Source organism: Macaca fascicularis, chromosome 4 (assembly GCF_037993035.2).
Source record: "Macaca fascicularis isolate 582-1 chromosome 4, T2T-MFA8v1.1".
Taxonomy (NCBI): Eukaryota; Metazoa; Chordata; class Mammalia; order Primates; family Cercopithecidae; genus Macaca; species Macaca fascicularis.
The window spans coordinates 168,811,725-168,881,151 of NC_088378.1; the positions used below are offsets into that span (position 1 = coordinate 168,811,725).

The 69,427-nt window shown below is 42.3% G+C and overlaps 1 pseudogene; it reads right to left on the bottom strand.

Annotated features, from left to right (window-relative positions):
* Positions 1–36,680: 36,680 nt before the first annotated feature.
* LOC141410179 (N-alpha-acetyltransferase 40 pseudogene) lies at positions 36,681–37,562 on the bottom strand (annotated as a pseudogene).
* Positions 37,563–69,427: the final 31,865 nt, after the last annotated feature.

Consider the following 69,427-nt stretch of genomic DNA (forward strand, 5'->3'; position numbering starts at 1 on the left):
TAAGAAAGTAAAATTATAGGCCAATTTCTGTCAGACTAAGGCAGAAATTCAAAACAAAATAAAAACACATCAGATTCAGCAAGTGTGGTTTATCCTAGGAAGGCAAGATTGATTTAATATTCAAAAATCAATCAATGCAATTCATCACATTAACAAAATAAGTGACAAATACATAATCATCTCAGTAGATTTAGAAAAGGTATTTGATTAAATTCAATACCCATTCATCATTTTAAAATCCCTCAGCAAAGTAGAATTGAAAGGAAACTTCCTCAATCTCATAAAGGGTAGAACAAAACACCTACAGCTAACAATAAAGTTGAAACACTGAACATTTTCCCCTGACTATCAGAGCCAGACAAGGATGTCCACTATGGTTTTTCTTTCAACTGTTAATTGTTCATTCTAGCCACTGTAATGAGGCCAGAAAAATAAGTAAAACATATAAAATTTCTACAAAAAAAATGTAAAATGCTCATTTGAAAATTATGTGACTGTTAACATAAAATATTCAAAATAATCTACAAGCTATTGAATTTAATGACTGAATTGAGTGAGGTTACTAGATGCATGGTCAATATACTAAAATCAGATCAGTTAGGAGGTAGTGTCACATGTTCTAAAAGTTGACTTCAAGCTCTTTCCTACCCTTGGCAATTTATCTGGCTTCTCCATACAGGTGATCTTCTTAGTTTAGATGGGGCGAAAAACCTGCTAGAACAACTCCAACATTCTTTGAGAGTGAAGGGTGCTCCCAAGAGAAGAAATTGGTCTTTTGTTTAGGGAAACAAATATTTAGTGAGTTATTGGTTATGAAATGTAAGACTCAAGGTTTTCACCAGAATGGGGAGGATCTGTAAAAGAGAACTAAAGTTCTCTTCATAGTAATATAAAAGACTAACCTCTGAGGAGAAAGTATTTTGAGTTGTTTCCTGTTTTGTGTCTTATTTCCTGTCTGTTGTCCTCCAATGCAACAAAACTATATTAATTGCTTAATTAGTGTCAGATGTATTTTGGAATTTTCTTAGGAAATAAAAGAAGGGCTGTGATCAGATTGGTGGGTGAATTGAACCACAGAAAACAGAAAGCAATAAAGTATAGCAAACCAGGGAGAGAACCCAACAGCCAAAAGTGGTCTAGAATAATCTGACAACTGGAATTTGCAGTTGACTGATGCTGTCTGGGAATTTTCAGAAATATTTAGGAGGGGACTTAATTCACTAAAATCAAAAGTGAGATGTGGACTCAAGTTATTTTATTTGGATATAAAAAATAGTTACACCTCAGTTATCTACAGACTTGGGGGCACTCAGTTTCATTATAATTACTGTATTGACGAAAAACTTTTGTATGAAAATAGAATATCACATAGCTTGCAAAGCACTTTACTTCACAGATAATTCATTACCATTTTATTCTCCAAATCTGTCCCTATACTTGGAAGAGATGATATATATTTTCCCTAAATAATACTTTTAAGGTATTTAAACAGAACCTAACACCATTTTAGAATACAGCCACACAATGATTTCTTCAGGATTATTAAGTAATCCATCCTCTTAACCATAGAGCAAACATCCAGCTCATTTGAAATTGTTTGCTTGTTTGTTTTTTAGAGATGGGGTCTTGCTGTGTTGCCCAGGCTGGATTAGAACTCCAGGCTCAAAAGATTCTCCCATTTCAGCCTCCTCAGTAGCTGAGACTATAAGCATGTGCCACCTTGCCCAGCTGAAATAAGATTTTAAATTTGAAAGTAGACCTAACCTTTCAGGGACATCTTTATTAGAGAGCGTGTTGATACTCTCTAGTGGCATGGGCCAGATGGCCCTATAATTCTCCCCCTCTCAGGTTCCATAATGCATGGAGATGGAAGAGAATGAATAAAGAGAACCTCACAAAGGCTCAAGTGTCCAAAGAGAAATGTACCAATTATACTGCTTCCTTTAGCAAAAGTGAACCTGGGATTAGCATGGCAGAGATGGAGGTCACATCTGTCTGTGATGAGCAGAGACGTCATTAAATAGCTTTTGTTTTATCAATGAATAATTTCATCTGGCTTTTCTTCCCTTATATTGGAGCTAATTGATCAGCTCTCTCTTCCTCAAAAAAGGTCTTAATCTTACAAATTAACTGCAAAAGCACTTCCAAAGTTTTTCCTTGTGCAGCCCACAGCAACAAGGAAAGAAACAGGAAGTTGTGAACAGGAAGTTGGGATCACCTAAAATTCTTTTTGGGATAAAGTTAGTGTCAAAGTAGAATTTTCTAAATGTTAATGACATGACTCTCACACAAATATAGAATGAACATGCCTCAGAAATTTATTTTACTCATTAATGAAAGAACTAACAGAATCATAAAGCTGATTCAAAGGGAACTGGGGAGAGTGAGCATTATAAATGCTATAATTATAAATTATAGTTACTGAAAGAAATAAAGCTGAATACTATTGTTAGGTTAGGTATAAAACTAGTTACTGGCCCACAGGGCAATAAAATGATAATCTTGTGGCTATCTTTTCTAAAGGAGAGAAATTATGTTATATCTCTACTGCAAAAAAATAAAAATAAAAATCATTTCCACCTTGTAAATCTGCAAGATAACATTTAATTTTACAGAATGTGAGCTCTAGCTGATGGTAAACAGTAAGTGAAACAAAGGTACAGAACCCGTAGACAATGCTTGTGTGTGGCAACGAGAAGACATGGTCACCTTTTACTTCATATCCAAGTCTTGGGTGTTTTTTCTTAACACTTGGAATACATAAAAGAATGAATGAATAAACTTTAAGCACATAATTGTAAGGATTTAACCTTATCAATCTATAAATGCCATCAAGTTTCTCTGGGATTTATCTATTTCGTGGTGTGCTTGTTTGTTTAATTATTTACTTTTGCAACAAGTAAAGAGACTCTTAAGACTGTATTTCCCAGGAGGAAACACTCTTCACAAAAATATCATCTCTTTGCCTTCACTATTACTAATGTCATTAAAGGAGTACAGGCTCTGCTAGAAGGAGTACAAAGTTCAGAACATTCAGAAATTTCCTTGAACTGGTCAGCCAAATTGAAGGAAATTGGTTACAACGTGTTTGAAAAAAAGAGAATAAATCTTTAGGAAAACAAGTTTAACTAGTCCATTTTCACTCTGTTGAAAAAGAAATACCAAAGACTGGGCAATATACAAAAGGAAGAGGATTAATGCACTCACAGTTCCACGTGACTGGGGAGGACTCACAATCATGGTGGAAGGTTAAAGGCATGTCTCACCATTGAGGGATCAGGAGGACCAGAGAGAGACCTTAGGGAGTATACAGAAGGATATCTTTATTGAGTACACTCAGACCCAGTGGACTTAACATCCAAAGACTGGGCCCAGAATAGAGAGAGCACTTGATTTTTTAAATTGTTATTATACTTTAAGTTCTAGGGTACGTGTGTACAATGCGCAGGTTTGTTACATAGGTATACATGTGCCATGTTGGTTTGCTGCATCCAGCTCATCATTTGCATTAAGCATTTCTCCTAATGCTATACCTACCCCAGCCCCCCAGCCCCTGACCAGCCCCAGTGTGTGATGTTCCCTGCCCTGTGTCCATGTGTTCTCATTGCTCAGCTACCACTTACGAATGAGAACATGCGGTGTTTGGTTTTCTGTCCTTATGATAGTTTGCTTAGAACGATGGTTTCCAGCTTCATCCATGTCCCTGCAAAGGACATGAACTCATCCTTTTTTTATGGCTGCATAGTATTCCATGGTGTATGTGTGCCATATTTTCTTAATCCAGTCTATCATTGATGGACATTTGGGTTGATCCCAAGTCTTTGCTATTGTGAATGGTGCCTCAATAAACATACATGTGCATGTGTCTTTATCATAGAATGATTTATAATCCTTTGGGTATATGCCCAGTAATGAGATTGCTGGGTCAAACGGCATTTCTAGTTCTAGATCCTTGAGGAATCGCCACACTGTCTTCCACAATGGTTGAACTAATTTGCACTCCCACCAACAGTGTAAAAGTGTTCCTATTTCTCCACATGCTCTCCAACATCTGTTATTCCTGACTTTTTCATGATCACCATTCTAACTGGCATGGGATGGTATCTCATTGTGGTTTTGATTTGCATTTCTCTACTGACCAGTGAAGATGAGCATTTTTCATGTGTCTATTGGCTGCATAAATATCTTCTTTTGAGAAGTGTCTGTTCATATCCTTTGCCCAATTTGATGGGTTGTTTTTTCTTGTAAATTTGTTTAAGTTCTTTGTAGATTCTGGATATTAGCCCTTTGCCAGATGGGTAGATTGCAAAAATTTTCTCCCATTCTGTAGGCTGCCTCTTCACTCTGATGATAGTTTCTTTTACTGTACTGAAGCTCTTTAGTTTAATTAGATCCCATTTGTCTATTTTGACTTTTGTTGCCATTGCTTTTGGTGTTTTAGTCATGAAGTCTTTGCCCATGCCTATGTCCTGAATGGTATTGCCTAGGTTTTCTTCTATGGTTTTTATGGTGTTAGGTCTTACATTTAAGTTTTTAATACATCCTGAGATAATTTTTGTATAAGGTGTAAGGAAGGGATCCAGTTTCATGTTTCTACATATGGCTAGCCAGTTTTCCCAGCACCATTTATTAAATAGGGAATCCTTTCCCTATTCCTTGTTTTTGTCAGGTTTTTCAAAGATCAGATGGTTGTAGATGTGTGGTGTTATTTCTGAGGCCTCTGTTCTGTTCCATTGGTCTATATCTCTGTTTTGGTACCAGTACCATGCTGTTTTGGTTACTGTAGCCTTGTAGTATAGTTTGAAGTCAGGTAGCGTGATGCTTCCAGCTTTGTTCTTTTTGCTTAGGATTGTCTTGGCTATGTGGGCTCTTTTTTTGGTTCCATATAAACTTTAAAGTAGTTTTTTCCAATTCTATGAAGAAAGTCGGTGGTAGCTTGATGGGGATAGAATTGAATCTATAAATTACTTTGGGCAGTATGGCCATTTTCATTATATTGATTCTTCCTATCCATAAGCATGGAATGTTCTTCCATTTGTTTGTGTCCTGTTTTATTTCTTTGAGCAATAGTTTGTAGTTCTCCTTGAAAGGTCCTTCACTTGCCTTGTAAGTTGGATTCCTAGGTATTTTATTCTCTTTTTAGTAATTGTGAATGGGAATTCACTCATGATTTGGCTCTCTGTCTATTGTTGGTGTGTAGGAATGCTTGTGATTTTTGCACATTGATTTTGTATCTTGAGACTTTGCTGAAGTTGCTTATCAGTTTAAGGTGATTTGGGGCTGAGATGATGGTGTTTTCTAAATATACAATCATGTCATCTGCAAACAGAGACAATTTGACTTCTTCTTTTCCTAATTGAATACACTTTATTTCTTTCTCTTGCCTGATTGCCCTAGACAGAACTTCCAACACTGTGTTGAATAGGAGTGGTGAGACAGAGCATCCTTGTCTTGTGCCAGTTTTCAAAGGGAATGCTTCCAGTTTTTGCCCATTCAGTATGATGTTGGCTGTGGGTTTGTCATAAATAGCTCTTATTATTTTGAGATACCTTCCATCAGTACCTAGTTTATTGAGAGTTTTTAGCATGAAGCGCTGTTGAATTTTGTTGAAGGCCTTTTCTGCATCTATTGAGATAATTGTGTGGTTTTTGTAGTTGCCTTCTGTTTATGTGATAGATTACATTTATTGATTTGTGTATGTTGAACCAGCCTTGCATCCCAGGGATGAAGCTGACTTGATAGTGGGGGATAAGCTTTTGGATATCCAGCTAGATTTGGTTTGCCAGTATTTTATTGAGGATTTTCACATCAATGCTCATCAGGGATATTTACCTAAAATTCTCTTTTTTGTTGTGTCTCTACCAGGCTTTGGTATCAGGATGATGCTAGTCTCATAAAATGAGTTAGGGAGGATTCCCTCTTCTTCTATTGATTGGAATAGTTTCATAAGGAATGGTACCAGCTCCTATTTGTACCTCTGGTAGAATTCAGCTGTGAATCCACCTGGTCCAGGACTTTTTTTGGTTGGTAGGCTATTAATTATTGCCTCAATTTCAGAGCCTGTTATTGGTCTATTCAGAGATTCAATTTCTTCCTGGTTTAGTCTTGGGAGGGTGTATGTGTCCAGGAACTTATCCATTTCTTCTAGATTTTCTAGTTTATGTGTGTAGAGGTGTTTATAGTATTCTCTGATAGTAGTTTGTATTTCTGTGGGACGGGTGTTGATATCTTCTTTATCACTTTTTATTGCATCTATTTTATTCTTCTCTCTTTTCTTCTTTATTAGTCCTGCTAGTGGTCCACTTATTTTGTTGACCTTTTGAAGAAACCAGGTCCTGGATACATTGATTTTTTTGAAGGTTTTTTTGTGTCTCTATCTCTTTCAGTTCTCCTCTGTTCTTAGTTATTTCTTGTGTTCTGCTAGCTCTTAAATTTGTTTGCTCTTGCTTCTCTAGTTCTTTTAATCATGATGTTAGGATGTTGATTTTAGATCTTTCCTTCTTTCTCTTGCGGGCATTTAGTGCTATAAATTTCCCTCTACACACTGCTTTAAATGTGTCCCAGAGAATCGGGTACATTGTGTCTTTGTTCTCACTGGTTTCAAAGAACAACTTTATTTCTGCCTTCATTTTGTTATTTACCCAGTAGTCATTTGGGAGCATGTTGTTCAATTTCCATGTCGTTCTGCAGTTTTAAATGAGTTTATTAATTCTGAGTTCTAATTTGATTGTACTGTGGTCTGAGAGACTGTTTCTTGTGATGTCTGCTCCTTTACATTTGCTGAGGAGTGTTTTACTTCCAATTAAATGGTAAATTTTAGAATAAGTGTGATGTGGTGCTGAGAAGAATGTATATTCTGTTGATTTGGGGTGGAGAGTTCTGTAGATGTCTGTTTGGTCCACAGCTGAGTTCACATCCTGGATATCCTTGTTAATTTTCTGTCTCTTCAATCTGTCTAATATTGACACTGGAGTATTAAAGTCTCCCACTATTATTGTGTGGGTGTCTCTAAGTCTTTTTGTAGGTCTCTAAGAACTTGCTTTATGAATCTAAGTGCTCCTGTATTTGGTCCATATATATTTAGGATAGTTAGCTCTTCTTGTTGCATTGATCCCTTTACCATTATGTAATGCCCTTCTTTTTCTCTTTTGGTCTTTGCTGGTTTAAAGTCTGCTTTATCAGAGACTAGGACTGTAACCCCTGCTTTTTTTTGCTTTCCATTTGCTTGGTAGATCTTCCTCCATCCCTTTATTTTGACACTATGTGTGTCTTTTCAGGTGAAGTGGGTCTCCTAAATACAGCACATTGATGCAGTCTATGTCTTTTAATGGGCATTTAGCCCATTTACATTTAAGTTTTATGTTGTTATGTGTGAATTTGATCTTGTCATTATGATGTTAGCTGGTTATTTTGCCCATTAGTTGATGCAGTTTCTTCATAACATCGATGATCTTTACAATTTGGCATGTTTTTGCCATGGCTGGTACCAGTTGTTCATTTCCATGTTTATTGCTTCCTTCAGGAGTTCTTATAAGGCAAGCCTGGTGGTGACAAAATCTCTCAGCATTTTTGCTTGTTTGTAAAGGCTTTTATTTCTCCTTCACTTATGAAGCTTAGTTTGACTGGATACGAAATTCTAGGTTGAAAATATTTTTCTTTAAAAATGTTGAGTATTGGCCCTCACTCTCTTCTGGTTTGTAGGGTTTCTGCAGAGAGATCCTCTGTTAGTCTGATGGGCTTCCCTTTGTGGGTAACACGACCTTTCTCTCTGGCTGCACTTAACATTTTTTCCTTCATTCCAACCTTGGTGAATCTGACAATTATGTGTCTTGGGGTTGCTCTTCTCGAGGAGTATCTTTGTGGTGTTCTCTGTATTTCCTGAATTTGAATTTTGGACTGCCTTGCTAGGTTAGGGAAGTTCTCCTGGATAATATCCTGAAGAGTGTTTTCCAACTTGGTTCCATTCTCCCCGTCACTTTCAGGTACACCAATCAAATGTAGCTTTGGTCTTTTCACCTAGTCCCATATTTCTTGGAGGCTTTGTTCATTTCTTCTTACTCTTTTTTTCTCTGATCTTGTCTTCTCACTTTATTTCATTCAGTCAGTCTTCAGTAACTGATAATCCCTTATTCCACATGATCAATTCGGCTATTGAAGCTTGTGTATGCTTCACGAAGTTCTCGTGTTGTGTTTTTCAGCTCCATCAGGTCATTTATATTCTTCTCTACATTGCTTATTCTAGTTAGCAATTGGTCTAACCTTTTTTCAAGGTTCTTAGCTTCCTTGCGATGGTTTAGAACATGCCCCGTTAGCTCAGAGGAGTGTGTTATTACCGACCTTCTGAAGCCTACTTCTGTCAATTCTTCAAACTCATTCTCCCTCCTGTTTTGTTCCCTTGCTGGTGAGGAGTTGTGTTCCTTTGGAGGAAGAGAGGCATTCTGCTTGGAATTTTCAGCCTTTCTGCACTGGTTTCTTCCCATCTTTGTGGTTTTATCTACCTTTGGTCTTTGACATTGGTGACCTACAGATGGAATTTTGGTGTGGATGTCCTTTTTGTTGATGTTGATGCTATTCCTTTCTGTTTGTTAGTTTTCCTTCTAACAGTCAGGCCTCTCCACTGCAGGTCTGTTGGAGTTTACTGGAGGTTCACTCCAGAGCCTGTTTGCCTGGACATCACCAGGGGAGGCTGCAGAACAGCAAATATTGCTGCCTGATCCTTCATCTGGAAGCTTCGTCCCAGAGGGGCACCCACCAGGTGCTAGCCAGAGCTCTCCTGTATGAGGTGTCTGTTGGCCCCTACTGGGAGGTGTCTCACAGTCAGGCTACATGAGGGTCAGGGACCCACTTAAGGAGGCCATCTGTCCATTATCAGAGCTCAAACACTGTGCTGGGAGAACCACTTCTCTCTTCAGAGCTATCAGGCAGGGACGTTTAAGTCTGCTGAAGTTGTGCCCACAGCTGCCTCTTCCCCTAGGTGCTTTGTCCCAGGGAGATGGGGGTTTTATCTATAAGTCCTCGACTGGGGCTGCTGCCTTTTGTTCAGAGATGCCCTACCTGAGATGTGGAATCTAAAGAGGCCATTGCCTTGCTGAGGGCAGTGGGTTCCACCCAGTTCGAACTTCCTGGAGGCTTTTTTTACACTGTGAGCATAAAATCGCCTACTCAAGCCTCAGCAATGGTGGGTGCCCCTCTCCCATCCAGTATCCCAGGTTAATCTCAGACTGCTGTGCTAGCAGCGAGAATTTCAAGCTGATGGATCTCAGCTTGCTGGGCTCCATGGGTGTGGGACCCACGGAGCCAGGCACCAGAGGGAATCTCCTGGTCTGTCAGTTGCAAAGACCATGGGAAAAGCACAGATTCTGGGCAGTAGTGTACTGTTCCTCCTGGTACAGTCTCTCACAGCTTCCCTTGGCTAGGAAAGGGAAATCCCCCAACCCCTTGTGCTTCCCAGGTGAGGCAACGCCTCACCCTGCTTTGACTTGCTCTCCGTGGGCTGCACCGACTGTCCAACCAGTCCTAATGAGATGAACCAGGTACCTCAGGTGGAAATGCAGAAATCACCCATCTTCTTCATCAGTCTTGTTGGGAGCTGCAGATCAGAGGTGTTCCTATTCAGATATCTTGCTGGAATTCCCCATCAGTCTCTTTTATTTTAGCTATTCTGGAGGATGTGTGGTGATATCTCATTGATTTTAATTTGCATTTACACGATTATTGAGGAAACTGAACACATTTGAACATCATTTTTTATGAATTATATATTCAGCCTTCTACTTATTTTTCTATTATTTGTCTTTTTCTTATTGTTTATAGGAGTTCTCTGCACATTCTAGATGTGATCCCTTTGTCAGTGACATGTGTGTATATGTTTTCTCCCACTCTAAAACTTGCCTCTTCACTTTCTTAATGGTGTCTTTTGATAAATAAAAATTATTCATATGAATGTGGTCTAATTTATCAATCTCTTCCTTTACAGCTATTGGTTTTTGTAATCTGTTTAAAAAGTATTTCCCTACTCAAAGTTATAAAAATAATTTATTTTATTTTTTAATATTTATGTATAAAGCTACATTCCTTCTGAAATGGATTTTTGTGGGTAGTTTAGGATACATTTCAAGATCTTCTTTTTACACATGGCCATCTAATTGATCTATCAGCATTAATTTCTTAATTATATTTTTATTTTTTTTGTATTTTTTGTAGAGATGGGGTCTTACTATGTTGCCCAGACTGGTCTCAAACTCCTGAGCTCAAGTGATCCACACACTCCCTCCCAAAGTGCTGAGATTAAAGGTGTGAGCCACTGTGTCTAGCTACTTGTATTTTTGTACCCCTTAATCAACCTCTTTTCACTCCTCCCTCCTTCCCACTACCCTTCCTGGCCTCTGGTAATCACTGGATAGGGTGTATCTTCATGAGATCTGCTTTCTTCAGTTCCATGTGATTGAGAACATGTAGTATTTGATTTTCTGTTTCTGAGTTATTTCACTTGGGATAACAGCCTCCAGCTCCATCCAAATTACATTACTGCAAATGACAAGATTTCATTCCTTTTTATGGCTGCATAATATTCCGGTGTGTGTGTGTGTCACATTTTCTTTCTTCATTCATCCGTTGATGGGCACAATCTCTGCTCACTGCAACCTCCACCTCCCAGGTTTAAGCAATTCTCCTGCCTCACCCTCCTGATTAGCTAGGACTACCGGCATGTACCACTATGCCCAGATATTTTCTGTATTTTTGGTAGAGACAGCATTTCGCCATGTTGGCCAGGCTGGTCTCAAACTCCTGGCCTCAAGTGATCTGCCCGCCTCAGCCTCCCAAAGTGCTGGGATTACAGATGTGAGCCACTGCACCTGGCCAAACTTTGATTATGAAGAGTACTGCACTAGACATGGAGTGCAGAATCTATTCCATATATTGATTTCCTTTCTTTTAGGTATATACAACATAAGTTTTAATCCTTGAAAGCCCTATTTTAACTTACATAAGCCTATATTAACTATTTTAATTATGGATCTGTGGGATTCCATTTATTTATTTATTTATTTATTTATTTGAGAGGGAGTCTCCATCTGTTGCCCGGGTTGGAGTACAGTGTTGCGATCTCAGCTCACTGAAACCTCTGCCTCTCAGGTTCAAGCAATTCTCCTGTCTCAGCCTCCCAAGTAGCTGGGATTATAGTACAGGCAGCCACTATGACTCTTGGTTATTTTTTGTATTTTTAGTAGAGACGGGGTTTCGCCATGTTGACCAGGCTGGTCTTGAACTCCTGACCTTAGGTGATCTGCCTGCCTTGGCCTCCCAAAGTGTTAGGATTACAAGCATGAGCTACCATGCCCAGCCACTGGGATCCCATTTTAGTCAAGCCAATTTGTAAGTACCAAAAATTTGACTTTTTGAATGTATTATTCGTTGTGTTAGCACATCTATTCCCGATATCAGATATTTTAGGGCAATGGCTACTATGACTATGGGACAGTTAGGCAAGAGTATAGCTAAAGTGAGCCACACCTATTTTTCCTCTATTTTATATTTACTTTCCTAAGATTATAGGGGGTACAGTGTTTAAACTTAGTGGGATTTCAAAGTATAATTTGAGTTTCTGCATTGATTAAGTCTATGAATTAGAAATTTTTGGAAATTTGAATGTTGGCCTGCCTTGCTAGTTCAGGGAAGTTCTCCTGGATAATATCCTGAAGAGTGTTTTCTAACTTGGTTCCATTCTCCCTGTCACTTTCTGGTACACCAATCAAACATATATTTGGTCTTTTCACCTAGTCCTATATTTCTTGGAGGCTTTGTTCATTTCTTTTCACTCTTTTTTCTCTAATCTTGTCTTCTTGCTTTATTTCATTAATTTGGTCTTCAATCACCGATATCCTTACTTCCACTTGATCAAATCGGCTACTGAAGCTTGTGCATGTGTCACAAAGTTCTCATGCCATGGTTTTCAGCTCCATCAGGTCATTTAAGGTCTTCTCAACACTGTTTATTCTAGTTAGCCATTCATCTAACCTTTTTTCAAGGTTTTTAGCTTCCTTGTAATGGATTAGAACATGCTTCTTTAGCTCGGTGAAGTTTGTTATTACCGACCTTCTGAAGCCTACTTCTGTCAACTCATGAAATTCATTCTCTGTCCAGGCTTGTTCCCTTGCTGGCAAGGAGCTGTGATCCTTTGGAGGATAAGAGGCTCTCTGGTTTTTAGAGTTTTCAGCTTTTCTGCTCTGGTTTCTCCTCAACTTTGTGGCTTTTTCTACCTTTGGTCTTTGATGTTGGTGACCTACAGATGGAATTTTGGTGTGGATGTCCTTTTTGTTGATGTTGATGCTATTCCTTTCTGTTTGTTAGTTTTCATTCTAACAGTCAGGCGTCTCAGCTGCAGGTCTGTTGGAGTTTGCTGGAGGTCCACTCTGATGCTATTTGTTTGGGTATCACCAGGGGAGGCTGCAGAACAGCAAATATTGCTGCCTGATCCTTCCTCTGGAAGCTTTGTCCCAGAGGGGCACCTGCCTCTTTGAGGTGTCTGTTGCCCTCTACTGGGGGGTGTTTCCCAGTCAGGCTACACAGGGGTCAGGAACCCACTTGAGGAGGCAGTCTGTCCATTCTCAGATCTCAAAGATTGTGCTGAGAGAACCACTGCTCTCTTCAGAGCTGTCAGATAGGGATGTTTAAGTCTGCAGAAGCTGTCTGCTGCCTTTTGTTCTACTATGCCCTGCCCCCAGAGATGGAATCTGTAGAGGCAGTAGGCCTTGCTGAGCTGAGGTGGAATCTGCCCAGTTCATGCTTCCAGGCCTGTTTGTTTACACTGTGAGCTACTCAAGCCTCAGCAATGGTGGACACCCCTCCCTCCACCCAGCTGCAGCATCGTAGGTCGATTTCAGACTGCTGTGCTAGCAGTGAGCAAGGCTCTGTGGGCATGGGATCCACTGAGCCAGGAATGGGAGGGTATCTCCTGGTCTGCCAGTTGCTAAGACTGTTGGAATAGTGCAGTATTTGGTCAGGAGTGAACTATTTCTCCAGATACAGTCTGTCACAGCTTCCTTGGCTAGGAAAGAGAAATCCCCTGACCCCTTGTGCTTCCCGAGTGAGGTGACACCCCACCCTACTTCAGCTTGCCCTCCATGGGCTGCACTCACTGTCCAACCGGTCCCAATGAGATGAACCTGGTACCTCAGTTGGAAATGGAGAAATCACCTGTCTTCTATGTTGATCTCACTGGGAGCTGCAGACCGAAGCTGTTCCTATTTGGCCATCTTGGAAGTGACTCCCAGCACGTGGCTTTTATACACACTTTAAAAAGGGGGTGGGCTAGCTTGAAGCAGGCTTACGGTTACAGTGGCACAAAAGCAAGGATATGGAGGCAGAACAATTAATTAAATTGTGACAGGTTTATCACTCAGGATTACACATGACCGTCATCAAGCAACCCAGATGTTGGTTATCTAGATTTTGCTCAAAAGGGCCTTGCACTGGTTTATCTTATAACCTTCACTGTGGTGCCCAGAGAGCTGTAGTTCAGGCTTTCTTAGATAAAACAGAATACTTGAAGTTACCAGTTACAGAGAACAAGAATCTATAAACTCATACCATGAAACAAAGGAAAATTTGTCTTTCCTCTCCCTATGTTTAGGGAGTGCTGGGAGAGTGTCCAGAGCACATTCCTTTGTGTCCTGGCTTCTTAGATAGTATTATCAAGACTTTCCCTGGGTCTGGGTTGTGCCCATTGCTGCCTCTGGGAAAAGTCAGCCTAATACAGGAAAGCTTATTTCTTTCTCTTTTTAATTTATTTTTCTTTATTTCTTTAATTTCTCACCTCATCACATGGTAGAAGACAAGAGAAGCATGACAGCCAAGTGAAAGGGGTTTCCCCTTATAAAACCATGAGAACTTACTCATGGGGTAATGGCGGTATGGGGGAAACTGCAGCCATGATTCAATTATCTCCAACCAGGTCCCTCCCACAACTTGTGGGAATTATGGGAAATACAATTTGAGATAAGATTCGAGTGCGGACAGAGCCAAACCATATAATTCCACCTCTAGCCCCTCCCAAATCTCATGTCCTCACATTTCAAAACCAATCATGCCTTCTCAACAGTCTCCCAAAGTCTTAATTCATTTCAGCATTAACTCAAAAGTCCATAGTCCAAAGTCTCGTCTGAGACAAGGCAAGTCCCTTCTGCCTATGAGCCTGTAAAATCAAAAGCAAGTTAGTTACTTCCTAGATACATAGGAACTATAGACATTGGGTAAGTACACTTGTTCCAAATGGGAAAAATTGGCCAAACAAAGGGGCTACAGGCCCCATGCAGGGCAGTCAAATCTTAAAGCTCCAAAATGATATTCTTTGACTCCATGTTTCACATCCAGGTCACGCTGATGCAAGAGGTGGGTTCCTATGGCCTTGTGCAGCTCTGCCCCTGTGGCTTTGCAGGGTAGAGCGTCCCTCCCAGCTGTTTTCACAGGCTGGTGTTGAGTGTCTGTGGCTTTTCCAGGCACATGGTGCAAGCTGTCAGTGGATCTACTATTCTGGGGTCTGGAGGACTGTGGCCCTCTTCTCACAGTTCCACTAGGCAGTGCTCCAGGGGGGACTCCGTGTGGGAGCTTAAACCCCACATTTCCCTTCCACACTGTCCTCGCAGAGGTTCTCCATGAGGGCCTTACCCCTGCAGCAAACTTCCGCTTGGGAAATTCAGGCATTTCCATACATCCTCTGAAATATAGGTGGAGGTTCCCAAACCCCAATTCTTGACTTCTGTGCACTTGCAGGATCAACACCACCTGGAAGCTGCCAAGGCTTGTGGCTTGCACCCCTTGAAGACATGGCCTGAGCTCTACTTTGGCCCCTATCAGCCATGGCTGCAGCAGCTGGGATCCAGGGCACCAAGTCCCTAGGCTGCACACAGCATGGGGACACACAGCTGCACAGAGTAGGCCTGGCCTACTAAACCATTTTTTTTTCCTAGGCCTCTGGATGTGTGATTAGAGGGGCTGCCATGAAGACCTCTGACATGCCCTGGAGACATTTTCCTCATTGTCTTGGGGATTAACACTCAGCTCCAAGTTACTTATGCAAATTTCTGCAGCTGGCCTGAATTTTTCCTCAGAAAATGGGATTTTCTTTTCTATTGCATTGTCAGGCTGCAAATTTTCTGAACTTACATGCTATTTACCTTTTCAAACTAAATGTCTTTAACAATACCCAAGTCACCTCTTCAAAGCTTTGCTGCTTTGAATTTTCTCCAACCAGACACCCTAAATCATCTCTCTCAAGTTCAATGCTCCACAGATCTCTAGGGCAGGGGCAAAATTCTGCCCGTCTCTTTTTAAAAACATATCAAGAGTCACCTTTGCTCCAGTTCCCAACAAGTTCCTCATCTCCATCTGAGACAATGTCAGCCTGGATTTCATTGTCCATATGATTGTCAGCATTTTGGTCAAAGTCATTCAACAAATCTCTAGGGAGTTCCAAACTTTCCCACATTTTCCTGTCTTCTTCTGAGCCCTCCAAACTGTTCCAACCTCTGCCTGCTACCTGGTTCCAAAGTCACTTCCACATTTTCAGGTATCTTTTCAGCAGAACCCCACTCTACTACTGGTACCAATTTACTGTATTAGTCTGTTTTCATGCTGTTGATAAAGACATACCCGAGACTGGACAATTTACAAAAGAAAGAGGTTTAATGAATTAACATTTCCACATGGCTGGGGAAGCCTCACAATTACGGTGGAAGATGAAAGGCACATTTCACATGGCAGCAGACAAGAGAAGAGTAAGAGCCAAGGAAAAGGGGTTTCCCCTTATGAAACCATCAGATCTCGTGAGACTTATTCACTACCATGAGAACAATACGTGGGAAACAGCCACCATAATTCGATTATCTCCCACTGGGTCCCTCCCACAACACATGGGAATTATGGGAGATACAATTCAAAATGAGATTTGGGTGGGGACACAGCCAAAAAATATCACAGGCCAAGCCAACTCAGAAAAACAAAAACAAACACACTTTTCTTTGAGGAGAAGAGTTCAAAGTTCATTTGACTTCTTCAAGGAATTTTTCTATAAAAGTTTACCAGAACAGGTGGTTAAGAAAAGGCAAAACAGATGGTTGGGCAGCCTGCATTATCTCAGAGTGATGATGAAGTGGCCCTGCCTCAGCTGGCATCACTGCTGTAGAGTGGGGTTAGATATGATGTGACACAGAAGTCCAATGGTGTGACACAATGAGGGATCCATCCCCTGCTTAGATTCTGAGCAGAAAGGGGCCCCTGAGCACCAAATGCTGGCTATGCAGGGAGATCACAAGCAACAGAGAACATACCAGGGCAAGATGTAGAACTTAAATGACACCGAGAGAGAATGAGCTGTAGCACTGTGCCACCAGTCCGATTAACTAATGAAAGGGATAGCCATAACATCTTGTAGGAATATTTAAGGGGAAACAAGCGTGACCACAGAAATCAATACATGAACTTTTGGTATTCAATGACTACTTAATGTCCAAGCTGGTTTGTAATCTTAAATCAGAAGCCCACAAATTGTTTTAAATGCTGGTGCAAGGCAAACAAAACACATCTATTATGAGCCAACAGTTTGTGACTTCTGCATTTATGGTTCACTTTCAAGCCATATCCAATATCACCAGATCTCTATAAGAGTCCCCCTTTCGAATGATCTGGTCCCTATTCCCAGATACCTCATCCCCAGATTATCTCTTTCTGTCTTGTGTCTTTGAATGGAAGACCCTTTGCCAAACTTTTGATTCAGTGTCTCCTAAGATTTGCATTTCAAATCATCTTTCTTGGCTTGGCCCACTGCAGTCTTTGAATGAGTGATGTTCCACCTTTGTGTTCGACCTTGGCATCCAGGGAATACACTCCAATTTTGGGGCTTGGCATCTCTGCTACTGTTTTTGTGAAGAGAGATTCTGAGCTAGGATGTGTATGTGTGTGTATGCGTGTGCATGTGCACGTACGTGTGTGTGTGTGTATTTCCTTAGCCACACTGTAATTAATAATTACAATTAGAGGTTCTCAAATTTTACTGCACATTACAATTACTTAGGAATGACTTAGGAATTATACAAATGCTTGGGCCCCACCCTAGAGATTCCGATGCAATTTGTCTGGATTATGCAATTTGGCATCAATACTTTTTAAACGTTTTCCAGTGATTTCAATGTGCAGCAGGGTTACAAACCACAGAAGGAAAGGCAGCAGAGCATATGATTCAGAAGGTAGACTTACCTCCAGGGCTACCTGAGCTCCCATTCCGGTTTTATCATCCAATGGCTATGTGACCTCAGCCAAGTGTCTACAGTGTCTAAGGCTCCCTCAGTCACACAAAACACATAACAACAGGCTGCTTCATAAGGCTGTGTGAGTTAAATGAAGCACTGTTTGTGAAGTGCTTAGCAAGTATGCAATAAATGATGGCTATTATAATTATCAGCAGCTGTGAGAGAGAATTTTATAGCCATTTATTATTTAACAATATTTTCAGTATTCTTGCTATTTAAAAAAAATTTTAAACATCCATGTTAAAGTCCTATTGGATTAGTCACACACACACGCACAAACACTTATATACACACATATAAACTAAGTAAAATGTGTACTCATTTCAAAATACTGTTTCAATAAATCATTTTCATGACAGCATAGAAATTACAGTTAAAGAAATCCTTTGAGCATTGTGATATGTAGATACCTGAGCAGAATAGTGTCATAAATTTGTTAAATATGGTTGCTGCCTGATATGGTTTGGTTGTGTCCCCACCCAAATCTCATATTGAATTGTAGTTCCCATAATTCTCACATGTCATGGGAGGGATCTAGTGGGAGGCAAATTAATTATGGTTGTGGCTACCCTCATGCTGTTCTCATTGTAGCGAGTGAGTTCTCATAACATCTGATGGTTGTATAAGGGGCATTTCCCCCCTTGGCTCTGCACTTCTTCCTGCCACTATGTGAAGAAGGACGTGTTTCCTTCCCCTTCAGCCATCATTGTAAGTTTCCTGAAGGCTCCCTAGCCCTGCAGAACTGTAAGTTAAATCTCTTTCATTTATAAATTACCCAGTCTTGGGTATTTCTTCATAGCAGTGTGAGAACAGACTAATACAGTAAATTGGTACCACAGAGAGTGGAGCACTGCTGTAAAGATATCAGAAAATGTGGAAGTAGGATTGGAACTGGGTAACAGGCAGAGGTTGGAACCATTCAGAGGGCTCAGAAGAAAGGAAAATGTGGGGAAGTTTGAAACTCCCTAAAGACTTGGAGGGTTCAGAAGACAGGAAGATGTGGGAAAGTTTGGAATTCCCTAGAGATTTGTTGAATGGCTTTGATCAAAATGCTAATAGTGATATGAACAATGAAGTACAGACTAAGGTGGTCTCAGATAGAGATGAGGAACTTGTTGGGAACTGGAATAAAGGTGACTCTTGCTATGTTTTAGCAAAGAGACTGGCGTCATTTTGCCTCTGCTATTGAGATCTGTGGAACTTTGAACTTGAGAGAGATGATTTAGGGTATCTAATGGAAGAAGTTTCTAAGCAACAAAGATTTCAAGAAGTGACTTGGATGCTGTTAAAAGCATTCGGTTTTATGTATTCACAAAAATAGACTTTGGGATTGGAACTTATGTTTAAATGGGAAGCAGAGCATTAAAGTTCAGAAAATTTGTAGCCCGACGATGTGATAGACAAGAAAAACCCATTTTCTGAGGAGAAATTCAAGCTGGCTGCAGAAATTTGCATAAGTAACAAGGAGTCAAATGTTAATGGCTAAGACAATGGGGAAAATGTCTCCAGGGCACGTCAGACAACTTTGCAGCAGCCCCTCCCATCACAGGCCCAGAGGCATAGTAGGAAAAAATGGTTTTGTGGGCTGGGCCCAGGGCCTTGCTGCTTTGTGCCATCTTGGGACTTGATGCCATGCATCCCAGCCATGGACAAGGTACAACTTGGGCTGTGGCTTCAGAGTGTGCAAGCCCCAAGCCTTGGCAGTTTCCTCAGGGCGTTAAGCATGCAAGTGCACAGAAGTCAAGAATTGAAGTTTGGGAAACTCCACCTAGATTTCAGAGGATGTATGGAAATGCTTGATGTCCAGGCAGAAGTCTGCTGCAGTGACAGAGCCCTTATGAAGAACTTATGCTAGGGCAGTGCAGAAGGGAAATGTGGGGTTGGAGCCTCCACAGAGTCCCTACTGGGGCACTGCCTAGTAGAGCTGTGAGAAGAGGGCCACCATCCTCCAGATCCCAGAATGGTAGATCCACCAACAGCTTGCGCCATGCACCTGGAAAAGTCACCGACACTCAATGCCAGCCCATGAAGGCAGCCAGAAGATACACTGTACCCTGCAAAGCCACAGAGGCAGAGCTGCCCAAGGTCATTGGAGCCCACCTCTTGCCTTGTCTCAGATGAGGCTTTAGGCTTGGACTTTTTAGTTAATGCTGAGTTAACTAATGAGTTAAGTTAACTAATGAGTTAAGACTTTTGGGTATTGTTGGAAGGGCATGATTGTGTTTAGAAATGTGAGGATGTGAGATCTGGGAGGGGCCAGGGGCATAATGATATGGTTTGGCTGTGTCCTCACCCAAATCTCATCTTGAATTGTAGCTCCCATAATCCCCAATGCCATAGGAGGAACCTGGGGTGAGGGGTAATTTAATCATTGGGGTGGTTACCTTCATGCTGTTTTGTGATAGTGAGTGAGTTCTCACAAGATCTGATGGTTTTATAAGAGGCTTTTCCAGCTTTGCTCAGCAATTCACTTTCCTGCTAGCATGTGAAGAAGAACATATTTTCTTCCCTTTCCACAGTGATTGTAAGTTTCCTGAGGCCTCCCCAGCCCTGCAGAACTGTGAGTTAATTAAGCCTCATTCCTTCATAAATTAGCCAGTTTTGGGTATTTCTTCATAGCAGCATGTTCATATCGCTATCAGCATTTTTGTTAAAGCCATTCAACAAGTCTCTAGGAGGTTCCAAACATTCCCAAATCTTCCTGTTTTCTGAGCTCTGCAAGTCTCCAGGAAGTTCCAAATTTTCCCACATTTTCCTGTCTTCTTACATGACTACATGACTCTGGTGTTGATGGTTAAAAATTTTAAAATGAAGAGAGAGATAAGTTGGATTAGGCAGAAAGTAACAAATACAAAAGATAGGTAAAGAAAATGGAATTAGTGAATAATAGATGTTCCTGCAGAATAAATTAAAGCAAGAAAACAGAACAAACATTAAAAACTATAATTCAGGAAAGTTTTCCTGAAATAAAGAGATTTAAAACTACCTATATGTTTGTAAGGTACCTCATGTCTGTTTCTAGTGAGGGGCTCTGGCTGCTTCCACTTACGGCAAAAGGTGAAGGGGAGTCTGTGTGTACAGAGATCATATGGTGAGAGAGAAAGCAAGAGAGAGGAGGAGGTGCCAGGCTCTTTTCAAAACCAGCTCTCAGAGGAATTCTCATGGGAACTAACAGAGCCAGAACTCATTCATTATTGCAAGGACAGCACCAAAGTTTCCTAGGATCCAAACACTTCTCATCATAACCCCTCCAATGCTGGAAATCAAATTTTAAATGAGATGTCAGGGTCACTATGTCCAAATCATAGCACAGGGCTTTCTTAATACTCCTGAAGTCATACCAAATAAGTAATTCCAACTGCAATAAACTATCACTCAAACAAAAGAAAATCAGTAGGATTGACATGGTTTGGCTGTGTCCCCACCCAAATATCATCTTGAATGTTAGTTCCCACAATCCCCACGTGTAGTGGAAGAGATCTGGTGGGAGGTAATTGTATCATAGTTGGGGGGAGGTTTTGTCCATGCTATTCTTGTGATAGTATGTTCTCACAGGATCTAATGGTTTTATGAGGGGCTTCCCCTTCACTTGACTCTCATTCTTCTCTTTCCTCTGCCATGGGAAGGACATGTTTGCTTCTCCTTTTGCCATGATTGTAAGTTTTCTGAGGCCTCCCCAGCCATGCTGAACTGAGTCAATTAAACCTCTTCCCTTTATAAATTATCCAGTTGGGTATATCTTTATTAGCAGCATGAGAACAAACTAATACAGTAAATTGGTACTGGATACTGGGTAGTGGGGGTACTGTAAAGATATCCCAAAATGTGGAAGTGACTTTGGAACTCAGTAACAGGCAGAGATTGCAACAGTTTGGAGGGCTCAGAAGAAGACAGGAAAATGTGGGAAAGTTTGGAACTTTCTAGAGACTTGCAGGGCTCAGAACACAGGAAGATTTGGGAAAGTTTGGAACTTCCTAGAGACTTGTTGAATGGCTTTAATCAAAATGCTGATAGTGATATGAACAATAAAGTCCAGGTTGACATGGTCTCAGATAGAGATGAGAAACTTGTTGGGAACTGGAGCAAAAGCGACTCTTGTTATGCTTTTGCAAAGAGACTAATGACATTTTGCCCCTGCTCTAGAGATCTGTGAAACTGAACTTGAGAGAGATGATTTAGGGTATCTGGCAGAAGAAATTCTAAGCAACAAAGCATTCAAGAGGTGACCGAGCAAAAAGGTTTGGAAAATTCACAGCCTGACTATGCAGTAGAAAAGAAAAACGCATTTTTCTGGATAGAGATTCAAGCTGGCTGCAGAAATTTCCATAAGTAATGAGAAGCCAAATGTTAATTGCCAAGACAATGGGGAAAATGTCTCTAAGGCATGTCAGAGACTTTTATGGCAGCCCCTCCCATCACAGGCCCAGACGCCTTGGAGGAAAAAATGGTTTCATGGACTGGATCCAGGGCCCCCTGCTGCATGCAGTCTAGGCACTTGGTGCCCTGTGTCCCAGCCACTCCAGCCATAACTAAAAGGGGCCAAGGTGGTACAGTTCAGGTCACAGCTTCAAAGGGTGCAAGCTCCAAGCCTTGACAGTTTCCACATGGTGTTGGTCCTATGGGTCCACAGAGGACAAGAATTAAGGTTTGAGGACCTTTGCCTAGATTTCAGAGGATGTATGGAAATGCCTGGATGTCCAAGCAGAGGTGTGTTACAGGGGTGGAGCTCTCATCGAGCACTTCTACTAGGACAGTACAGAAGGGAAATGTGGGGTTGAAGTCCTCAAACAGAGTCCCCACTGGAGCACTGCCTAGTAGAGCTATGAGAAGAGGGCCATCGTCCTCCAGACCCCAGAGTGGTAGATCTGCTGACAACTTGCACCATGAGCCTGGAAAAGCCACAGACACTCAATGCCAGCCATGAACGCGGTCACGAGGGGGGCTGTATCCTACAAAGCTACAGGGACAAAGCATCCCAAGGTCACGGGAGACAACCTCTTGCATCAGCATGACCTGACTGTGAGACATGGAGTCAAAGGTGATCATTTTGGAGCTTTAAGATTAAATGACTGCCCTACTGGATTTCAGACTTGCATGGGGCCTGTAGCCCCTTTTGTTTTAGCCAATTTCTCCCACTTGGAATGGGTGTATTTACCCAATGTCTGTACCCCTATTGTGTCTAGAAAGTAACTAACTTGCTTTTGATTTTAGAGATTCGTAGGCAGAAGGGACTTTCCTTGTCTCAAAGGAGACTTTGGACTTGGACTTTTGAGTTAATGCTGGAATGAGTCAAGACTTTGGGGGACTGTCAGGAAAGCATGATTATGTTTTGAAATGTAGAAAGGATGTGAGATTTGGGAGGGGCCAGGGGCACTATGATATGGTTTGGCTGTGTCCTCATCCAAATCTTATCTTGAATTGTAGTTCCCATAATCCCCACATGTCATGGGAGGGACTCAGTGGGAGATAATTTAATCATGGGACAACTTCCCACATGCTATTATCATAATAGTGAGTAAGTTCTCATGTGATCTAATGGTTTTATAAGGGGCTTCCTCCTTTGCTTGGCTCTCATTCTTCTCCTTCCTGCCACCATGTGAAGAAGGATGTGTTTGCTTTCCTTTCCACCATGATTGTAAATTTCCTGAGGCCTCCCCAGCCATGCTGAACTGTGAGTCAATTAAACTTCTTTTTTTTTCCATTAATTACCTAGTCTCAGGTATGTCTTTATTAGCACTATGAGAACAGACTAATACAAGGATGTTATATGTCATGGTGATGTTTTATCAGGCAGCACTTTTCCTATTTTTACCACCAGAAAACACAAAATAAGCACATTACTTCTATTTGGGAACAAGTTAGCCCTTGTCAGAAAATAGAAGTTATTCTTGTTCTGCCAAGTGCTTGACTTTTGCACAGAAATTCAGAAAAGAAACAGAGGTATAAAGATGATGCACAGAGAAGACAGTGACAGAGACACTGAGACAGAGAAAGCAGGCTTAGGGACATGTGATGTGCTGTAACAGACACTGAAAACCGGATTCTACTTTCACGACCCTTGGCACAGACATCACGCCACTAACATTGGCACCAAGTCAGAATTGTAGCTGGCTGAAGGAAATGTGTCAAAGGTCAGAGACACATTACTGCAATCACATGAGAGGCACATTAGAGCACAATTAGAGGCACATTAGAGTTGTGGAAACTTATTTGAAGTCTTCCCACAATCCATTACAGTGGTACACCTCCAGGCCATATCAGCCCCTTATTGGCATGTTAAACATAAGTATGTGCTTATTGAATTTGAGTATACTGAAAGCTCTGTCCCACTCTGTTTATATTTAATCAATTTTCTGCAAAGATAAAAATTATAAGAGTAGGAACTGTATGTCTGTGTGTGTGTGTGTGTGAGTGTGTGTGAGTGTGTGAGTGCATGTGTGGTGTGTGTGTTTTGCAGTAGCCGGAGGAGGAAGGTGCTAGGAATGGGATCTTCCAATGGTTCTAAAACGTGGCTGCACACTAGAATCATTTGGGAAATTTTTAAGAATTCCAATGTCCATGCTCTCTGGACTCAAACCAAGCCAATCAGAATCTCCAAGACCTGGAGGGAGCAGTAGTATTTAAAACGCCCTTGGTGATTTGCATGCTTAGCCAAGGTTGCAAACCATTGTCTCCTCTCTGTCCCACTCATCTAACTCTTCTGGATCATCTTCAAAATTATAAAAGCATGCCTTACTAAAATCTTCCTTTGATTGGGGTTGAGACTCGGGACTACAGATTGAGTTTCCTTAAATTCACCACGGTATAGATTATGTTCTTCTAACTGCTTATTTTATTTATTAATTCATCTGTTTTAGAGATAAAGTCTCACTTTGTCACCCAGGCCAGAGTGTAATGGAGCAATCATAGCTCAATGCAGTCTTGAACTCCCACCTGAGTAGCTAGAACCACAGGTGCATTCCACCACGCACAGCTAATTTTTTTAAAACAAATTTTTAGAGATGGGGTTTCACATGTTGTCCAGGCTGCTCTCAAACTCTGGCCTCAAGCAATCCTCCCATCTCAGCCTCCCAAAATGTTGGGCTACAGATATGAGCCACCACACCCAGCCTATTTGTTTTAATATAATAGAGCAGTCAAATTAAAAAAAGATTGGTTTCTAAAGGTAGGATGATTGGCCTACAGCAGGAGTCATGGCTGCATCCTGTCCAGTTGTGTGGGTCCCATTCATTCTTCGCTTTGATGTACTATTGCCCAGTGTGCCCATCTCACCTCTCCAAAGAGGCTGCAAACTCCCTGAAGTGAGGTCACATCTGCCACCTGGGTCCTTCCCTCCACTTTGCATCATGCCTCATACACAGTGGGCACTCTATGGCCTTCTGATTTCTCTAGGATGTGTCACTCCCATGGAATAACAACATTTAAAAACATTTTTAAATTTTAATGTGCTTTCGTACTACCTCAGTACATTTTTGTTCACATTTCTAACATAATCCTGACATAACTGCCTTCTCCACACACCCCTCTTGTGGTTTTCACCACACCTTACACCACAAACTCTACCTCTCCAGAACGTTCCCCTTTGGATTGGTTTCCATGGAAACCTGTCCCTGGGGGAGAAAAGTGTGTGTTTGCTGAAGGAGAACCATAAAGACAGGTTGCCTCCTGGTGTAAAGAAGTCACCAAGGGAGATGGAGAGAGAGTTGAGGCAGAATTCCACCAACTCTAGTGGGAAGCTAATGCACTTCATGCCAGTTCAATCCTGTAGACACAGGGACAGATTTGAAATCCCAACTCAAGGCAGAGGCGAACTAATAGGGTTGCCTTGTCACACTGAATTAAGCCTTCCAATTTAGAATACTCCTATTCCAGGTCACTCAGTCTTCAGTGGGTGAGGCAGGGTGGGGCGGTAGGAGGAGAGGAGTCTGAGACTTGTCAGTGGAGAGTGAGCCAAGGTGGCCCCAAGCAAGGCATGCGGCCTACTACTTAGAACAGAGGTTGGGGTGCAGTCCCCACACATGCCCACAAGGGGTCACAGTTATTCAAAATAAGGCTATTCCTCACTGCCTTCATGACAAAAACCAAAAAAATGCCTTAGAGCTAGCAGTCTTCAAAGATACAAGGAGACTCTCAGAGAATCTCTTTGGTACATTAGAAACGAAGCTATGAGAGGGGGTGCAGAGGCCATGTGAGCCGAGCCTCCAAGTCTACCTGGGATGTATGTAACATTCAGTAGGAGCCACAATTTAAGATGCAATGCCATGGATGTGTTACAGGTTTACTACACAGGAACAGGGATTGGTGGCACACTTTTCAACAAGCCACTCCAGTTACACGAAGTTACTCTCCTTGTTTCCTCTGATCAATCATTTAATAAATACTCGTGAAGCTTCCACCTAGCCATACACTTGCAATGTGCAAGATGCTGAGAAATTAAAGAAAATAAAAGAATATTGGAGACCTCCCCTCTAGGAGCTCAAAATCTAAATGTGGAGATCATTTTATAACCAAGATGGTGATGGTTGTGGGATCACTCAGCTATTGGAGTGACCTATTCATCTGCACGAGTCCCCCTGAAAAGAAACAATGACTTAGAGCACCAGTATTTACTCTCAAAAAAGGGTCCACAAGAGATGTTACTAATTTGGGGAAGTATCCTAGAAAAAAGCCACACACTTGCCTTTACAATGGTAAAGTGGGGACTCTGGACACCAAATCAGTTAAGCCTCACTTTTTAAGCCCTATGTACCATGTAAGGCCTGAGCACTTTAACAAGTCAGGAGGCTAAAGTTTAGAAATCAAAATTAAATTTACTATGCATAAAATAGTCAACTGGAGTGGACCTCAAATAGGTTCTAAATCTGTAACACTCAAATTCCAAGTCTTGATTTTTATATTTTTTATGTATTTCTTATATTAAAGTTAACTGGATTTTAATATAATTGACTCTACCTCTTTGATCTCTTGTTTTGCTTCCTCCTTCAACTGCCTTTTCTGCACTCCCATTCCAACAGTAACTATGACCATGTGGTTTACTATATACAATGTTTTATTTATTTTATTTATTTATTACCATTTATTATTGTCCTGTGGATGTTACCAAAACTCCAGGGATTTGGTCTAGGCCCTGCTTCTCACTACACAGAAAGCCAATCACTGAGATGCCAACTATTGCCAAGGAAGAAGGCTTTAATCAGGTGCTGCAGCCGAGGAGATGGGAGCTCAGTCTCAAATCTGTCTCCTTGACTGACCAAAACTAGGGGTTTATAGAGCAGGGAGAAAATGTAACAATGTGTAAGAAAACAGGAACTAGGGTGGAGCAAGGAGGTGTCTGGTGCAGAGATCTGGTGAGTTTCAGTTCTTTGATACTTCCTGAAGGTCCTTTCCTGAGGAAGGAACTTATAAAACAGATACAAGTTTCAAGCTTTAACAGGAGAAGGGTCAGTTTCTATGTTTATCCCAAAACAACTGTCTATGGGACTATTGGGCCCATTTCATTGAGCAGATATTGCCACGGTGATACTGAAACACGTTTGTACCAAAATTTGGCTACAATAAACTTACAGGTTCTTAGCATGCCTTCTGGGGACAATTCATCCATTGCTGAGATTCAGTAAGTTCAAACAGTGGTTTGGTATCCTTCTATCTCCAGCATCTGTGTGTTTTACAGGTGAAGCAAAGTTGAACCTACTAGATTTGAGGACTTAGTAATACATAGTTTAGGGGAAGAACCTTTTGAAGATTTTTGTTGTTGCCATGAACCTGCGTGACCAACACATTCATGAAGGCTTCCCCTCTAGCCATGAGACTGGCATGGAGGGATAGTTCTAGGAGTGACCTTAGGTGGTGTTATCCAAATGTCCTTCAATTCAACTGTTGAGAAATTCCATCTCATAGGAATCAGCTAGAAGCAGGGGCTGCATAAATGAAATAATATATTGACTACTGTGTAGGAACTGTTACTGCCAAAAGTTCTTGCCACCTGACTCTTAGAAGAGTTGCACTTATTAATTTGGAAGGAAAGTCTGGCCCTCACCAAATCACCCCATTGGTAATAACTGGAGGGAAAAAGAGCAAGAAAATAGTAATAAAGATAATAGCAGAACTCTCATTTGGCCAGTCATACTTATTGCAGGCCTACTCTGTGCCAGGCACTGGGTAGGTACTGGAGGCCACAGAATTGTCACTTTGGGCTGATAAGAAAGCAGAAAGTCAAGAACTGTACAGCAAGAACATTTTTAAGACTGCAGAGGCAAGGCAAAATCAGAACCCAGAGTAAATGGAAGATAAAAAAGGGCTTAGAGAAGCTGGAGCTCCCTGGAGAGTGGTGCCATGGGTAACTCTGAGTATGTCCATATGGCCTGGGGAAATGAGAGACAAGTGGATAATTCTAACTCAGTGTGGCCAGTGCTATTTATAGAGGCAGGAACAGGGTAGTGTGCGAGCACAAAGAAGAGAAGTTACTCCCTCATCGTCAGGGAGAAGATAGCAAGAAAGTCATGAGTTTTGCATTTAACAGTGTTGGCCCCGATGGCCATGTGGAACCCCAGGAGGCAGATGAGACTTGCTCAGAAAGTTGCACAGATACTGCTTGTGGCACCATGGGATCTGTCAGTGGCCTGCAGAGTTTCTCAGGTGAAGGCAAACCTACTATTTCAAACCCTTACAAAAACTGCTGTTGGACTTCCAGAAAAATAGTGTTCACAGGCGAGAAGCACAGGTTTAAAGAGGAAAATCTACATGCAAACATGACCTAAAAAGTATTTAACTCCTGGGTCTCTGCCACCACCTTTCAATTATCTGAAAAGGAATCCCTTGCTCTTTAATTACAGTGCTTTGGCGTCCACAGGGCTTTCCAAAATAGTCACTTCATGTGGTTGGAATCAGGGCCCTTCCTTGGAATAAAAGTTTAATTTAAAACGCTAGGAACAGGAAAGGGAGCTAGGAAAGCCACAGGGCCCCTGGCTCTGCACCCTTAGGCACTCGCTGCTATGCCTGCCACAGAACAGTTCAAACAGGGGATCCATGAGCTCCCCATAGAGGAAACTCAAAGGGACAACGCTGGCCAGGGGGCTGTTTAGATTTAAATAACACATAACATTGTACCCAAGGACCTTCCCAGGAAAAAGTAAATGAAAATCATTTTTTTTAAAAGTCTCAAAACGGCCAGGCACAGTGGCACACAACTGTGAGGCAGAGGTGGGAGGATCCCTTGAGCCGAGGAGTTCGAGACCAGCCTAGGCAATATAGTGAGACCTCATCTCTACAAAAAATTTAAAAATTAGCCAGGTGTGGTGGCATGTGCCTGTAGTCTCAGCTATTTGTGAGGCTGAGGTAGGAGGATCGCTTGAGCTTAGGAGGTTGCGATTGTAGTGAGTTGAGACAGTACCACTGCACTTGAGCTTGGGTGACAGAGAAAGAGACAGACATTGTCCCCCCCCCCCAAAAAAAAAAGTCTGAAAGCAACTGCGGGAAAGCAGGGTACATGAACAGATTCTCCAGCAAAATGTGCAAACGAGAAAAAAATAAGCAGAATGGAAGAAAGGAGGGAGGGAGGGAGGGAGGGAAGAAGGAAGGAAGGAAGGAAGGGGGGTAGGGAGGGAGGGGGGAGGGAGGGAGGGAGGGAGGGGAGGAAGGAGGATGAAACTGAAGTTAACTTTGCATACATATATAAAATAAGTAAAATCTGTATGTCTATGTCAAGAATAATGTTTACTGCAGATAAACAACAACATAACCACCTATTAAAAAAACAGTTAACAGAAAAGCTTAAGACTGATTCTGTCAGATTTACCACACAGTTTGGAGTCACAACTTACTCTATATTCTCTGTAGCCTAAGCTACATCCAGGGCAGAGAAAGATCACATGGTAGAGCTCAGAAACAACTGAAAGCAAAAATTGGACACAATCAGAGTTCTTAAAGGATAAGCTCTTTCCAATACACTCAAAACTGGAACAAATGATGTATTAGATGGTTCTTCTTGACCTTTAATTTTTCCAGCCTTCACTGTATCAGGGCCCCTCCCTGATATTAATACCACCTTCTGTAATTGTATGGTCACTTCTTTCTATTTTTCACCTCTACTGTAGTAATGTGCAGTTCTCTCAGACAGACAGAAATACAAAGTACTAAGATAAGAAATCTATGTGAAGGCTATTTTCCTGGTTTTGCTTGCTCAGGACTTCAGTATTTTTAACTATAATTGTTGAGGTAGGGTCTGTAGAATCCAGACATTACATATAATAATTCTCATAGCAATATTTTTTTTTAAAAAACTCAAGACTTTAAGTAGACAATAAAAGTATTAGTTGACAATGATTACACTTACAACTGTAATAAGAATTATACTCAAGTCATGACATGATTATAAGAAATATACAGGGAGCTCTGAAATGAATTTTTAATCCCTCCAAAGGAACAAGAGATAATTACCCGAGCGACCTCTGAATGTTTTTCTCCCACATTGTTCCCCCATGCTCTGATCTGAAGAATGACTGATCAGAAAGTTCTAGGCCACATTGCTTCAGTGAAGTATAGGAGTGGAAGGTGAAGGGAACACATAACCTTTCAGGCTGATAGAAAAGTAGAAAAGTACATGAAAATAACTAATCATGAAATCAACTAAGTAGATTGTAAAATCAATGCATAGTTCCTCACTTTGCTACAGAGGTGCAACTTTTTCTTCAAGGTGCAATAAAACCCAAGAAGGACCCTAAGGGGCACCATGTAAATAACAACTGATTATCTGCACTCTTTTCCTTCTCCAGTTTTGTTTCATTTTTTTCATGATGGACAGGTTTGTGTGACAGTTAAGCAAGGAGCTAAAGACCACAGCATGAAGGAAAATCCACATTATCTCGAGTGAAGCAGGTCTTAAGTCACAGGAGGAAAAAGATGCTATGCTGAGTGTGAGGGTAAGGGACCAGGTGACATGAATATAGAGGCAGGAGCCAGGAGAATCAAAACAAGGGCAGAATGCTAAGGCTAAGATGTGACAATACACAGCAGAAGACAAAGTTCAGGGTCACTGGAGGGTTTTGGAGGTCTGTTCATATGTCAACCTGCTATGTGACACTTTAAAAAGCTGAATGACTTCAATGACTTTAAAAAGCTGAATGCCTCAGGCCGGGCATGGTGGCTTATGCATGTAATCCCAGCACTTTGAGAGACTGAGGTGGGAGGATTGTTTAAGGTCAGGAGTTTGAGACCAGCCTGGGCAACAGAGTGAGACCCCATCTCTACAAAAAATTTAAAAATTAGCCAGGCATGGTAGCATGCGCCAGTAGTCTCAGCCACTTGGGAGGCTGAGACAGGAGGATTGTTTGAGCCTGGGAGTTTAAGGTGGCAGTGAGCTATGACTACACCACTACACTCCAGCCTGCGGACATTTAAAAAAAAAAAAAAAGTTGAGTGCCTCAAAGGAAGACAAATAGAACAATGGAACAGAATAGAGATTATTTGGGAGTTGCAGGAAAGTGAAACGGGGAGGGAGTAGCCTGTAAAGGGTGAAATAGCTGAGCCAGCTACAACAATGGGCTATGGAACTATTTCCCATGGGAAAACTTGGGGAAAAGGTCTAAATTTTTTCTCAGAATTACCCTACCTGAGGAGGCGAGAGCTGTGATTTCATGAGCCAACTCTTCTTTGGCTTTTGTTATGAGCTGCTCCCATGGGATGCTGAATCCCAGCACTTTTAGCCTTTGTGGTTCTGTAAAAGTCCCCAGGCAAAGAGCTAAAATAATGGCAGTTGGAAGTCATCAGGAACACAAATGATAAGGTAGACTACATGTATGTTACATTTGGTGTATGAAAGTGGTAACCCTACAAACAAGTGAGAAAAACAATGAACTCTTCAATAAATGATGTTGAGACAAATGACTACCCATATGGCAAAAGATAAAATTAGTTCCCTATCTCACACCATATGCAAAATGAAGTTCAGATGGATTAAAGAGCTAGATGTAAAAAAAAAAAAAAGAGAAAAAAATATGTTAAAAAATTATGGGCAAATATCTGTGACCTCCAGATATTGAAGGGTTTCTTAAAGGATTAAGATCAAAAACAATAAAGAAAAAATACATATTAATTTGACTTTTTCAAAAATTAAAATGTCTAGAAAAAGTTCTAGAGATCCATTTCATAACAGTGTGACTCTACTTAACCCTACTGAACTGTAAACTTAAAAATGGTAAAATGGGTACCAAAAAATAGTTTGACAGAATGAATAATACCTAGTATTTGATTGCACAGCAGTGTGATTATAGTCAAAATAATTTAACTGTACATTTAAAAATAAATAAAAGAGTATAATTGGATGGTTTGTAACACAAAGGATAAATGCTTGAAGTGATGGATACCCCATTTTCCACGATGTATTATGCATTGCACACCTGTATCAAAATACCTCATGTACCCCAGAAATATATCTACCTACTATGTATCCACAAATATTAAAAATTTTTAAATAGTTAAGATGATAAATTTAATGTTATGTGTTTTTACCATAATAAATACATATAATAAAGGAATCATAAGCAGCCTGAAAAAAATCAGCCTACAGATTTAATGAAGTCATTGGCAGCCAACAAATATGGTAAAAGATTAATATCTAGAATATACAGTTATCCTTTTAGTTGATAAGAAGAAGGCAATGAGCCAGGTGGTAAATGTGCAAAGGATATAAACAAGATTCATGGAGAAAATCAGTGTCTAATAATTACATTTTTTAATGTTCCACTTCAATAAAACTCAAGGAAATGAAAATTAAAATGACAATAAAATAACATGGCACACCTATCAGACGGGCAGAAATTAATATCAGGTAACATAAAGCATTAGCAAGAATGTGGAGAAGTGAAAGTTTCCATATATGGCTTCTGGGAGAGTGAATGGAAACAATCCCTCTGGAAAGCAGTTTCGCAGTAGCCAGTGAGGTGAGGATGAACAGTGAAGTTCAGATGCTCTGTAACTGAGCAATTCCACGTGTAAAGAAACATCCCAGGGGAAACTCTTACACACGTAGTCCAGGAGACATCCAAGAGGATAACCATTGCTGTGCACAACACAAAAGCAAAGAAAAGGAAGGAGAAAAAGAGGTAGAAAGTAGGGAGGAAAAGAGGATCTAAATGTCCATGAGTAGGAGGAATACATAAATAAACCAAAAGAAAAAGTAATTTATCTATTCATACTCAAGGAGGAATAGATAAATAAACCACATTGGATTGTATGAGAAATACTGTTCGGCAATTAAAATGACCGAGGAAGTTATATGTATATGAACATGATTAAGTTTCAAATGCATAGAGTGAAAAAATTATAATTTGCAAAGTATATTTAGATTATATATCATTATACCATCTATTTAAATTTTTTAAACAAATCAAGCAAATGGTGTAATTGTTTATGGATATAAAAGAGCCAAAACAATGTTTAGAAATATTTTAATGCTTCTTAAAAGGATCTAAAAATGTGGCAAAAAATATACATTTAACATCAGCGGTGGGCATATGGGGCGACTTCAGAAAGTTCATGGAAAAAATGAAATTAAAAGGTTAAAAACTTAAAAAAAAAAAAAAAAAAAACACTTCTTTTCTGTATAAGCTCCATCAAGGTCAAGACACTTTTGTAAGTGATGATGTCAGCCATTTAGTTCCTCCCTAAAGAAGCGAGGGTGCTGGGAATTTAACCATGTCAATGCAGTCTTTCTTACCTTATTAACTGAAGAAAACTAGGTGCCTTTTAAAACTTTAAGATTAGGAAACAAAAAGACGTCAGAAGGACCCAAATAAGGACTGTAGGGTGGACACCTACTGACTTCCTAGTAAAACTCTCATAAAATTGCCCTTGTGTGATGAAAGGAATGAGCAGGAGCATTGTCATGGTGGAGGACTCTCTGGTAAAGCTTTCCTGGGCATTTTTCTGCTAAAGCTTTGGCTAACTTTCTCAAAACACTCTCATAATAAATAGATGTCCTCATTTTATTGCCCTCCAGAAAATAAAAAAGGAAAATTCCTTGAGCATCCAGAAAATCTTTTGCCATGGCCTTTGCTCTTGACTGGTCTGCTTTTACTTTGGCTGGAGCACTTCCTCCTCCTGGTAGCCATTGCTTTGATTGTGCCTTATCCTCAGGATTGAAATGAAAGCTATGTTTCATTTCCTGTTCTAATTCTTTGAAGAAATGCTTCAGGATCTTGATCCCACTAATTTAAAATTTCTATTGAAAGCTCTTCTCTTGTTTGCAACTGATCTGGGTGCAATGGTTTTGGCATCCGTCAAGTGGAAAGTTTGCTCAACTTTAATTTTTCAGTCAAAATTGTGTAAGTTGAACAACTGAGATGTCTATGGCATTGGCAATTGTTTCTGTCATTAAATCCCCTTCAAAACTTGACGTAGATGGTCTGCTGCTGTGACCTTCATCTTCAACATTCTCATCCCCTCTTGAAATGAGTTATCTGTTTGTAAACTGCTGACTTCTTTGGGGCATTATCTTCATTATGATTGTCTTAAATCATCAGTGATTTCACTATTCTTCCACTCAAGCTTCACCATAAATTTGATGTTTGGTCTTGCATCAATTTTAGCAGAATTCATATTGCTCTGATAGGTGCTATTTTCAAACTGATGTCTTATTCTTTTTAGTGCCTCAAACTAGATCCTGTTCAGACATGTTACAAGTTAGTTTCAGCTTACTTTGGTGCAAAACAATTTTGAAATCCATGTATAGTTTTTTCATAATACTGATTTTCCATGAACCTTCTGTAGACCCTCATATAAGTGTCTATTATTTTTGCATTTTGGGAGGTGTCTGAAATATTTCATAGTTTAAAATGTAAAAGATAAAGTATCAGTAAGTCATAAGCAGCAGCTATGAAGTCTAGAGCAGTCTACCATAGTGGTTTTGTGGGTTATTACCCACAAAAATGTCATTATTATTGTCAATTATGAAGGTCCCTGGTACGCATGTCTAAAACCTTGCCAAAGATCATTCTTTATCTCCAAAAGCAGATCAATGTAAATCAGGTTTATTTGCTAAGCTTGGAAAAAGTTAACCTTGTAATTTATAAAATTATAAATAAGTAGCCAAATGATAACAGCTAATATGACTCCTCTTAGCAATTATTATACATATAATTATATATTACAGTCATTCCTCAGTATCCATGAGTTATTGGTTCTAGGACCCCTGTGGATATTAAAATACAAGAATGCTCAAGTTCCTATAGAAAATGGTATCGTATTTGCATAAAATCTTTGCGTACAACCCATGCAATCCTCCTACATACCTTAAACCATCTCCCAGATGAGTTTTAAGATCTAATAGAATCTAAATGCTTTGTAAATAGTTGTTATACTGTATTGTTTGGGAGATAAGAAAAAAAGTGACAAGAAAAAAAGTCTATACATGTTCAGTAGAGACTCAACCAACCTTTTTGCTTTGTTTTTGTTTTTGTTTTCTTTTTTGAAATGGAGTCTCACTCTGTCACCCAGGCTGGAATGCAGTGGTGCAATCTCAGCTCACTGCCTACCTCCCAGCTCAAGTGGTTCTCCCATCTCAGCCTCCTGAGTAGCTGGAACTACAGATGTGCACCGCCACGCCTGGCTAATTTTTGTATTTTTAGTAGAGAAGGGGTTTTGTCATGTTGCCCACGCTGGTCTCAAACTCCTGGACTCAAGCAATCCACCTGCCTTGGCCTCTTAAAGTGCTGAGATCATAGGTGTGAGCCACTGTGCCTGGCCTTCTACTTAGAAAAATAATACTTTTAATCCACATTGGTTGAATTTTTTTTAACAAAGTGTCTTTTTTTGACATACAAATACAACCAATACAAAAAGAGATAACTTTTTTCCTTTGATTCCAGTGATAAGTTGCTAAAGAAAATATATATATATATTTTTTCTTTATATACAGGGACCAGACTGGGTGAGGGAGGCCCTGTGTATGCAGGCCTCTGCACAAGTAGGAATCCGGGTGAGAATCAAGGACCACTCTGGGGAGATCTACCAGGATAGACTGCCTGAGTTGAGCAGAGTGTGAGATGTGAGCAGATGCTGAGGTCAGAGAGACCAACAGATCTCCAGGACAGCAATTTCATGAAGGCTAGAACCTTTACGATACTCCCCAAAGCAGAACTCAGGGATGTCCAAGGGAAGTGTTGGGTGATTTTTCTTTGATAAGGATTTGTTTTTTCTTCCCTGGAAGGGGAACAAGGCCTAGAGATCATGATGAGTATTAGTTCTGAGGCTGCAGCCTCTTTATCCTATTAGAGGAAGGCCTTCTCCCCCTGCGGCAGCCACAGGGTGACCTCAGAAAGAAAAGCAGCTTTTTGGCCACTGAGAGACATTCCTGCTGCAGCTTTAACTATGGCCTGGCTGGGTCATGGCAGTGGCACTAATGCCTCACTGAGGCAGTAAGGGGCAAGGCTGGAGAGTGAGGGCAGGGGGACTGCTGCTGTCTGGGGGCTCTCTGAAGAAGGAGGGTGGTGGTGGGAAGCGATGCTCTTACCCTCAGCTATCAGCACCAAGAGATGAGAGGAAAAGGCATCTCTAATCTCTTGGTGCTGATAGCTCTGGGAGAAGATGAGGGGGCCCCTGATGTTATTCTCCCCTGGAGACTAAGAACAGAGGTATCTGGGGTACGGGCAAGAAGCAGAGGAGAATGAATGGTGGGGACTGGCAGAGAGAAACAAGCAGAACCTCTGGTTTTCTTCTATGAATAAAAACCTCAAGTCACTGCCATGAAACCAAGATGTTAAGCTTAGAATGCAGCAACATCCAAGAGCCTAGAGAAGCAGTTATCCCCATGGCGGGTCCCATATAACACCTCATTCCTGGTTCTTTCAGCCTTTCTCATACTGACAGCATGATGACAGAGCCAGCCTTCCGCCCAGAGGCTGCTGGTCCCAAGCTGAGTCCACTCCATGGATCCATAAAAACAGCAGGAAAGAGCTTTCCTCACTTCCCTGCATCTTGGCACAAAAGCTCTTCCCACAGTCTCCATCAGAGCATTCCACCTGCGAAAACCTTAGTCTCTCTGAAGCCTCTCTCTATGCCCAGATGTTACACCCAATGCATTCCTCTTTGGGGCTCCAAACCACAGACCCAGGACTCCAAGATTTTCATAAAAGTGAACATAAACATTCCACTTTCCCAAGTGTTTATGTGTAGGGCAGGGGAGTTTGCCAGTTATCTAGGAGCTGCAGAGAAGTGGGAGAACCTCCACCCCAGGGCCCAGGAGCCTCACTATGTGAGGATGAGCTTCACGGCCAGGCCTCCACCCACTCTTCCCTCTCCTCTTCATTCTCTCCTAGCACTCCGGTCTCCCAGGAGAGAGGAGGAGGAGCAGCTCATACCACTTCTCCCAGGGTTCTGCGTTCTCGGGGTGCAGCCCGACAGGTGCAGGGCTGAGGAGGCCACAGCTCTGAGGGCACCTGGCAAATGGTGAGACCAAGAGAGACGACAGACCTTAGAAGAGAGTACTGTGATTTGCAAGTAGCTCTGGGAGGTCAGTGGCAGCAGCCACCACAGTGCCTACCTGCATGGGCATGCTGGCTGTCCCCAAACTTGGTTCTGCAGCTCAGGATCTTATAGGAGCAGTCCTCCCCACAGCAACCAGACATGCTGGGGCAAGAGTCATCAATTTCAAATTGCAGGCTTCTCTGAAGAACTGGTAGGGGCCATGGTTGTGCCTGAACACCATTAACATAACCTCCTTCATCTGTGTGCTGTGGGCCATGAGCTGCAGGCTCTGTAGGAGGAAATTCCCCCAGGCCTTTCCGCCACACCTTGCTTCCCATGCAGGACTTCATCCCCTGCAGTCCACGTCAAAGAAAAGGCAATAGTAGGTAACTGCATTCCCAAGCGACGAGGTACCAGGCTGGGTCTTACTCTCTGTCCTTCCAGCCCCACTCCCTCTGCTCATACATGGTCTGCTCATACATCGCTTTTGGTCAGGTCCAAGGCCCAATCCATGGTGGCTGGCTGCAGTCCAGACCCTCGCCTATACTCAGTGGTGACATTCAATCCGGTTTCAATCAGATTTCCTCAACAGCAGGAAAGCTTCCAGAAGGTCTCCAAGCCTGTTGACGGCAACCCCTTTGGCACAAACAGCATCCATGGCTGTTGGCTCCCCGAGCCACTTCTGTTTCTTCTCCTTGGCTTTGCTGGACTTTCTCCCCACAGCGGAGATGGCGACGCTCAGCTCCTCCCTCAAACATTTGCAGGCGGGCGCGCACGGCCTGCGGCTGTGGCTGCGGTGAAGACAAAATGGAGGGGTTCTGCACTGCGCTTGCGCCTTGCGGGCTCCCGGCCCCCTTCCCACTGGGCCCTGGTGCCTACTCGCGCCCCCTCGCGGGCCACGTTGGTTAAACTAATGGATGCAGGATAAGAGGACCTGTGGCTATAGAGGGCTGACTGGATGTAGAAGTTTATCATATAATTTTGTTTATAAATTATATTATGATTTAATTATTTATAACTTTTTTTGTTTTGCAAGACTATAGAATTATATATAATTATTGTAGTTTATCCTTATCTTTATTTCACGGAGAGGTAAGTGATAACCAGGGAGTTACAGCGCTTCATAAGTTTCTGGTGAGTACCAGGGAGCAGAGCCAGGATCTAAACCGAAGTCTGCCTTTTTCTGAAGCCACAGTCCTCTTCTTTACACCAAGCTACTCTATAGAAAGAGCATTCTCTGGCCAGAAGCAGTGGCTCACGCCTGTAATCCCAGCACCCAGGAGGTGGAAGTAGGAGAATAGCTTGAACCAGGGAGATGAAGGTTGCCGTGAACCGGGATCGTGCCACTGCACCAGGATCGCACAACTGCACTCCAGCCTGAGCAACAGCGACTCCGTCTCAAAAAAAAAAAAAAAAAAAAAAAATTAAAATTAAAAATATAGGAAGAGCATTCTCAAAGAAGCTCAGTTCCAACCTTCAACCTCAGTTTTTTTTATCACTTTATGTTTTTTATTTAGGGAATGTGTATTGAAGAAAAAATAAGAGTCTGGCTAAAGAGATGAAGAGTTCATAAGGGAGTGTCTCAATTTAAACAAGAGTAGCATTGGCAATTGTTGTCCTTATGAGCAGCCGACAAGGCAGAATTGGAATGGTGCTGCTCCTGACTACCTCTACTCCACGCTAGGCTTAGGGGCTGGAGTCACCCAAGCCCTCAGGGTAAGAAAACTCCAAGACCTCACGACTGGGAACATTTAAACCATCAGTTCCTGCCTTAATCTTATCCCTTCTTCCTCCTCGTGACACCATTTTTGTTCCCCTAACAACTCAGGGCTTTTCCAAACTCTGAGGCAATTCTTACCCCAAGCAGAATTTTGAAAGCCTTTTTCCAATATCATGGTGCTCAACAACAAGTTCACTTTGCTGTCACCACAGCCCAGCACATGTTCCCAAAGTCTGAAAGCTGTCTTGTTTGTAATTGAGACCCTGCCAGGCACCCTGGTGTGTCTGGAATCGGTTCCTTCCAGTGGGTTCTTGGTCTCGCTGACTTCAAGAATGAAGCTGCAGACCCTCACGGTGAGTGTTACAGTTCTTAAAGATGGTGTGTCTGGAGTTTGTTCCTTCAGATGTTCAGATGTGTCCAGAGTTTCTTCCTTCTGGTAGGTTCATGGTCTCCCTGACTTCAGGAGTGAAGCTGCAGATGTTCGCAGTGAGTGTTACAGCTCATAAAGGTAGTGCGAACCCAAAGAGTGAGCAGCAGCAAGATTTATTGTGAAGAGCGAAAGAACAAAGCTTCCACAGCATGGAAGGGGACCCAAGCAGGTCTCCACTGGGAGTGGCCAGCTTTTATTCCCTTATTTGGCCCCATCCATGTCCTGCTGATTGGTCCATTTTACAGAGTGCTGATTGGTCTGTTTTACAGAGTGCTAATTGCTGTATTTACAAACCTTTAGCTAGACACAGAGTGCTGATTGGTGCATTTACAATCCTTTAGCTAGACATAAAAGTTCTCCCAAGTCCCCACCCAACCCAGAAGCCCAGCTGGCTTCACCTCTCAATCCCCCCTCTAAACAGGACACCCCAACTGCTGTTGGGAATTGGGCAATGACCGCTTTAGCTACTTCCTGCTGGATAGGGGCAAAGAAGGGGCCCTGCAGTTGTAGTGTCCTCCAGAGGGAAACTCTCTAGGCCAGTGAAAGGGCCAGTGGGTCTGTCCAGGGGTCCTTGGTAGAAGTTGTTAGTTGAGCTCTTCCATTTGTAAGACCATGTGTAGCTTGATGGCCTCAATTCTAGAGGAAACAAATTTGACAAGGAGGTTAAAAATACAGGGCCCAAGAGCAAGTAATAGCAAGATGGCTGCCATGGGACCTAGAAAGCGGAGAAGCCATGTTGCCCAACTCCAGAGGTTGGTATAAGAGTTTGAAAGGCATTGTCTGATTTCAGAAGCCTTTTCCTGTAAACACTGGGCAGCATCTTGTACTATCCCTGACTGTTTAGTGTAAAAACAACACTCTTCCCCTAAGAAGGTGCAGAGTCCTCCTTTCTCAGCCGTGAGGAGGTCTAGGCCTCAGTGGCTTTGGAGAGTGACTGCTGCCAAAGAGTCTATTTGGGATTGTAGAGTAAGGATAGATTTTGTTATTTCTTGCAAACTTTCTGAGAAATCCTTTGAGAGTGTGTGGTAGTAGGATAATGAAGTAGATAAACTGGCTATTCCGGTTCCTGTAGCAGTAGCCATTCCTAACCCTGTAAGTAGGGGTGTTAGTTGTATGGCTCTGTGCTGACGGACTTGAGCTTTGAGAGGTACTGACAGGGTCTGATTTCCTGGGGCAATGTTAATGTTGGGACTTAGAAAGACTAAGGTGCAGGTGCCTGTCCAGTTAGTGGGGAGGCAGATATAGGTCAACATTCCACATAAGAAGAATATATCTTGGCTGGGTAGACAGAACTGGTTGTATATGTTAAAAAGGTGTGAGAGTTTGTTGTTTTCATTTTCCCATACTCCTAGAGTACTTGCCAAGGTAGCTCCAGTGAGCGGCTGGAAAGGCATGTTGGAAGCAAACTGAGTGGCTCCCTGTGTTCTATTTTCTCATTGGAGAAAAAAAATTTTGTATCTACTAGGAACTATTTGAGAGAGTGACTGAAAGAGGGGATTAGAAGGCATTCACTAGTGGTGGGGGCGCTGCTGCAGGGGGTTCAGGGGTGAATGGTCATGCTGGGGGTATGTTTGCCATTACAAAACCTGGACTGTTTGTTAAGCAGGGAGGAGGCGATGATTTTGGGGGGCCCTGAGAAGCGGACAAGTCATCTGAATGGAGCTGTTTGGGTGACTCGGAAGTTACTATGATCAGTTGGGGTTTGAAATTGTAGGGAGTAATTACACTGATGGGGTAGTAGGTGACCCAGGGGCAGGCCTGATAACAGGTTACATTGGATGCATAAAGGGGCTTGGAAAGTTATGATGGTGTTCGTAGTTACAGGGCCATGTATGGACTTTTCATTGCTTGTGTAATAGGTGAGGTTGGAAATGTAAGAATGTAAAAGTTGGATTGCACGTCCTGTTAGGGTATTCTTGGTCCTATCAGAGATGGGGAAGTTGGCTAATGATTGCATATTTAGAAGTCGGAAAGGGTCTTTACCTTCATAATGAGGGTGGTAGGTTAATTTGGTAAAGACCCAGTTTTTTGCGAGAATGGGAGTGGCAACGTAAGAAGTTGATCGAGAGATACAAAGCCAACAGTCATTTGCCAGGGAAGAAATGGACTGGTTTAACAGAGAGTGGGTTAAGTTGAGAGTCTTGTAGAGGTAATAAGGAGCTAGTGGAAGGGGAGGGATAATTTTATAAGGTAACCAAGGAAGGAGGAGGGAAAGATAGGCAAAGAGTAAATAGGAAGGTTAAAGAGGGTGCTCTGGACGACGAGATCATTTTATCCAGTCTGAGTTAAAGGTAGGGGTAAATTGCTGTTGGAAGGAAGGAAGATAGAAAGAAGATTGATGTGATTAGGATTTTCATCCCAGCAGGAGCTACAGTATATAGTCCTATCGCAAAGAGTGTGGTTAGTGTGCTACTTAATAATATGATGAAATAGCAGAAGGATTCCATTAAAGGGGTAAGGAGAGGTGTTAAAGATAAAGATTTTGTAAGTTTTCACTTATCTTTTTTAAGGAGGAAGGGGTTTTTCTTCAGGATCATTGGTAGGAGCCTTTTTAGTCTAGGATGTTTCCTTCCAAAATAGGAGATGTGAGTCCTCCAATGGTTCACAGGTGTATCGAGGCTGGTCTGGCTGATCTTGGGACTCCTGAGCTGACGGTCCTGCAGGTTCCTCAGGGGGTGTCCAAAGTTTAACTTGGGTGTGATGAGTCCAAGATTCCACTCCTGCCACCTTAACTGTAGTGGGGGTAGAGGGGATTACCGAGTATGGTCCTTCCCACAAAGAGTCCATAGATGGTGAGGCAGAGGGGAGAGATTTGACCAACACTAGATCTCCTGGTTGAAACAACTCTGTTCCCTTTTCTCTGTGACATCCTTCAGGTAGGTTTTTAAGGTTTCATTGATATTTTGCCAAGGAAGTTATATCTTTGACCAAGTTGGCCATTTCCTGATCAAGTAAGAGGTCATTTGTGAGATAAGGTTGTCCATACAGCATTTCATATGGACTAAGCCCTATTTTGTGAGGAGATTCTCAACAAGGCCATGGGCGAAAGAGTGGGCCATGGGAGATGAGTTTCTTGTGTAAGTTTCCTTAAGCGCCTCTTGAGTGTTTCATTTGCCTTCTCGACCTTCCCTGAGGGTTGTGGCCTTCAGGTGCAGTGAAGGTGATATTGTATCCCTAGCACCCTGGAAATTCCCTGAGTTATCGTGGCTTCAAAAGCCAGACCATTGTTGCTCTGTAAGCTTTGGAGAAGCCCAAATGTAGGAATTATTTCATGAATTAGGACTTTAATCACTTCCTGAGCCTTCTCTGTCTTGCGGGGGAAAGCTTTTATCCAATCTGTAAAGGTATCAGCATAGACCAACAAGTATTGAAATCCCCTTGACTTAGGCATATGGGGGAAGTCTAACTGCCAGTCCTCTCCAGGATAGTGACCTATTCTTTGTCCCCTAGAGGGGGTCTTACAATGGACCAAGGGATTATTCCTTTGGCACACCTCACAGGCTTTGACTACCTGTCGGATGGTCCAGAGGAGATGTGGCCCTGTAAATAGCGATTTGGCCATTTGATGAGTGTTTTCAATACCCATATGAAAAGTTTGGTGGAGGGTTTTAAGTATTTTCCACTGGTTGGCTTCAGATATAAGTACCTTTCCTTCTTTTGTCATTAACCACCCCAAGGGGAGAAAACTATGCCCCCATGAAAGTCCCCATTCTGTTTCAGTTGGGGAATACTGGAGCTTAATCTCTTGGAGGGGGTTTTCCATACCAAGGGTCCTTCCATAGGTATTTCTAATGGGAGTTTCCACCTGGCAGCAATTTTGGCCTCAGCATCTGCCTGACAGTTTCCTTCTGCTTTTTCTCCTTCACCTTTCTGATGGCTTTGGCATTGTAAGACTGCCACCTCCTTGGGTTTTTGCACTGCGTGTAATAACTCCATAATTTCCTAGTGGTATTTAATGGGGGTTTCCCCAGAGGTTAGGAACTCCCTTTCTTTCCATATTGCAGCGTGCGCATGTAGGATTAGATAAGTATACTTGCTATCTGTATACACATTTATTCTTTTTCCCTTTCCCAGTTCTAAGGCTTGGGTACGTGCCACTAGTTCTGCTAACTGGGTGCTAGTCCCAGGGGGAAGAGGCTTACTTTCAAGTAAGGTTACATCACTAACTATGGCATAACCTGCCCTTCGTATCCCATTCTCCACAAATGAACTTCCATTGGTATATAGGTTAAGGTCAGGATTAGCTAAGGGGACTTCTAAGAGATCATCTCGGGCAGCATAAGTCTGGACTATAATTTGGTGGCAGTCACGATCGATTGGTTCCCCGTCCTCTGGGAGAAAAGTGGCAGGGTTGAGGGCCACGCACGTATGTATTTGAAGCACTGGTCCCTCAAGGAGTAGCGCCTGGTATCTAAGTAGGCAGCTGTCTGATAGCCATAAACTTCCTTTGGCACCTAGTATGCATTTACATCACGAGTAGTCCAGACAGTGAGATCCTTTCCTTGTATTATTTTGATAGCCTCTGACACTAAGACGACCACCGCTGCAACTACCCGTAAACAGTGAGGCCAGCCTTTTGCTTCTACATCAATTTCCTTACTGAGGTATGCCACTGGTTGTGGGGTTATCCCATGAGTCTGAGTAAGGACTCCAAGAGCTATACCTGCTCTCTCTGTGATGTATAAAAAGAAGTTTTGTCTTATGGGAAGGCTTAAAGCTGGAGCTTGTACTAGGGCCTGCTTTAAGGTTTTGAAGGCTGTTTCTGCCCCTGGTTTCCATTCTACTAGATGAGTATTTGCCCTCTGGGTCTCCTTGATTAGAGTATAGAGGGGCCTGGCTATCTAACTGTATCTGGGGATCCATAGTCAGCAAAAGCCGGTGATTCCAAGGAACCCCCGCAACTGTTTTAATGTCTCAGGGCAAGGATAAGCCAGTATAGACTGTATTCATTCCTTGCTGAGGGCCTTGGTCCCTCTGGCTAAGATAAGGCCTAGATATTTGACCTGCTTTAGCAAAGCTGGGCCTTCAACCTAGATGCCTTGTACCCTTGATTAACTAGAAAGTTAAAGAGATCTAGAGTAGCCTGCTGGCCTGAGGCTTCTGAACTGGTAGCCAAAAGTAAATCATCCACGTACTGAAGGACCAGACTGCCTGGACCTGAAGTGGCCTAGATCTTGGGCCAGTGCCTGACCAAACAGATGAGGGCTATCCCTAAATCCTTGGGGCAAGACTGTACACATAAGTTGGAATGTGTGGTCTGTGGGATCCTCAAAGGCAAAGAAAAACTGGGAGTCAGAGTGCAGGGCAATACAGAAGAAGGCATCCTTGAGGTCCAGAACAGTGAACCATTCTGCTTCCTCTGGTATTTGAGAACAGGGTATAGGGGTTGGGTACAACTGGATATAGAGGAATTAATGCCTCACTGACGAGCCTAAGATCTTGCACTAGTCTCCACTAACCATTCGGTTTTTGTACTCTTAGAATCGGGGTGTTGCAGGGACTGCTGCATTTCCTTACTAAGCCTTGAGCTTTTAAGTGTTTAACAATATCCTGTAATCCTTTATGAGCTTCAGGCCTTAAGGGATATTGCCTTGATAAGGAAAAGTGGTGGGATCTTTTAGCCTGATTTGGACTGGACAGGCAAAATTGCCCTTCCAAATTGTCTTTCCAATGCCCAGATTTCAGGGTCGATTCCCTCCTCAAGCAGGAGACAACAAATGGGTAACTTGTTCCCCATATTCATGTAGATAATAGCTCCAGCTTTGGCTAATATATCCCTTCCTAATAAGGGTGTGGGACTTTCAGGCATAACAAGAAGGGCATGTGAAAAGAGCAAAGTCTCCCAGTTACAACTGAGGAGGTGGGAGAAATACCTGGTTACAGGCTGTTCCAGAATTCTTCAGATGGTAGTGGACCTTAAGGACAGTCGTCCGGGACAGGAGATTAACACTGAGAAGGCCAAGCCAGTGTCCAGGAGGAAGTCAATTTCCTGGCCCTCAATGGTTAAACATACCTGGGGCTCAGTGTGGATGACATGAGCTGGCGTTTGCCACGGGCACCTTCAGTCCTCTTGTTGGATCATCTGGCTGGGGGCTTCTGGCCCAGAGAACCATTGTACTCTGGGGCAGTGTGCCTTCCAGTGATTACCTCAGCATAGCAGACATGGACGAGGGGGTGGCTTGTTTCTCATTGGACAATCTTTTTTAAAGTGTCCTTGTAAGCCACACTGATAACAAGCCTTAACGGGTGATTGGCCTGCTCCATTTTCTGTCCTCTCTGAACCACCAAGGTTTGTTTGTCTGAGGGCCACAACTAAGGCTGCAGCCTTTCTCTGATCTCGCTTTTCCTTTTGGGCCTTTTCCTCTTGGTCCCTATTATAGAACACCAAGGTTTCCAGGTTTAATAATACCTCCAGGTTTTGTTCAGGGCCCAGGGCTTTCTTCTGGAGCTTTCTCCTAGTATCTGTGGCTGATTGGGTAATAAACTTATCTTTTAGGATCAAATGACCCTTGAAGGAGTCGGGTGACAGGGGAGTATATTTTCTTAAGAACTCCCTTAGCCACTCAAGGAAGGCCGAAGGATTATCTTCCTTTCCCTGAGTTATGGTGGACATCATTGAATAATTCATGGGCTCTTTCCTAATTCTCCTTAGTCCTTCTAGAACACAGGTCAACACATGCTTATGACTCCAGTCCCCACGATCTGAACTGAGGTCCCAGTGGGGATCCATACTGGGGATGGCTTGCTGACCGGTAGGGAATTTGTCCCTGTCTTCAGCTGTCATTCTATCATTTACTTGACTAAGATACCAAGTATCTCCAAACTCTCGGGCTGCAGCTAAAGCCACATTCTTTTCATTAAAGGCCAGGGTTTGATCTAACAATAGCCTGACATCTCTCCAAGTGAGATAGAAGGTTTGCCCTAGACCCTGTAGGACATCTATGTACCTATCAGGATCATCTGAAAACTTCCCCAGGTCTGCCTTGATCTTCTTTAAATCAGAGTGGGAGAAGGGGACATGTACCTGGGTTGGGCCAAATTCCCCTCCCCCTACAGCTTGAAGGGGACATAACCGATAGCCTGGGGGGGGGGTTGTGGTCCCTTGGAGATTTCTCTGCTTATTTCCTTCTGGGAGGGGGAGATTAGAGGAGGCTTATTATTACTAGGAAGTTGGGCTATAGGGAGGCTAGGCTATGGGGGTGAGCTGAGAGTTTCTCCTGTGGGATGTAAATTCCAAGCTTTGCATAGTTGTGTATTCTCCTTCAATGAAAAGAAAGCTCCGACACAAGGTATTTCATTCCATTTACCTTCCCTCTTACAGAAAAGGTCAAGCTGCAGGATAGTATTGTAAGTTATACTTCCCTCAAGTGGCCATTTTTCCCCATCAGAGAGAGAATACTGGGGCCAGGTCATAGTGCAGAAAAAAAATGAGCCACCTCTTTTTCAGGGTTTGTGGGTCAAATTGGTCCCAATGGCTTAGGATGTATTTCAAGGGTCAGCCTGTTGATGCCTGAGTGTTTCCCATCTGGAAGACAAAACTGCCCGCGGTTTTGGTTTGTTTTGTTTCTCCCCCTGCCCAAGAACCCACAATGGTCCTTGGACCCTGCTGATCAGAATAGTTGCACTCACCAACGCAGCAGCAGAAACACCTCCTGCCCAAGAACCCGCAATGGTCCTTGGACCCTGCTGATCAGAATAGTTGCACTCACCAAAGCAGCAGCAGAAACACTAGTTTTCCTCCTAGACCACAAGGAGGACTGAGAAAAATAGGATTTACTGGCCCTTACCGACTCATTCTCGAAAACCTGTTAGAGTCCTAAGCATTCTCCTGTTAGTACTGGGACTTTACTCCTGTTCTATAAAGATGTTATGCCCCAAAAATGAAGTGGAGGGCCATACCCTGAGTGAGGGAAGGGATCTCCAGGGTTGGAAGAGTGACGCCTTTTTTCCTCACTTGAATAAGAAGGATATCATTTCTGAAGCTCCCCATATCCTAGCTTCAGAAATAGTTTTTGTTAGGCCTGCTTGTCTGAGGAGGGATCCTAGAATTCCAGATAGTCCCCCTGCCCCAACAGGGCTTTGGGCAAAAATTATGTCTTTCTGATTGGTGAGCCCAGGGCCTAAAGAAAGTAACAGTACTGAAGTTTATACTAGAAATCATTCTTATAGGAGAAACTAGAAAAGCACCAGAGACAGGCAGTGGTTTTTAGAAGTGGGACTAGCCAAGGAGAAGAGAGGGGAGAGGAAGATTATATGACAGGCACTAGGACCCAGGAGGCAAGAGTCAGGATAGATAGGATAGATGGGTGAGTCTCGCTTGGACGACATGACTTTGAGAGTTCTGCTCATGACTGCAGGGTCAACCAACCTGTTGTTGGGACCCCAGAGTTGTATGGCTTTCCTCTCTGTTGACTCTTGGCTCAGCCCAGAAGTACAGGAAAAGCAGAAGCTGGTTCCAGGCAAACCAACTCTCCCACTCCCAAAGAGTCGGGGGTTGTTAGAGAGCCCTTTCCCAGAAAGCCTGACACCCGTGTCTTTAGTCCAGTGGCCATGCTAGTCACTTTTAACTGGCTGACAGGTGCCCAGTATTTAGCCACCGAATTCTAAGGAAAAATAGGACAGAATAGCAAGTGAAAGGGGTCCAATGGTACTCATCGCTTGGTGATTGTCCCATTTGGGTAGCCAAAATGTGTCCAGAACTGGTTCCTTCCCGTGGGTTCTTGGTCTCGCTGACTTCAAGAATGAAGCCTTGGATCCCCACAGTGAGTGTTACAGTTTTTTTGTTTGTTTGTTTTGTTTTGTTTTGTTTTGTTTCGAGATGGAGTCTCATTCTGTGACCCAGGCTGGAGTGCAGTAGCACCATCTCGGCTCACTGCAAGTTCCACCTCCGGGGTTCATGCCATTCTTCTGCCTCAGCTTCCCAAATAGCTGGGACCACAGGTGCCTGCCACCACACCCAGCTAATTTTTTGTATTTTTAGTAGAGACAGGGTTTCACCATGTTAGCCAAGATGGCCTCAATCTCCTGACCTCGTGATCCACCCACCTTGGCCTCCCAAAGTGCTGGGATTACAGGTGTGAGCCGCCATGCCCAGCCGAGTGTTACAGTTCTTAAAGATGCTGTGTCTGGAGTTTGTTGCTTCAGATATTCTGATGTACCCAGAGTTTCTTCCTTCTGGTGGGTTTGTGGTCTCACTTGACTTCAGGAGTGAAGCCGCAGACCTTCACAGTGAGTGTTACAGCTCTTAAAGGTGGTGTGTCCGGAGTTGTTTCTTCCTTCCAGTGGGTTCGTGGTCTCACTGCCTTCAGGAGTGAAGCTGCACACCTTTGCAGTGAGTGTTACAGCTCTTAAAGGTGACACATCCGGAGTCGTTTGTTCCTCCCAGTGGGTTCATGGTCTCACTGACTACAGGAGTGAAACCGCAGACCTTCACAGTGAGTGTTACAGCTCATAAAGGCAGTGCAGACCCAAAGAGTGAGCAGCAGCAAGATTTATTGTGAAGAGCGAAAGAACAAAGCTTCCACAGCATGGAAGGGGACCCCAGCGGGTTGCTGCTGCTGGCTCAGGTGGCCAGCTTTTATTCCCTCATTTGGCCCCACCCATGTCCTGCTGATTGGTCCATTTTACAGAGTGCTGATTGGTGTGTTTACAAACCTTTAGCTAAACACAGAGCGCTGACTGGGGCATTTACAAACCTTTAGCTAGACATAAAAGTTCTCCAAGTCCCTACCCAACCCAGAAGCGCAGCCAGCTTCACCTCTCACTGGGGCCTGACAGCTTTTATCTCTCTAAAGGGGACCTCATCTGCTCATAGATCCTACTGGGTGTTGCTCATGAGCCAGATTTGGGCAAGAACATTTTAGGTTTTATTCTGGGTTTCTATTCCTACTTACAAGCTGGCAAAGAACCAACTTTCAACAAATTGAGATTAAAAGATCTAACAGACAATTATTAGTGATTCATGAACCAGACAGTATCCAGCCCACAAAATAGAAGGGAGCTCAACTGAGCTGAGCATGGAGGGCAGGCTTCATAGGCAGAAAAGGCTGAAGAAAGCCGAAACAAGGAACATAAGGTGGACTTGTCATTTCAAAGTTACTTTCCTTACAGAGAGTCTTGGTGGCTTAGTGAGGTGGGGCTATCATATCTCTTCTGATTTCTCAAAAGATCAGACTTTACAAGTAAACAGCTTAGCATCTGGTTTGGTGATGTGGAACCATAGTATGAGTAACTCTATTTGGGGTAGGTCTGTTGGGGCCTAGTGCAGGAATTCAGTCCAATTCAATGGCCTCCCATAAACTTTATTTAACAGAGCTCTGTGATGTTGAGCAAGTTACTTTACTTCTCTGGACCACAGCTTCCTCATTTGGGAATGAAGATTGTAATGCCAGCTACCTCCTAGGCTTATTGTGAGGAGTAAATACATAGGGATGGAAAGTGCGTATCAATACAATGCCTGTCACTGAAGGACTCATTAGGTGTTAGCTGTTATTAGACTATAGCTATTGTGAATATCAGGCTTCCCCTCTGTGTTGTCTGGGGCTTCTGAATATCACCTTCTCCTGAGTTTCCCATTGTCCTGTTTGTCCCCCTGCAAGGCCCTTTATCATACTGGGTGAGAACCCCCAGGATACATCTTCTCTGTCTTCATGCTCTTCAATTGCTGTTTTATTTCTACAGTTGGATTTTTCCCCCAGGACCTGCAGCTGCTGAAATCTTCTCAGCACCTGCAGTATCCCAGAGGGCAAAGACAGGGCCAAGTATTGGATTCTGGATTCTCTTCATTGTTGTCCCCCTGCAAGTGGAGAGGTATCCAAGCTGGGCCTTGTCCTAAGATATGACGGAACTGATCTTCCAGCAAGCACGTGAACTTAGAAGAGAACAACATGCACCACATGAGAATGCATACTGGCCAACACCCTATGCAAACATCCAGAGGAGCTGTGCTCAGACTCCTGACTCATGAAAATAGTGAATTTATAAATGCATATTGTTTAAAGATGCTAAATTTGTGGTGATTTGTTACATGGCAATAGAAAACTAATAGAGATAAAACTTGACATTTGAAGTGCATCACATAATGACATTAGTAGATGAGAATCTCTCAAGAAAAAAGTAATATTTTGAGTTAAAATGAGAGATTGGATATATAATTCTTCCTCCTTCCACAATCCCAGGAAATGAGTAGTTAAAAATTTTTTTAATCTTACAAGATAAGAACAACAGAGATGCTTGAAATAAGGGCTGATTCTTCCTCACTCCCTTTCTTATGTAACTGAACATCCTCACACTTGAGGAGAAGTACATTTCCCTGCTCCTTGATTTTCAACTCAGCCATGTGGCTTGCTTTGGCCAATCAGTTATAGGTAGATGTGATGTGACTAGAGGCTTAAAACTCATAACTGATCTTGACACCACCTTTGCAAAATTATGACTGAGACAGCAAAAGAGATCTAATTTAACCAACTCCATCTTCTTCTAACCTGCAAGCTGTGCTTGTTCATTCTGGGTGTAGGCTGAACTAACTTTGGGAGAAACTTAGTTTATAGTTTAAAATAAAGATCATAAGAGCCCTTTCCCAAAGCAGACCTTCTTTTTGCCTGGGGACTAGATTGCTTTTGTAGGACTGAGAGTAGCCATAAGATTAGAAACTATCATTTAGGAATCATGCAGCTGGAAGCTACAAGATTCTGACCCTCCCTAAATTGCTCCTAAGATCAATGCTTGAGATATTTTGCAGACCCTGCACTTGATGGCACCACTTAGATCAATAAACTGGTTCATCTGATCTTGCGGCCCCTTATCCAGGAACTGACTCATCACAAGAAGACAGCTTCAACTCCCTATGATTTCATCTCTGACCAATCAGCACTCCTGACTCACTGGCTTCCCACACACCCACCAAGTTGTCCTTAAAAACTCTGCTCCCCAAATGCTCAGGGAGACTGATTTGAGTAATAATAAAACTCTGTTCTCCCATACAGCCGGCTCTGTGTGAATAACTCTTTCTCTATTGCAATTCCCCTGTCTTGATACATTGGCTCAGTCTAGGCAGCAGGCAAGGTGAGCCCATTGGGCAGTTACGATCTTGCCTTTTATGCTTCTACCATCACTATGTGAACTACATACTGTTTTCAAGAGTGCCTTGTAGTTATGTTACAATCAAAGTCAACTTTAAAGCAAGAAACACCACAAGAAATGAGGAGGATCACAATGTAATGAAGAAGTGCTCGGATCACCATGAAGATATCACTTCTACCAATTCTAAATCATATGCATCCAATAACATAGCTTCAAAATACATAAAGAAGAAATTAGTGAAACCAAAAAAATACACAAATGCAAACTGTTGAAACTAAAAAAGAAATAAAAGCAAAAAAAAAAAAAGTAGGAGATTTTGACACAGTCTCTGAAACTAGTAGAACATGCAGACAAAAATACAATCAGTAAAAATGTAGATGCTCTAAACAACACAATTAACATGACCAGATTGGCACCTACAGAATACTATTCCAACAATGGCAGAATACAATGAAATGAAAACTCCAGAAAATACATCAGTGAAGTCTTCCAGACTAATTAGGAAGAAGCAATGTCAATCATTTACAAACTCTTTAATATTGCATATATTTATGGAAAAAGATCAACCTGGGCCACTACCTCACACCATACACAAAATCAGGCCCAGGGAGAATTTTTTAAAATCTGGTAAATCTAAATCTGAGAGGTAACACAAATAAAGCTTCTTAAAAATAAAATAAGGAGATATCTTCATGACCCTTGAGTAGACAAAGACTTATTAAATAAGACATGTTTAAAAATCATCCCTAAAGGAAAAGATTAATGAATTAGAAAAGTGAAGAATTTGTGTACATTGTGAAAAAGCATGTCATCAAAAGGCAGAAAAATATTTACAATGATGTATCTGATTTTTAAAATTTTTATCCAGAAAAAACAATTATTAATTAGTAAGAAAATGACAGATAAGCCAATAGAAAAATGGACAGAAACTTAAATAGGCACTCTCTGAACAAGATATACAAATGACCAGAAACATATATCATCATAAGTCATCAAGAGATGCAAATTAAAATTGCAATGAAATAACAATATGCACCCAATTAGAATGGCTCATATTTTAAAACCAAAAATATCAAGTACTGGTGAGGATGTGGGGCCAATGAAACTGCCAGTAGGAGCATAAATTGGTGCAGTTACTTTGGAAAACTGGCAGTATCAACTAAAACTGGAAAAACCCATCCCCTAAGACCCAGAAATCCCCTTTCTACATATCAACCCAACAGAAAAGCACACACATGTACACTAAAAGACATAAACATTAATGTTCACAATGGCATTACCTGTACAAAAGAAAAAAAGGCATGAGATCCAGAAAAACAGAAATACAGCACAGGACAAAGATAAGGGGAATTCCAAGAATTAGAGCAAACAGAAATCCCAGGATTAGAGCTGCCCAGGGATCCCAGGAAGCTAGCAGCACAGGGAAGAGAATGGAAGCTTCTAAGGGATGGCTTCAGGGAAGAAAAATGGGATTAATGGATTCCCTGATGCAAGTCAGCTCGAGGAAAATTACACTGTGGGCTGTGAGATGTGTGCAAAGAATGAGCAATGAGCACAAAGAAAACTAACTAAAGACATGGGCCATTGTTACTTTCAGGAAAAGAAACAAAAAGAAGGAAATGTCACACTCCAACCTTCAGCTGTGAAGATTATTTGTATACGTATATTAATATTCTGAATATTGTCTCCAATAATGTGGAATGACTATGTTGGCAGGATAAGGAAAGGGATTCAGAGACGGAGACATTGTAAGAAAGCTAAATCTTCATTTGCTACAATAGGAAGTCAGTAGATAATGTCTAAATTTTGGAAACAATTAGATGTGTAAGGGCCAGAAGAGACAGATAAAATAATTGAAAGTGCTTGTCCTTAGAGTGGAAGAGAAATGTGGAGGGATTGGGGAAGGGAGAGATGGAACCATTGCATTTTACAAAAGCCTGTTAGAACTATTTGAGTTTTTCCAACTCTGTGTTGATATTACTTTGATAAAATAAAAATCAAGTAACTAAACAATGAGTGAAATGAGAAAAAGTTCTAGAACATAAACCAAAATAGTAACAGTGTCTCTAAGTAATGTGATTATAAGTCATTAGTTTTCTTTCTTTTTTCTCCTGATTTTTCCACAATGAATATTTTTAACAGTTAAAAGATCCAGTTTATTATTAAGCAGAATATTTTATTTATCTGAGGTCATAATTGTTTTCTGTGAACTCCTGAGGGAACTGTTACAGGTTGCTCAGCAATGAAATCAGAGCTCAGGGAGCTCCAAGCTGGGGCCTGGCAGAAGTGACACTGCTGGGCCCGAACAGAGCAACAAGTGATCCAAACAGTGTCCATAAGGGCAAGCCAGGCACTCATTTCCGAAGTGGTCAGTGTACAAGTCTGATGGGCAGGCATGGGCACAGAGTGTGGGTGGGCACGTGTGGAAGCCGGGCAGAGGTTTCGCACCTAGAAGCCCAGCAACAGACAATCACATTTCACATACACAAGAGGCTCTGCCTTTCAGGCTGTAGACGCCCAAGCAGGGTCTGGTTTCAGGAAGCATCACTTAAGCTGAGGATAGGTGAGGCTTCAATCTTACCAGGAGAAACTAGATGTTAGGCAAGTAACCCATCTGCCCTCAATGAGTTCAGAAAAAGCCAACATGGGACACTGGGGGATCTCTCTAGGGTCCAAGCTCTAGGATTCCTGGCAGCGAGAGACTTGGGGGTAACTCAGGGAGCCCAGCCATTGCAACCAAACCCCTGGGAACTGTGCCCAGAGTCATCAATTCATTACACCCTGTGTTAGTTTCCTACAGCTGCTGTAACAAAGTACCACAAACAGAGCATATAAACAACAGCAATTTATCGTCTCACCGTTCTGGAGGCTAGAAGTTCAAGATCAAGGTGTCAGAAGAGCCATGCTCCCTCTGAAGGTGCTAGAGAAGGATCTGTTGCAGGCACCTCTCCTAGATTCTGGTAGTTCCTCGGCTTGTGGCAGCATAACTGCAATCTTCACGTGATTGCTCTCTCTCTCTCTCTCTCTCTCTCTCTTTTTCTCTCTCTCTCCGTCTCTCTCTCTTTCTCTCTCTCTCTGTCTCTCTCTGAGTGTGTGTGTGTGTTCTGTCTGTCTTCATGTCCAAATTCTACTTTCTCATAAGAACACCTGTCATATTTGGATTAATGACCCACCCTATTTCAGTATGACCTTATTTTAACTTAATTCATCACATTAATGAATTAACCCTATATTTACAGTAACCCTATATTCAGACAAGGTCACATTCTGAGGTCATGGGGGTTAGGACTTCAATGTATGAATTTGGGGAGGGGGGACACAATGCAACCCATAATACAGCCCAGAGTGATATAGGTATTAGAGTTTGGATTCAGCCTCAACCAGAAAGTGGGGCATACCAGTGGATCCAATTTCAAGGAGCTGAGGAAAAGCGCAGCAGGATAAAAGAGCAAAGCCATACCATCCTTAGGTGCATATATGAAAATGAACGAATGTATAGTATTACCCATTAGACTTCAGGTGTGACGTGGAAGTATGGTACAGTAGGATGACACAAAGGAGTTGTCATTAGCATCGCTGCTGTGATCATCATCAAAATCACAGCCAACAAGTCCTGAGCACCTACCTAAATGAACTGTTTTACATGATTCGACGCAGCTAATCCTCAGCTTGGACCAATGGGATGGGTATGACTATTATCCTGTGAACAAAAGTTTTCTGAAAGGGAATTTAGAGGAAAGAGACTTTATTCCCCTAACAGTTGGCAAACTGAAGAGACACAGCCTTCAGTGTAAAATGAAGGTACGTCCCAGAAAACAAACGAAAGGTTTTTCTTTTATAGTGAAAGATCCCATCCAGGTTCCCACTCAGGTCCACTTAGTCAAATAAAGGATTCAGGCTTGCTTAGTTCTGACCGGTTGATGTTTGGTGAGTTCTGATTGATCAACATTTGCTGAGTTCTGATTGGTTGACATAGGTCACAGCCTATTGGTTGGCTCAGGCAGCACAAACATGAACAGGCAGCTATGAAAGCCCCTAAGTTAAGCAGAGATGCAGGTTTTCCAGGAACTCCTAGTATGTGTGTGACCTCTAGTAAGCAAATGGCCACTTGGCTCTTGAATTTAGGCTATTAACCACTCAGGATTCATCTGAGGGACTGGCTCTTTCAAGGTTCAAATCCACCCCCCTCCCTGTTTATCAATAGTGCTATCAGATAGCACTGATGATTGATTAGGTTGGTTGCATCCCATCATCCTGCTAGAGTGGCTGGCAACCTGTTCCAGATTCTTCTAGTCCCGTGCAGAAATCCTTTGACAATGCAGTGACCGACTGAGCAACTAGAGCCATTTACTTATGAGAGGCACTCAGGCACCCGTTAAATTTGAATTAACATCTCTTGGCTTAACTTGGCTTCAGTTTCCAGCTGGAACGAGTCTAAAGTCTCAAGGTGTTGGGTCAGCACGATCCTGGTGAGGGTCTCTTGCAGGCATCTGTTAAAGCAGACTAGAACGATTTTAAAGGGGAGCCAAGTGCTTAGTCCAAGGAGATTCACTACGATTTGTAGGATAGAACACAGAAGGAATCCTATACCAGAAGAAGACGGATGAAAATATCTGGAAATTGGAATTCTAATGCAGTAAGCCCAGCCAGGAGGCTTTCTGAAGGTGTCCTTTTCAGACGGCCAGCTGTAGGATTTGGCCAACTTTGGATCTCAGATGTTTCTAATTCAACCTGACTGGAAATATTTACCCAGGTGCAACAGGAAGTGTTAGTGACAGCATAAACACCACCACATGCCATGAGGAGACAGTCTAATGCAATGTGGTTGTGCAGGATCACATGGGCAAGGGAATCTAGAAATCTCTGTTGTGCCCTGATGGTAGAGGCAGTGGAGTGGGCAATTCTGCTAACTGCAGGAAAGGTTTCTGATCCTATATTCATTCTAAGCAGGGTCTAGCCCAAGCCAGGACCCGAGAATCCTTTCCCATTTAGATCCTTCACTAGGGTTAAGCCCACCAGGTAAATCACATCCTTGAGGGTATCCACAGCTACCATCTTTATAATCTGAGGGGTTCTCACCAGCATAGTCATCAGTTATTGGTAGAGCTCTTTTGGCCCTGGGATGTAGAGTCTATATTCCCTGAGTTACAGAATTAATAACGGTGACAGGAGCAACGACTTGACCCGGAAAGTAAATGCCTGTGTTTTCTCGGGACCTGAGGCAGGGGTAGAAAAAATCTTTTTGGATGACGTAGTTGCAGCCAAAAACACAGCCTGAAGGGGCACATAATTATCCTGAGAGGTTATGAAAATTCAAGGAGCTGTTTACAGGCAAAAGAGGGTATGTGGTCAAACCAAGTACCTGTCTTAGGTAATGACACAGTGGTATGATCCAGCCGGTAGATTTGGGGAGCCATGGAGGAGACTCTTAAGCTTTTTTTGGTATATTCTGCAGAGAGGAGTCTTACTAAGTGTTCTGTTTCTATGGGATTTTGCAAGATATAGAGTAGAAGTGGTGGTGAGTATTCAGAAGAAGGGGAGGAAATGCAAGGTAGGGTAACAGGAAGGTATTTATGGGATATACCAGTGAGGAGAAAACAAGGATGAACCTCAGGAGCATGAATATGCACCTAATAGTCAACAGTCAGTGGATCAAACAGGGGTACCAAGCAACTGAGCACTACATTAAGGAAGCTGGTCACTAGGATAATTATAGGATTCCTGTTTCCTCCAATGAATTCAGCAGGGGGAAAGGCGGCGTATCCAATGCTCAGTTAGCTTTTGCCTGCAGAGGCAAGGGATTGGGATTGCTGTATCTAGGCATTATCTTCCCATGAGTAGGAAGAACTGGAAAGCAGAGTCAAGAAAGAAAGGAAAAGGAAGAAGTAAGGCATGGTGTAAAAAGAGGGGATTATAAAGAGTCCAGCAAGGCAATGAGTCCCATGGTGTGTCTAAACAGTGGAATATATGGAATTACCCCAGAGTGGCATAAGACATCCAGGATGCACAAGATTCTCAAAGCTGTGATAATTAAAATAATTACAAAGTAAACATAAGGACTAGGCATGTTAGCTCAAGATAAGAAAGAGGTTATACAGGCCTGCTCTGGTATCTTGGGAGAAAGCAGTCTACCTCAGATGTTGTCTTCTCCTTGTCCCGGTGGCTGTAGTTTTACTAACTTGAGTTTGATATCAGTGACCAGTTGGGAGGTTCACTTGGTAGAAGGATCAAGAGCCTTCTTTTTAAATGAGAAATATGGATCCATGACTCAATGCCCTGTAATTTAGCAGCACACAGGCTGGTTAAAAGTACCTGATAGGGTCCCCTTCAGTGAGGCTGGAGGGAATTCTTAACTTGGTGTCTTTTCCATGAATTTCCTTGATGAAGCAGCAAATTTTTGGACTGTAACTGATTATAAATAGCTTTTTTAGAAGAATAAAAGTAAAACCGTAATTGTCAGTGGATTACATAAGACTTAGAATGGCCATAAAGATGCAATTGAGAAAGAAATTTGATTATTTCTGTCACATACAAGCTAATAATCATCAAAATCATGACTGATAGTACATATAACAGATCAGAATCTTAGGAATCACATACGATTTTGGAACATATATTAATAATGCATTACACAAATATAACTTAAAGGAAATTAAACACTATTTCTTGTTTGATAATGCTTCCCACGTGACTTGCCCAATAAGTCTAATCATTTAATATCTCTACAAGATGATGAAAAATACATTATTTGATGCTCTCCAGAGACCCTACTGGGAAATCCTAAAGTTAATTTTAGGTCAAAAATACTTAATTTAGAATCTTGTTCCTGGGGGAAACCCACCAAATATGTAAAAAGGTTCAAAATACTTGATCAAAAGAGAATCACAAGTCACTACTAAATAGTAGTTATTCATTTAACCAGAGTGATAATAAAAAGACTTAAAAAGCAATAAAGAATGTTACATGGACATAAAAACTCTAACCTTTTAAAGCTCAGTTTTCTTTTTCTTTTTTTTTTTTTTTGACACAGAGTTTCAGTGTTTCATTCTTATAGCCCAGGCTGGAGTGCAATGGCATGATCTTGGCTCACTGCAACCTCCACCTCCCAGGTTCAAGCGATTCTCCTGCTGAGCTCAGCCTCCCAAATAGCTGGAACTACAGGCACACGCCACCATGCCCAGCTAATTTTTGTATTTTTAGTAGAGACGGGGTTTTGCCATGTTGGCCAGGCCAGTCTTAAACTCCTGACCTCAAGTGATCCACCTGCCTCGGCCTCCTAAAGTGCTGGGATTCCAGGAGTGAGCCACCGTACCTGGCCAGTTTTCCTTTTTTTTTAGAGACAGGGTCTCGATCTGTCACCCAGGCTAGAGTACAGTGGTGTGTTTGCTGCAGCCTCAAACTCCTAGGCTCAAGTGATCCTCCTGCCTCAGCCTCCCAAGTAGCTATTAGTTTTCCTAAGTAACCAAAAATTCAATAAAGATAACATGAAACACAGGAAATTATCTTAGTAAACACAGAGTCTTTGTTTTCTAGGTCAGTTACCTAAAAGGTAAAGAAAAAACCTCCTGTAGGTTTTTTAGATAAACTGAAAGTTAACCTGGTATTTGAATTTAATCAGACACAGGAAGAGTGTGTCCAGGGTTAAGAATGTACTCATATTATAGAAAGATGTAAACAAGAAAACTAGTACCTTGAGCAGGGAAACTCATGGCTCTTGGTAACAGCATGGGAAGATTCCTGGCTACATGGAACAACTCAGACACATCAAGAAAACCCAAGAATACAGAATCAAGTTACACTGAAGGGAACATTGCTTCTCTAGACCTTCAAGGTAAACATTTCAGCATCAGGCCATAACAGCAGAGTTAGAACGGGAGAAAAAAAGTTACAGTAGCCGAAGAAAAGGTTGAAGAAAAAAGATATTACCCCAGCCAAGGAAAAAGATAGACCTTTTCAAGGTTAGAAAGAAGAAATGCATTTCTTTTTGTTTTTTGTTTTTTGGTTTTTTTTTGTGACGGAGTCTTGCTCTGTCACCCAGGTGGGACTGTAATGGCGCAATCTCGCCTCACTGCAACCTCCACCTCTCAGGTTCAAGTGATTCTCCTGCCTCAGCCTCCTGAGTAGCTGGGATTACAGGTGCACACCCCCATACCCGGCTAATTTTTGTATTTTTAGTGGAGGCAGGGTTTCACCATGTTGGCCAGGCTGGTCTCGAACTCCTGACCTCAGGTGATCGGCTCGCCTTGGTCTCCCAAAATGCGGGGATTACAGGTGTGAGCCACTGCACCCAGCCGAAGAGCTGCATTTCTAACCTGAAACTCGAGAAATTAGATAGATCTCAGGAAGAAATGTGGCAGGAATAGAAACTGTTGTAGTTCAGAGGGTGGCTGTTAAAAAATAGATTTCAGAATTAAAAATCAAAACCTCTTGCAATTTTTTTTTTTTTTTTTTTTTTTTTGAGGTAGAGTTTCGCTCTGTTGTCCAGGCTGGAGTGCAGTGGCGCAATCTTAGTTCACTGCAACCTCCACCTCCTGGATTCAATTGATTTTCCTGCCTCATCCTCCTGGTAGCTGGGACTACGGGTGCCCGCCAGCACGCCTGGCTAATTTTTGTATTTTTAGTAGAGACAGGGTCTCACCACGTTGGTCAGGCTGGTCTAGAGCTCCTGACCTCATGATCCGCCTGCCTCAGCCTCCCAAAGTGCAGGCATTACAGGCGTGAGCCACCGCACCCAGCCTTAATGTATTCATTCTTAACAATTTGGAAAATTCCATGAGACATTAGACAATTCTAGCCATCATCTCAAGTTAAATTTTCTATTAACTATTTTTATATTACTTGTCTGTTAGGCACATATCATGAAAGCAAGAATCTTAACGTTAAATACACGCATATTTTGCTGATAACTCAGAAGATCTGGTTACTTTTATTAAGCAAACAGTATTAAATTAGTGTTAGCTGCCAAAAGTTGACTAAAGTCACATAAACTTGAAAAGCATTTGGATTTATTTACTTAATTTATGAATACTCACATTTATTTAAGTCAATTTGGGGCCAGGCACGGTGGCTCAACAAAAACGAACAAACAAAATCAACTTGGTATCATGTAGACAATATACGAAAAGACGTGCATACATCTCTACACATAAAAATATATACGGAGACAAATAAAGATCGTATAGCTTTAATTTTAAAATTTTAGCCATGTGTTAGGTGTAACTTACTTGTTTAAAAGGATGGTTGGATTCAAACTGTGTCTCTGTAAATGGAACAGGTTAAAATTTATGTCTCACGTGGCCAAAGCCCTCACTGAGTTTTAGAGAAAACAGGGTAGCAATTTACATGTCAAATAGCTGAGAGAATCTAAGCTTTTTCAAGGAGGATCACAATGGGTTCCAAGAAAACATAAAATTATAGGAATTTATCACAGGATTTTATGAGGAAAAATAAAGATGAGCCTAGAGAAAATTTAGAAATCTTTTCAAAATAACCAGCTGAAGGCCAAACTATCATATCCTGGAGACCAATTTAGTTATGTGATTTCTAACTTAGTCTCCATTTTCTAACTCTACTGCTGAGCTCAGGGCTGTCAATTCAAGCATTATTCCCCTGGTTCAAGACAAGGAAACGTGGGCTTGATAGGCTTCTAAGGAGTTCCTTTCCAGGAGGTGTGTTGTATGGGAGCCGATGGAACACACGAAAATCAATGATTGTCAGTCAGGACCCCCCAGTTGGAGGGATAGAGATTTAGGAACCATCACAGGTTTGTCGGCTCCTGCAACCATCCAGATGAGTTCAGAACTCTGGCAGGGACACTCCAGAGTATCAGGGTTAAGGATAGGGTGGCTCAGTGTCAACTAGAGCTCTATTCCCAGAATGTCCCTGGAGCACCCCTTGTCCTGCTTGAGGGTAGAGGACCAGCGACTTTATCAAGATTTAATTGCAGCCATCATTTGTATTTGGGGCAATCCTTCTTAAAATGTCTGGAACATCTTCTGAAAACCCACTTTTTTTTTTTTCTAATTTTGGTTTTGAGGAATGGGCATGTTTGAGGTGTCCCTTGCTAATTGTTGTAACTGAAGGACCATTAACTTAGCGGTTGACAGTCTAATGCTCAAGTAGCCCTAGATTTAGTCTTTTCTAAAGTTTTGGATAATGAATTGGCCAAAGGGGCCATTTCATAAGGTTACTTTACAGCCCAGTTAAGGTCATGATGTTTTACCAGGGTACTGAGGGCTTCCGAAAGACCAGCCACACACGCAAAAATGGAATTAAATAAATTGTTTCGTCATTTAAATATTTGATCTCCAAATTTTGTTGGAAAGTCTGTTCAAATTTATCAAAATAATCAAGGACAGTGTCATCGTTTTTGTGTGTATAACACTGTATGGCTTTCCAGTTTATCTGATGGGGAAAAAGTAGGGGAATGGCTTTTAGTAATTTGGTATCCTGTTTCTGTGCCTTATCAAATCCCTGGGCACCAGTCTGCTTAAAGTTCTCAAAGGGTCTTTCCCATTCAGCAGCTAACAGCTGATAAAGATTGATAAGCCCTGATGATTAGGCTACAATGTTACTCAAATTCAAGGAAGTTAGTCTTCAAGGGACGAGGGAAATGTTTTACTAGGGCCAGAAGTTCTGACACCGACTAAGGAGCATGGAATTTGCCGACCTCTACTCCCCACTGTTTGGGCCTTAAAAGGGGCTGAGTCTGGCCGGGCGCAGTGGCTCAAGCCTGTAATCCCAGCACTTTGGGAGGCCAAGACTGGTGGATCACGAGGTCAGAAGATCGAGACCATCCTGGCTAACACGGTGAAACCCAGTCTCTACTAAAAAAAAAATACAAAAAACTAGCCGGGCGAGGTGGCGGGCGCCTGTAGTCCCAGCTACTCGGGAGGCTGAGGCAGGAGAATGGCGTGAACCCGGGAGGCGGAGCTTGCAGTGAGCTGAGATCCGCCACTGCACTCCAGCCTGGGCGACAGAGTGAGACTCCGTCTCAAAAAAAAAATAAAAAAAGGGGGGCTGAGTCTGGAGGCGGTGGAAATGTCAAGAGAAGAGAAAAAGAGGAATTCAGAAAGTGTGAGAGGAAGGAGGGAGTGAAAGACAGAGCAGAGGCCTTGTAAAAGATGCCGAAGACAGACGAGGTGACAGGAAAGGTGAGCTAGCAGAAGGGTCTTAGAGAGGCTTTTCTGCAGCTTTACTTTCAGTCTCCCACGTGCTAATCTCTTTTTAAGTCATTAAGATGTTTGCCTAATTTGGAATTACTTTCTTTAAGGGAAGCACAGTAGCTCTTGATTTTATTCGAAACTTTAAAAGTCCCAACTGCAAAAGGCTTTTCATTGTCTCTGGGAAGTTCCGTATTTTCTTTGTTCTAATTGTGAGCACAGACAGGCAAGTTTTCGAATTTCAAAGGAACCCCATCTTGGCCAATAAAGTTTTTAAATCATCTCAGGTAATTTTTGTCCAGAGACCTAGAAAATTACAACTCTCTGGACCATAACTTTTGCTCATAAAGCCAGCTGGAGTGCCAGAGGGCAGCCGATCAGCAGGGAAAGACAGAAATCACGGGTTACGCATTGCACTAACCTGATGAAGCCATCCCTCTAGTGCACCTTAGAGTGTCCTCACAAAACCTGATGGAACAGCTGGGTCTGCAACCTTATGAAGAGGCCACTTAGGCAAACCAGATGGAGAGGCCCCCCCTTCCCGGGGAGGTCTGTTTCAGGATCCAGATGAAGAAGACTGGCTGAGGAGGTTTAATAAAGGTTCTGAGGCTTAGATCAAAAGCATGGGAGGAGCCAGGCACAGCGGTTCACGCCTGTAATCCCAGCACTTCGGGAAGCCAAGGCAGGTGGATCACCTGAGGTCAGGAGTTTGAGACCAGCCTGACCAACATGGTGAAACCCCATCTCTACTAAAAATACAAAAGTTAGCTGGGCATGGTGGCGCATGCCTGTAATCCCAGCTACTTTGGAGGCTGAGGCACAAGAATCACTTGAACCTAGGAGGCGGAGGTTGCAGTGAGCCGAGATCGTGCGACTGCACTCCAGCCTGGGCGACAAGAGTGAAACTCTGTCTCAAAAAAAAAAAAAAAAAGGCGTGGGAGGTCTGAATTCAAGGGCTTACCTGAGGCTTCCTGGCATCTCTGAGAAGACAACTGAACTCAAAGGACCCTTGCAGATCTCAATGTGTTGGTTCAGGACAGCGTCAGGAGAAGAATTGGTGTTGCTCGAATTCCACTTCTGATTCCAAAGAATGTGAACCAAAGCTCTCTGAAAAGGAATTTAGAGGAAAGAGACTTTATTCCAGTAAACAGTTTTCATACCAAACACAGCTTTCATGTAAAATGCAGGTGCGGTCCAGAGAACAATGGGAAATTTGACTTTTATGGAGGACGTTCCGACCCAGGTTCCCGCTGTAGTCCACATATACACATGAAACATTTAAATTTGTGTAGTTACGATTGTTTGACGTTTACTCGCTCTGATTGGTTGATGTAGGTCACAGCCTATTGGTTGGTTCAGGCAACATAAATAGGAACAGGCAACTATGAAAGTCCCAAAGTTATGCAGACATGCAGGTTTTCATGGAACTCAGAACACATATGTGACCTCTGGTCAGCAAATGGTCACTTGGCTCTTACTGAATTTAGGCCCAGTCACCCACTCAGGATTCATCTTGAAGGAATGACTCTTTCAAGGTTTACAATCCCCCATTTCATAAATGAGGAAACTGAAACGCACAAAGATTGAGTAGTTTTGTCTAATTCCCCAGTGATTAATGACATAACACAGGATTCCACTCTGTCTATCTGGCCCTAAAGCCTGTGCTCACCACAGCCACTCTGCTTGTGTGGACTCCCACTGAGGTAAATGGCTGCCTGGATCTCTGAAGGAAGAAGCGACCTTGAGCGGAGGCCGTGCTGGGATTGACTGTGGATGTCTGCCATGGACAGGAATGTGGGAAGTTGGGGTATGTGTGCTGTGTCTATGCCACGCAGTGGAAAGAGCTCTAGACAGGGACTCCAGAAAGCTTGGCTCTAGACCTGACTTTCAGTTTATGGGCCACAGGTGCCACTCATCTGTGTATCAATGGCCTCACCAAACAAAATAAAATAAGATGATTTCAAATTTCCCTTTTGCCCTATAATTCTATGGCTTTTATATAGCTATTTTATTTATTTATTTATTTAATGAGACAATGTCCCACTCTGTTGCCCAGGCTGTAGTGCAGTGGCACATTCTGGGCTCACTGCAACCTCTACCCCTCAGGCTCAAGCAATCCTCCTGCCTCAGCCTCCTAATTTCTATGAGTACAGGCACACACCACCCACAAAGCTAATTATTTAAGGTTTTTGTAGAGACAAGGTCTCACTATATTGCCCAGGCTGGTCTTGAACACCTGGGTTCAAGCCATCCTCCTGCCTTGGCTTCCCGGAGTGCTGGAATTACAGGCATGAGCCCCCCAGCTGGGCCTGTGGCTTTTATAATGAAAATAATTGAATTACTCCTCCTTTCTACTGAGAGACAATTTATAAATGTATTAAATTTACATATAGGTGCATAGCTGTACATAAAAGAAAAAGAGTTTTTTTAGGGAAAAAAACAAATATTTCTATCTGAACAGGATTACCTACAGAAGTTGCAGGATGTCTTTCTCAAAAAATGTTTAAGTTTGTAAGAGAAATACCTGTGTGCCTGTTAACAAGAGCCTTCTGGATGACCAGGATTCAGACCCATGTGGATGACAGGTGTTCTTGGGTAAGAGCTCTGGAGAGCTCATCAATCGCCCATGAGCACGTACGAATGAATTCCACCATCATTCATTGTTCAGTTTGGGGATGAGTGAGCCTAGGTGGGAGGCCGCTTGCATTCATCCAAACCAGACCGTATTCTTCATTTCACAGGGGTGCTGGAAGGATTAATAACTGTCTGGAAATGTAACATTTGTACAGTATTTTGTAATCCTTGAAGAAAAGACACCAGATACATGTGAGATCACTGGCAGCCTGAAATAACAACATTGTTTTTCCCCCTCTCTTCCAGAACCTGCCAATAAACTCTCTTTTTATATAAATGCTGTCATGCTGCTGTGAAGAAATTTCAAAGAAAAGCCATGGGAACTTCTCCCACCCTTTCCCCCTGTGATTCACCGTCGTTCTCAAAACAACTGTTTTTATGTCTGAAACGTTCAGAGCTTGAGAACTCGAGGCAGAATTTGACTGTATCTTTCCTTTTGGAAGCTGGCACACAGGCTACTCAGCAGGCACCTCCCGGTCCAAAACTCCCCATGAGAAAAGAGCAGGCTGCTTCTTTCCTTGCACCTTCTACACACTCTGCTCTGCCCTAAGGGCTGCTTCCCCAGACCCCACCTGGGGACAGGCAAATCCAGGCAACGCATGAGTTGAGTGGGTAAGAGCCGGAAATGGGGTTGGGAGACACCTCTGCCCACTCAGGATCAGCCGCTTGGTTAAGAGCTAGTGGTTAGGGCTAATCCTGATGGGATTAGCCCTAATACACATTAAAAAATATTGCAATCCCTCAGTCATTAAAACAATGGATCCAAGGATTATGATGTAGAACAGTCAAAACAATTTTACCAAGAAAGAACCAAGTTAGAGGACTCATTCTACCTAATTTCAAGCCTTATTATAAATATACAATAATGAAGATATTGTAGTTTTAATATAAAGACAGACAAACTCATGACTAGAACAGAGGATCTCAGAAATAGATTAAGATATATACGGTTAATTGTCAAAATGACTTTGACAATAGTACCAAGGAAATTCAATGAGGAAAGAATAGTCTTTTCAACATATGGTGCTAGAACAATGAGATAGTCACATGCCAAAGAATCAACCTTTACCTGATACCGTATGCAAAAATTAACTGGAAATGGAGCATGGACCCATTTGTACACCTAAATGTCAGAGTTAAAACTATAAAATTTCTAGAAGAAAATAGAAGAGAAAACCTTACTGACCTTGGTTTTGGCAAAGGTTTCTTAAATATGAAACAACAAGCACAAAGTATGAAACAGAAAACAAGTTTGACATCACCAAAGTTAAAATGTTTGCCCTTCTAAAGGTTATGAATATAAAAGTAAAAAAGACAGAGATTGTGAGAAAATATTTACAAAACATATGCATCAAAGGACTTGTATCTAGATTATATAAAGAGCCCTTACAACTCAATAATAAGAATTAAAGTAAATCAATAAGAAAAAAATACCCAAAAGATTTGAACATACACTTCAACAAAGTAGATTGATGACAAATAAACACATTAAAAACATGATCATTATCCAAAGTCATTAGGCAACTGCATATTAAAACTACAATAAGATGCCACTTTACTCCCACTAGAATGGATAAAAGACTAACCATACTAAGTGATGGCAAAAACATGGGCAACTAAAGTTCCTATACACTGTTGGTGAGAATGTAATATGGTACAACCACTTTGGAAGACAGTTTTTTTCTAAAAAGATGAAACATACACATACCATATAACCCAGCCATTCAACCTATGCACAAGTGTACATGAATGTTCATAGCAACTTTATTTGTAATAACAGCCAAAACTGAAAACAACCCAAATGTTCATCCACAGTTTGATGGATAAACACACAGCAGTATAGTATCCATAAATGAATATTACTCAACAATAAAAAGAAATAAATTATTGATACATGTAAAAATATAGTAGAATCTCAAAATCATAATGCTGAGTGAAAGAAGCCAAACAAAAGAGGCTACATGCTGTATTATTTCATTCATACAAAATTTTAGGGGCCAGGTACGGTGGCTCATGCCTGTAATCCCAGCATTTTTGAAGGCTGAGATTGGAGGGTCACTTAAGGACAGGAGTTCGAGACCAGTCTAGCCAAAATGGTAAAACCCCATCTCTACTAAAATATAAAAATTAGCCAGGCATGGTGGAACACACTTGTAGTCCTAGCTACTCAGATGGCTGAGGCACGAGAATCGCTTGAACCTGGAAGGTCGAGGCTGCAGTGAGCCGAGATTGTGCCACTGCACTCAAGCCTGGGTGACACAGTGAGATTCTGTCTCAAAAAGAAAAAAAAAAAATTAGAAAATGCCAACTCATCTAAAGTGATAGAGAGCTGACCAGTAGTTGCTTGGGGAGGGAATATTCCCAGGAGAAATGAGGAAACCTTTGGGGGTGATGGATGTGTTCATTATCTTGGTTGTGGTGATGGTTTCACAGGTGTTTACAGAAATAAACATCACTGAATTGTACAATTTAAAGATGTAGTTTACTGTATGTTAATGTCATTCAGTCTTTTAAAATGCTATCTAGTTTTTTGGGTTTTATGTTTTGTTGTTTTTTGTTTTTTGGGTTTTTTTGTTGTTGCTGTTTTGTTTTGTTTTGTTTTGTTTGAGACAACTCCAGACTGGAGTGCAGTGGCATGATCTTGGCTCACCACAACCTCCACCTCCCAGGTTCAAGAGATTTTCCTGCCTCAGCCTCCCGAATACTTGGGACTACAGACACGTGCCACCACGTCAAGCTAATTTTTGAATTTTTAGGAGAGACAGGGTTTCACCATGTTGGCCAGGATGGTCTCAATCTCTTGACCTCGTGATCCGCCCGCCTCAACCTCCCAAAGTGTTGGAATTACAGGCGTGAGCCACCACGCCTGGCCCTTGATCCAGTTTTTAGGCCCTAGCTAGAGGCCTGTCATTTCCCTTTCTTGAGCAGCTCATTTAATTCCACACCCCAACCAACTCCCTTAATGGGCTCTCACCCTCCAGGCCACTATTCCTCTTCCCTAATTAACCCAAGGCTGAGTACCAGACAACCAAGGATAGCCCATATACCACAGAGCCCTGAAATTATTCCAACTGGTCAATCCTAAGCATGCTAGCCCTGCCTCGCCTGTTCCTTCCAGGAGAAACCACAAGAAGGGTGCTTGCTCACAGCCCCCCTCTTTCTGCCTTCTGACCAACCCCAGTGCTTCCCTCAGGCAGCCCTCCTGTGCTCATACAACCTGTAACACTTTCTGTTTCCTTTCCCATAATCTGTGTCTGGCATCATACCTCATCCAAGGCAGTCTGGTTAAAACAGTCCATCGTACTTCCATGAAGCTGCTTAAAAACAAAAGCACAGTTGGCTCTCTCTATCCTTGGGTTGTGCATTCACGGCTTGTGCATCCGCAGGTTCCACCAACCCCAGATCAAAAATATTCAAAGAATAAAAATAATACAACACTAAAAAATGATGCAGGCTGGGTGCGGTGGCCCAAACCTGTAATCCCAGCAATTTGAGAGGCTGAGGCGGGCGGATCACATGAGGTCAGGAGTTCGAGACCAGCCTTGCCAAAATGGCAAAACCCCATCACTACTGAAAATACAAAAATTAGCCAGGTGTGGTGGCAGGTGCCTGCATTCCCAGCTACTCAGGAGGCTGGGGCAGGAGAATCGCTTGAACCCAGGAGGCAGAGGTTGCAGTGAGCCAAAATTGCACCACTGCACTCCAGACTGGTGAAAAAGCAAGGCTCTGTCTCAAAAAAAAAAAAAAAAAAGCAAATAGAAAACAATACTTCCATAGCATTATGTTGTATTAAGTATTATAGGTAATCTAGAGGTGCATGCAACATAAGAGAGGATGCACACAGGTTATCTGCACATGCAACATCATTTTGTATCAGGGACTTGAGCATCAGCAGATATTGCTATCCTGAAGGTCCTGGGACCAGTCCCCTCTGGATACCGGGATGACTATAAAACAAAAACAGGAATGTAAAGATGACATGAATCTATTGCCATGATTTTACAAAGGAGAAAGAAGAGGAACAGAGAAAGCCATCTTCCTGCCCGTCATCAACTCATCAGCTGTATAAGCGGGAGAATCTTTTAACTGGAAGTGTCTGAACTTTACCGGATGAGAGGAGGAATGAGTGGGGGAAATGTAGGCTTTTGGGAATACAAAACATCTCTTTGCAAAGAAAATGACAGCAACAAACCCCAGAACAAATAGAAGAGAACTGGTAGGTGAAGAGGCGATCCAGTGGCAAACATCCACGTAGGAATACATGGCAGTGATGGCAGGTGGAGCAGCAGAATCAATACCAAGGCCAGCTAGTGGGAGCCCACACAGACAGCAGTCAGGGAGCTCAGACAAGCCTGGCAGGGCCCATCCGGCCAGAGGAGGCTTTTCCCTTAGGGGAAGCTTGGGCAGCCAAATTATCTCAGATAATGATGGTCTTGTCAAGCAAAGGACAGCAAATGCACGGATGTGGAGCAGGGCCACAGGTCACTCACCACATACCCACCACAGCAGTGGGGACACAGCGTGCTCGGTCTGAACCCTCCCACTCCCAGTGGCCATTCAAAACAGTCTCTTTTCTTCTTGTCCCCAACACCCTCATGGTGTCATTTCCCAAAAGCCGTCTTCTCACCTGCAGATT